General features: G+C 42.1%; 1 protein-coding gene across 1 annotated transcript; it reads right to left on the reverse strand.

Annotated features, from left to right (window-relative positions):
* Positions 1-8846: 8846 nt before the first annotated feature.
* On the reverse strand, positions 8847-54757 carry KIAA0355 (KIAA0355 ortholog). Its single transcript, XM_008574705.1, has 13 exons — positions 53529-54757; positions 36398-36607; positions 32923-33063; positions 32615-32710; positions 32356-32517; positions 31010-31168; positions 27621-27718; positions 21011-21136; positions 18707-19740; positions 14547-14712; positions 13368-13505; positions 10990-11068; positions 8847-10515 (listed from the first exon to the last, which is right to left on the reverse strand). Exons 1-13 carry the CDS (start codon positions 54021-54023, stop codon positions 10207-10209), a joined length of 3213 nt encoding a protein of 1070 aa, XP_008572927.1. The 5' UTR covers positions 54024-54757; the 3' UTR covers positions 8847-10206.
* Between the last annotated feature and the right edge of the window lie 16473 nt (positions 54758-71230).

The following is a 71230-nucleotide window of genomic DNA, read 5'->3' on the forward strand; positions in this document are numbered from 1 at the left end:
CTCGCCCCTCCCCCCCTGGCCCCCGCATCCTGACCCTCGCCGCCCGCTGGGCGACCTTGCCTACTGCGGCTGCTTGGATCCTCAGTTTATCTCTCCCACCACAGTGCCACTTGCGCCACTGCTTCTCTGGCCTCTGCCTCAAATTGACTGGGGGGCACCGGCCAAGCTCCCCAGGCCCGGTCTGCTTCATTCATTCACTCATTCATTCATTCAACAAAACTGTCGAACACCTTCCATGTTACAGATAGTGTTACAGGTGCTGTGGATACATAAGTGCCAAATAAGTAAGTAAAACACATGATATGTCAGATGCTGGTAAGTGCTGTTATGAAAAAGCAAGCTGGAAAGGGTGCTGAGAATAGGGGTTGCAACTTTAAAATGCATGGTTATGAAAAAATTCACTGATAAGTGACATGTGAGCAAAAGTCTGAAGGTGAGGGAGTGATAGCCAATTGGCTATGTGGTGGAAAGGGTTCAGGCAAAGAAAACAGTAACTGCAAAATTCCTGAGAAAAGAGCATGCTTAGATGTTCTAGAAACAGATGAAGACTGAAGTGTAGTGAACAAGGGGAAAGTGATAGAAGATAAGGTGAGAGAGGAAAGGGAAGGCAACAAGATCACATAGCCCATTGTAAGTTATTTTAAGAACTTTGGCTTTTGTTTTGAGATGGGAAGCCATTGAAGGGCTCTAAGAGGAGGGACATCCTCTGACATGTTTTACAAAGGATCAGACCAAGAAAGCAGCAGGAATAGAAGTAAGGACAACAACAGATAGGAGGCTACTGCAATAATGCAGGCCAGAGAGGAAGGTGGTTTTGTTCAAGATAGTAGGAGTTGCGCCTGGTGGTCTGGATATTTTGTGAGTGAAGAATTGGCAGCTTCTCAGCGAAAGAGCAATGTTGGGATAACATCCAGTTTTTGTGTGTGTGTGTGTTTTTTTTTTTTTTTTCCTTTTTTGTCTTTTTTCGTGACCGGCAATGGATCGCAACCCTCAGTTTCGCCCCCGTACCGGACCGGGACCAGCAACGGGATCGCAACCCTCGGTGTTGGGCCCGCACCTCGCTCAGCCAGTGAGCGGCCGGTCTGTATGTGGGATCCGAACCCTCGGCGGGAGCGCCACCGCACTCCCAAGCAGCGCACTGTAGCAGTGTGCCACCGGGCCGGCCCGAACATCCAGTTTTTTACCTGAGTTCTTGGAAAAATAGAATTGTCATCAGCTGAAGTGAGGAAGACCAGGAGAGGTACAACTTTGGGGGGAGGGAGATCATGATCTTGTTTTTAGACATGCTAACTTTTCAAAATGTGTTGACATCTAAGTGGAGGTGTTGAGTTGGGCATTAGTGCCTGTGGGACACAGGAGAGAAAGTCCAAGCTGGAGGAAAAACTTGGGAGTCATCAGTGAATAGACAGCATTTGAAGTCAAGAGCCTGGATGAGAAGGAGTGAATACAGTCAGAGACGAGAAGAAGTCCAAGAACTGGCACTCTTAAATTGAACTTCTCCAGGACCTGGTTCCCCAGAAAAGCCAGCCAACCAAGGAGTGTGTCCTGTCCTACTGCAGTCCCTGGCCTAGGTCTTCCACCGGCCCACCTCCCAAATCCATACAGTCGCTGCCACCTCTGGCCACAAATGGCTTTTCTCTCCTTGCCCATAATCATTTGGGGTCCTAAAGATGAAAAAAGAAAATAAGGAAGGGCTGAAAACTGAAGAAATGAGTAGTCATAGGCCTTTCCAGGGAATAGCCCTGTCCACATGGCCCTTCTCTACCCAGAGGAGTTTGGGGTCACCTGTCAACTCTGATATTTAACTGGCTTCCACACCCGCACAACCCTGCCAGTGCTGAACAGTATCTGTTCTACTGGAGTTCGTGAGAAACACTCCAACCAGGGTTTCCCACCCAAGCCAGTTACTTGTCTGCACAGAACAGCATTCCCACCCCAAAATTCTGTTTCTTTTTTTTTTCCTTTTTGTCTTTTTTCGTGTCCGGCAACGGATCGCAACCCTCAGTGTTGCGCCCGTACCGGACCGGGACCAGCAACAGGATCGCAACCCTTGGTGTTGCGGTCGCACCTCACTCAGCCAGTGAGCGGGAACTGGTCTGTATGTGGGATCCGAACCCTCGCGGGAGCACCACCACACTCCCAAGCGGTGCACTGTAGCAGTGCGCCACTGGGCCGGCCCCCCAAAATTCTGTTTCTGAACAGAGCTTCAACCAATAAGGCCAGTCTTGGTAGCCACTGCCCCGTTACCCACTTACCCTCTGATTTCTCAGATGACTCTAGCCCAACAGTAGCCACTGACTCCATTTTTTGAGTAGGCCCTTTTTGGTGACCATGGTGGGCATCTTTTATCTTTGTCCAAAACTGCTACTTCCCACCCTGTGTTTCTTCCCCTGCTTCCCTGATTGCATCAGGGATGAGCACATGACAATCCAGCCAAACAGGGTCCTTTCCTGGGATCCTGCATCCAACAAGAGAAGGTCCCTCCTTTTTGTGTTAAGCTGCCTGTCTGAAAGAACAGACCTGAGGTTCAGCCCCTGGTCTCAAGGAAAGTGGAGAAAATGACCCCCAGAGAGATGTCACAGTGAACCTCACAGGCCCAAGTTCCTGGGGCCCGGCCACTTCTGCCTACAGCTGGAATGTAAATCAGTGATTCCCCTTAGTGTTTACACTGTTTTGAGTTGAGTTGTCATTTACAACCCCATGTCTTTCCAAAGATTTTATGGATGTTCACCGGCCCACTGCTGCACCATCTTCTCCAATGTCCTTTCCCACCCAACCAGCTTTGGGTATTGAAGAAGAGGCAGGAGGAAGTCCTCCAATGGTGGCCATTTCAAAGATTTCACCTTCTTTTTGATATTCTATAATATACATCTCCAGTTGTTTTGCCTCTGTGATTCGCAGGAGCTTCAACTATTCCAGATTTCCCCATAATATTTTTAATGCTTACTTTGAAAATCCAAAGTTACATGGATTTTCTGTATTACCAGGAAATTAGGTTCCTATCTGGAGGGCCATAAGTCATCACAGCTAAAGGAGAGAAAACACAAAAAGTAGAGCAAAGGAAGATCATTAATAATCAAAAGCCATTTGTCATCAGACTACTGACATGGCCACACCTCCATGCAGGTTTACTCCATGCAGAACTCTGTGCTAAATCCTCTCCCATGTAACCCTCATGGCAGCTCTATGAGGCATTTCCTGTTGTCCTCCCCATTTAACAGAGAGGTTAAGAAATTTGAAAAGAGCCACTCTGCTAAAAAATAGAGAATCAACCCAGGGTTGCCTGATTCCTTCCTCAGCACTATTCTTAATCACAACCCTGTCCTGCCTGCCACTTCTGGCTTTTCGGCCTTAGGAAGAAGGTGCAGGGAAAGTTGGGGAGCGGGCAATCCCCTTTCCTCCTCCCCATCATCCCAATTCTGTTTTATTTTTATTTTATTTTTTTTGCATCTGGTCAGTGCAGGATGCAAACTGGTGACTTTGATGTTATAACACCGTTCTCTAACCAACTGAGCTAACTGGTCAGCCCCCAGTTCTGTTTTAATATCAATTAGGTCTCTACTATTAATACTGATTAACAGTGTAGAATTTTACAAGTGCAAATGGCCAAAATGGCATCTCACAAGGAAAGGACAGCAGTATGGGTAAGGGCAGAGAAGTAGGAAAATCCAGCTGATGACTGCATCAACAATGGTCCTCTGGGACTGGATCTAAGGATCTATGTATAGCAGTAAGGAGAAACCCAGCAGGAAAGATGCGGTATGTGGGAGGGTGATCAGTCATCAGAGTGTGGGGCTGGCATTTCTTTCTTTCTTTCTTTTTTTATTAAGATGACCAGTAAGGGGATCTTAACCCTTGACTTGGTGTTGTCAGCACCACGCTCTCCCAAGTGAGCTAACCGGCCATCCCTATATAGGGATCCGAACCCGTGGCCTTGGTGTTATCAGCACGGCGCTCTCCCGAGTGAGCCACAGGCTGGTATTTCTGATGGAACCTTGTAGAGTGGAATCTGTAGTTTGGAAAAACATCAACGTAAGTTAACTTATATTCTTAAAAATGTTAAACCCTACTGTTTTCTTTTTTTTTGTCTTTTTTTCATGTCCGGCAACGGATCGCAACCCTCAGTGTCGCGCCCGTACCGGACCGGGACCGGCAACGGAATCGCAACCCTCGGTGTCGAGTCCGCACCTCGCTCAGCCAGTGAGCGGGAACCGGTCTGTATGTGGGATCCGAACCCTCGGTGGTGCTCCCGCCGCGCTCGCAAGCAGCGCACTGTAGCAGTGCGCCACCGGCCGGCCCCTAAACCCTACTGTTTTCTATCACCATAACGAAACCGACACCATATGTTGTGCCAAGCCCTGCAAACCGCAGAGTATAGGGTTCAGAATCCCCAGGATCCCGAGCGCAGTGAAGCTCAGAGGGGCCATCCCCCTAGACCAAGAAGTAGCTAACAAGAATCCAAAGAAAACCTATCTCAGAAGACCAAGAGATCCTCCTTCAGCGCCGGGTACCTTCAAGTGCCCGCAGCAAGGTGATCGGTCTTTGAAAGAGGAGCAGATCAGAGGGGTCCTTGACAGGGGAGGAAAGTCAGGAAGTTGCGGAACAGTCCTAGCGCAGGCCTGGAAAGGCAGTCACCTCCCACTACTTGTGAAACTAGCACTTACTGCAGCCTATGGTGGGCACAGTTCCAAACAAAAGCTCCGTTCTAAAGATGGGGAAACTGAGGCATGGGCATTTAGATAAGCCAGGCCTAATTCAGAGGTGCTAGATAAGGGTCGGGCAGGACCTGGAGGCCACGTGATCATGGAAGTGAAGGCGGAGGGACTGAGGCAAAGGACTCGGGAAACTCAGCGAAGGGGCAGATTCAAGGCGGAGTGGGTGTCAATTCTCAGGCCTGGGTTGAAGGAGTCCGCGGGAGGTCGGGAGCGGGGCGCGTCATATCCAAGCTGAAGGATTTTCGAGAGCTGTTCTGGGGAAGCAGGCTCACCACGGATGCTAAGTCACTGTGACCCGGGGAGGGCGAGGGGACCGAGCCCCTCTACGGCTCCGCGGAGATCCAGGCAAAGGCGCGTCTACCCACAGGGAAGGCGGAACCGAGCGCAGGTATTGATGGGGGAGGGGTGTGCACACGCTTACGTGTAGGCTGACACGTCCGGAATAGGCTGGGCGCAGGCATGTGCGCATGTCCCTGCGCAAGGTCAGCAGGCGGGTGCGGAGAGAGCTGAGATCCGTCAGTGTCCGCACGTTTGGGATGGAAGTAGTGCGTCCATGTGCGCATGCTCCGCGGGGGGGGGGGCAGGCGGACGTGCGCGTGCGCACGCTAGTAAATCGTGGTGGGGGCGTTTCCTGCCCCCTGAAAACCCCGAGGTGGCCCCTGGTTGCGGTCTTCGCCTTTGTGCACTGGTTTTGTAGTTCCGGGACATCATCCCCAGGTTCTCCCTGTGAATCCATTGCTGTGTCTTTAAAAAAAAATTTCCCACCGTACATAGGTATGGTTTCCAGGAGAATAGAAAACTCTACACTTAAGAAGGCCTACATAGTTCTATCCCCATCTCCTAATGTTAATTCCTCCTCGCAGTCGGGGTACAAGTTCTGGTCATTATTATTCCTTTAGTCCAATGTAAGTGCCTTTCTTATTTTAAGCCTAGCTCTATTTTTCGCTTTGTATGCGCTTCGCAAATTCTGGCCTCAGCACCACCTCAGTGTCTCAAGTTGCTTTGTGGTGGTGCTGTCCTGCACCCTGGGCATGTGGCCATGAGCAAGATTCACTCCTTGCTGTCGTGGGGCCTTCGTTCTAGCGAGAGGGACAAATGTAAACACACAGGATTCCAAGGGAGTGCTAAGTGCTATAATGAGAAACAAAGCCAGGCTGAATGATGGGCTCGGACCTCAGAAACTGAGGGGCCCAAGCGGCCTTGGAAGCAACAGGCTGGCAGGGTGGAGGGCACCGGGCAAGGCCACGTGGGGGTGGGGGAGGGTGCTGCATGGGAAACCCTACGGTTGTAGAGGCAGAGGCAGGGACAGGAGCAGGAGCCAAGTGAGGACCAGGTTGATGGAAGTGGAGATGTAAGAACATGGTGGAATTCGAGTGTGCGTACTGATACACTTATAGGACTTGCTGATTAACTGAATGAGGAGAGTAAAGAAAAATTAAGATTGTCTTCTAGGATTTCAGCTTGAGCAACTGGGTGGATGGATGGTAGTACTCTTAGCAAGGATAGGAACGATGGAGTTGTCTCTCTTAAAAGACTGTTTTAAGGTCAGGGACTGCATCTTTTTGTAGTCCTGGCTCATAGGTGAAGTAAATGTTCAAATGGACGTGACACTTCTGAACCAATTCTTCCCTCTCACCTAGGCCCATATCCCCAACTCAGTCCTGACAGAAGCCACATCCAGTCCCTCACAGACACACAGAGGCCTGGGCTGAACCAACCTACACTTGTGGAAATTAAGGCTAGCTGCATGTGTTACTTCTAGGAGCCTGCGCTGGTACATATGGTTTCTGGGTACATATGGTTGGAAGGCAGCCAGTCATGCTGTCTGTGCACATAGCTTTTTGGCAATCGAGGAGCTGACCACTGGGTAGGGCTTATTTCCTCTTTGTCTTCGGATGAGACAGATTACAAAAGTGGCCACACGGTGCACAGAGGGTCATCCCTTCACAGCCCCATGGTTGGCATGCAGCATTTCAGCTATATCCCCCAAGCTGAAAGCCCCACTCTCCAAGGAGCCTCTAGGTGGGAAAGGAGGGTTGACAAGCTTCACAAGTACCTCGACTGCCTGTTTGTCCTCCACTTTCAGATGGCCCTCCAAGGACTCTCTAGCAGCTCAGGTGGAACATTTGTTGTTTCCATCCACACCCATCTGGCATATAGCTGGAGCTACAGAACTCCTGTTCCGCCTCAATCACTGAGGTGAATTGAAGCCAGCAAACAGGCCTGGGTGCTTGTGTTAAATAGGAACACACTTGAATAAAATGTTTTTTCCTGCTAGCACTTTAATATGAATTTCCAGTGTATTCCTTAGCACACTCATGCAACATTGCTGTTACTAAGCAATCTTGTCCTGAGGCACATTTGTAAGGCTCTGGGACTTGGTCCCCATGTTCAACGTCAGGGCATCTCAGCAGAAAGAAACTTGAGTGTTTCTTACACTCATAGGTTATAAATTAATGCTCACATCACTCTGTTTTCCTAAATTCATGAAAAAAAATTTCATTGAAGTGCTCTTTTTCCATAAATGAAAGTAAGTTGAAATTCCCTTGTAACCCACCCTCCATTTGTGGTACTTTTCATAAAGTCTTTGTTTTGTTTTCTTAGTAGGATGGCATTATCCAGTGAGACGGATCTTTCTTATCTCTGTGAGTTAGGGTTTCTCTGCCATAGATTGGGTCCCTGGTGGGGAGAGAAGGTGTAACAAGTCCTCATTCCTGGGTCTGCTCATTGAAAAGACTGGCTGGGCAGGTCACAGCACCTACTCTTGGTGGGATATGGGTATTGGCAGACCCCTACCCAAAGAAAGAGCTTGTATCCTTCCAGGAGATAGTCTCCTTCATCACTACATTGGCTTCACCTACACAGAGGCATAAGCCAGCTATGGCCTTAGGAAAGCCTACAGGAGAGGTGTGGTTGGTTGGTCTGTTTCCTGCCCATCCACTCCAGCTCATCCTAATATCCCAAGTGGTCTTGCTCCTTGCTAGGTCTCAGAATTAGAGGACAGGCCAACCTAAAAATGCACTCATGTGCAGCTTTCCAAAGGAATGAGTCAGGGAGGGCTTCTGACATGGTGTCTGCTGCAGTTCATTTTAAACAAAGATACAAAGTATTATTAAATGTATATTTTTAATAAAGCCAATAGTTATTTTACTTATAGGAGCTTTAAAAGTAAGATACAAAATGTAGAGTTCCAGTTTGGAAGCATTGTAACTATTCACACAATGTCCTGCTGATGCCCGAGCAAGGCAGCCATGCCCGGTCATGCAAAGGACACACACACTCACACACGCACACACATGCGCTTTGGCGAGACCCCTCTGCCGAGCGCAGCACCTGGAATTACCAGTGTTTAGAGCAAGGCGGTGCTAGGAACACAGCACCTACATGGAGACCACACAAACAGCTTCACACAGTATCACAGCCCATGGAGATGCAATTACAAAATTTCTTCCTTATAGAGAAAAACAAACTGGAAAGTGACAATTAGCGATGTCACCTGTGCTGGGGCATCAAGGACTAACCTCTGTCCAGGGTGAGGTCTTTGGGAGGCACTATTAAAACAATAATACTTCAGTATAACAGAACTCGAAATACATGGTACTGTGGACACATTACTGAAGGAAATAGAAAACTATCTTACAAGTAAAACAGCCACAAACAACTAACAGAGAGATTAATGTGCACACTGTGACAGCTAACAGAGACAAGAGCCACGCAGGGTTGTTGCAAAGCACATGCCTGAAAAAGTCTATGTACAAAACAGTTCTCTGTAAACATGGTGAGGTGAATGTTCAGAACCCACGGTGAAAGGATCATAAGTACAGGCAGCAATGGCATCCCCACTTAGCACAAAAGACAACACCCCAGACCTGGAAACAGCCTTACAACACAGTACTAAAATTTCAGGCAGCTGGGCTCAGACACCCTAGGGTCCTCTATTGTGTGTGTGTGTGTGTGTGTTTGTGTGCATGTGTGTGTGTCTCTGTGTGTGTGTGTGTGTGTGCACGCGTGCATACGTATGTATATATATTTATTCTTTTTGGTATTTTTAAATATAAAGTTACTTATATCTGTAGAAAAATGAGAACATAAATGTGTTATTACAATCTTTGTTGAAAAGCTTATATGGAGTTAGAAAGAATAAACCATTTATTAGTAGTTAACATATATTAAAATGGTTTAATGATTTAAGAAAATATAAAAAAAAATATTAATACTGTCAAACTTTCATACCAGAAAATATTATGGATTTTTCTCAATTAGACTTTTTCAAAGATGAAATATGAAAAATTTAAATAAGTTTTATATAAAGAACTTTCTGTAACCTCAATTAATATACAGTGGGATATGTCTACTCTATATAGATATATTTATTATTATTTCTCAATTTAAGCACCATTCAATTCTTCTGGATCCATTCTGGCTAGAAAATATTCCTAAATCCACAGGATGTTATCTACTTAATGGCACATGTTAACTGAAAATGAGGTGGATTTTTTTTAAAAAGACTTTAAATTATTTCCTACCTACATCTTAATTGGTTTGTCTTCTGAGCCAGCTCGCGAATGTTATTGTAGTTTCAAGTGCAGGTGTCTCTGTGCAGCCCCTTGACCACTGCCTGCTCTCTGAGGACTGTGTCAATGCCTCTGGCCACACGTGGAAGGGTCTGAGGGCAGCAGGTGCAGCTTTATTCTGCACAGAGGATGCAGCTTTATTCTGCACAGAGGCTGCAGCCAGCTGGCTCATCTGCATGCATGTCAGGAGTATGCCTCCAACATCAGATTTACAGTCTTGTTTTTGTAAATCTGGTAAAGGCTGCACCCCACTGGGTGCCACTGGGGTGAAGAGGGGCTGCCTACCCACAGAAAACCAAGGTGACTGCTTCTGATCACAAATATGCTATACTTTGCCTGTTTTGTATAAGCTTAAATAAAAATAGTGTTGAACAAACCTCCAGCCAGCACGTCTGTTTCCTTAAAATACTCATTACATTTTAGGCAGGAGATGTTTTAACTAAAAACCTACATGAAAAATAGCTATAAAATACAGTGATTGGTGTGCTCATCACCCAATGTGTTAAGGAGGAAGGAGAGGGATTCAGAAGAATGGTCAGTTTTGCTCTCAGCTTTCAGGCCTGATGCCTTCCCAACACACAGCAGCACTAAAAACCCTAGAACTGTGTTTCTCAAAGTGTGGCCTTTGGCCACCTGCATCAGAATCACCTGAGGTTCTTATTAAAAATGCAGATCCTCCAGCATCCCCCTGAGGGTCAGAATCCTCCATCTTCAGCTGGCTCTCCAGGGGGTCTGGTGCCCCTAAAGTTTGAGAAAGCAGGCCTTAAAGGCTTGGAGCTGCCAACTACGCCCACCCCAAGGAACCCTCCATGGGATGGGGTGCACTGGTCCTCTGGGGCGCTGGTGTCAGCTAGTCAGCCCTGGGGCAGGTACACTCACCCCAACAGCTCTGGGAAAGCAGGCAGGCTGGCCTTAGGTCAGTACTGTGGCAAGTAGGCTGGCCTGCGCTCAGCCTTCCCAGGGAAGGCCTTGAAGCCCTTGGGTGTCGCCTTGTGTGCTGGTGGGGGTGGGGGCTGCGGCGGGGTCTGCACATAGGTGAAGGAGGTGGCACTGCAGTCACTGGTCGCACCCCACACAGGGGACTGCAGCATCTGAATGGTGTCATTCCACTGGCTGCCGGGGCTGGTGACTGCATAGAGTGGTGCACTTGGACTAGGCAGTGTGCTGGGCAGCGGGGAAGGGTGTTGCCAGGGTGCTTTGGGTGGCCACGTTTTGGTTTTGTTATCCTGAGAGACAGAAAAAGATTCTTAGTGGCATTTCTGGTGATTTATCATCCTTTCCCACCTCTTCAGATCTTTGGCCCTTACTCCCAATTAGGAGGCAAGGTGAGAGCCACACCCCTGCCCACAGCCCTGTCCAATAGAACTTCTTGCAATGTTCTGTGCCTGCACTGTCCAACGCAGTAGCCACTCACTATATCTGGCTAGTGCAACTGGGGAACTGAATTTTTATTTATATTTAGTTAACTTAAATTGAAATAGCCACATCTGGCAAGTGGCTATCATACTGGACAGCACAGCCCTGTAGCTCTCTCTACAAGTGGCTGTGAGTCAGCTGAGATAGCTAATCATCAGACTAAATCATGAGAAAAAACATTATTTGACACAAAGAAGACCCCCCTCATTACTTTAAGGCCCTCTTAAAACTGAAACCTTGGCCCCCTGACCATGGTCTGCATCCACAGAGCCAGCCCTCAATACCTGGTTCATGTCTTCCACTGTAGTAAGGAGAGGCGGCGAGGGCAGCGTGCTGGTCTCCTGCTCTCCACTGCTGTGTTTCCTGGAAGAACCAAAAGCTCAGAGCAGTGATCATGTGACTTCCTGCCCAGCTTTCCTCCAGGGGACACCCTAGTTGCTTAGCTTTGGTGTCTCTGGGCCCTAATTCTAGATGAGGAGGCCTTGGGTCCATTGCAATCAGAAGAATAAGGAGGGTCAGCATAAAATGATCCAGTCCTGCAAAGCCAGCACAGGTGATGGGGTGGGGGTGGCAGGCATGGAGACAGGCAGTGGCTTTTCTCAACTGCTGAGTCTACCAGCTTTGCCTTTTTATTAATTTATTCAATAGATACAGACTGAGTGTTTACTATGCACTGGGAATATGTGACTTAAAAGCCCATTAGTTTTACTAATAAAATGAAAAAGTTTCTGTTACAACGTTTAATGAAAAAAGCAGGATGTAGCAGGACCAGGAGCCAGTAACTCCTTCATGCAGATGGCAGTCTCTGCAGAGATGGTGCTAGACTACGTAACTTCTTAGGTGTCTATTTAGCCATATGTCTAAAACAGAAGACTTCTACTCCACCTCTGGCTCAAACCTGCTCCTCCTGCAGTCCTCCCATCTCAGCTCATAGTACCGCTTTGTGCAAAAGCTCAGGCTAAAAGAGTTGTGTACCATCCTTGAATCTTCCCTCTCATACATATCCCACTGCCAATTCCCTACCAGGTGCTAACTCACTTTGTTCACCTCCCTGCTCATCAGAGGCCTCCCTGACTACCTGCCTGAAACTAGAAAATCCACCTGATTCCTACATTTTCTACCTTCATACCCAGCTTTATTTTTGTTCATAGCACCTAATGCAACTTTTTTTTTTTTTTCATATCTGCCTTCCCTCACTAGACTACAGGTTCCACAAGGAAAAGGACTTTGTTTCGTTTGCTGCTATACCACCAGTGCCTGGTACATAATAGGTACCACTGAATGAATGAATGAATGAATGAATAAATTTAACTTCTCTGAGCCTCAGTTTCCTCAGCTGTAAATTGGTGGTAAAATAGTACTTATAAGGTGGTTGTTAAGGGCTGAATTGTGTCTCCCCCCAAATTCATATGTTGAAGTTTTAACCCCCTGTACCCCAGAATGTGACTGTATTAAGAACTATAGGGCCTTTAAAGATGTGATTAAGTCAAAATGAGGTCATTAGGCTGGGCCCTAATCTAATATGACTTATGAGAAGATTAGGACACAGACACACCAAGGGATGACCATGTGAAGATAGCCATCCACAGTCAAGGAGAGAGACCTCAGAAGAAACCAACCCTGCCAACGTCTTGATCTCAGACTTTTTGGTTCCAGAACTGTGAGAAAATACATTGTTGTTTAAGCCACCCAGTCTTTGTTATGAATACAATCGTTGTGAGAATTAGTGAGAAAATGTACGTAAAGTGCTTAGCCCTGGGCCTGGCATACAGAAAGCACCCTAACTTAGGTTAGTGATCACTGTTATCACTACCATTACTGTTCTGTGTATCCTAACTCAAGTACCCTTCCTGTTCCCCACTGCTTATCCAATGAAGCCTCACCCGGTCCCATGAGGGCCATGTGACCTTCCCACTCCACAGCATGACTTTTGGTGCCCTGCATGCTCTCCCTTCCTGCCTGTGTCCCTTAGTTTGCCACCTCTATACTTGCCTCCTCATATCCACAGCAGCATCTCCACTTCTTTCTAACCAAATTCCTCTTTTATTTCACAGCCCATTTGAGTTTTTATGACTACTTTTGAAACCTTCTTAGAACCAAATATGCTACATTACTATTTTTTCAACTTTGAAATACCATTCAGAGATCATTTTATCTAGTACCACCTTTGACAAAGAAAGTGAGGGCCAGAGAGGGACAGGCCCTTGTGTGGAGTTGCAAAGCCTATTGGTGAGTCCAGATTAGAAGTTAATTACCCTGGCCCTGTTCTACCACAGAAAGGTATGTCTGCTAAAAGGCACAGACCAGCACTGGCAGACTCATCTCCTAAGTCCTCCCTTGCCTATCATACTGGTATTTGGGGCTACCACAAGACTGTTCTGCCAGCATAAACTCAACCCGACATTAAGTTACCTGGGCTACAAGCCTTGTGGAGGCCCCACAGAGGCCTCACAAGATAAGCCTAGCTCTTCCCTGTGGAAAACACCTCCTAAAGATTCTCTTTAGAGGCCATCAGTCAGACAGTGCTGGAAGAACCCCCCTACCTCTCTGATACAAGGCAGGATGGGAGCAATGGGGTTCCTGACTTTCCCAGAGGAATAAGTTGTGGGTCACATTCACATGTCCCTCTCTCCTCTTCCTTGGTTTAGAAATTTCTTCATACCTTCTCTGTTTGACAGCAGCAACAAGGTCAGGCCCCGAAAACATGGAGAACAAACTGTCGCCATTGGCTGAAGATGTCTCATCACTCGAGCTGGCCGAGTCTCCCTGAGTACCTGACCAGCCGCTGTGCAGGCCATCCCTGAAAGCCAAAGAGAGAAACTAGTCCCAGGCCTCCTGCAGCCAGCCTGGACGCTGGCCAGCTCCACCCAGGCCCCAAAAGAAAAGTCCTAACCCTGCACTCAGCTCATAACCAAATAGTGGTCTTTAATCTCTCCCTCCCCAAAACGTGAGGTTTTCCTCCATTCTCTTATTTCAAAAGTAATACATATTCATCACTTCCTTTTATCCCTCTCAGAAGCCTGTGGTTTGTAAATAAAATTTATTTTATTTTGCTTATTTTTAAGATAGTTGAGTGCAGTAGTGAGAAGGGGGTAAGAGGAGAACAGAGTTCGATCTTAATTGACTGTGAACAATCAATTGAAGTTACTACCTTTCGACCAACCTGAAATTTATTTCACAGAAAACAAAAAGTGGTGATGTTCTTTAGCTGTCCAGATGTATTAATCAGGTAGCAATATGGGATGTGAAAAATCCCCAGGTATCTTTGTGATAAAAATCCACAAATCTCTCAATACACTGGAATCTGAACCATATACCTCTACTTTTTGTAGGCTATAATAATAGCATTCCATAAATCATATGGGTATCACGCCACACTCTATATTTTATGGGTATCACAGCCACAGACTATACTTTAGTATATAGACTATTAAACACACAAATAGGCCTGCCGTTTAGCTCAATTGGTTAGACTGTGGTGTTGTAATGCCAAGATCAAACATTTGGATCCCCTTACCAGCCAGCCACAAACAAACATAAATGCAAATACTTCACAAACACCATCCAATAAGATCCTCGTCTAGGACTGAAGAATCTGTCTTGAAAATCATGAATTTATACAAATAGTGTGTTCACAGGGACACATAAGAGCCACTTGGGATCCTACAGTCAAGTCATAAAGCTCTGACTCTCTGAAGATGTAACAACATATCACTCTCTCATGTGGGGACTTGGAATTGAACTACCTAACAAGAATGAACAAAGGAGCCTCCTTTCTCAAAGGCCCAATGGGGGGCACCCAGGTCCCAATCCCAGCTTCCCTGCCATATGTGACACTCACCCTTCTGTGAAAAACTCTGGGAAAGGCCATGTCCGATGGGCATCGTCCATGGGCGGCCAGTGGCCCCGGGGGTTGCCTGGACGGCGACCATGTTGGGCTTGCCGCTTCTGCTGCATCGCCTGGCTCACTCCCGCCACATAGCGTGCAAACTCTGGGTCTGAGCCCACTGTGTTGAGACAAAGAAACAAACAGGGTTTAGGGCCAAATTGGCTTCTTGGTTCCTTTCCTACTCTCTGAGAATGTGCTGGTCACACACACAATGAAAAATGGTGAGGAGCTGCCAGGCTTGTACCTCACAGAGTTAGTTACAGGCTATGCCCAGCACCCTGCTACAGTGAGATGGGGCTTTTAGCACATAGGTCTGAAGTTGGGGTATGGTGTATGCAGGGACTGTCAGGAATGGTTATGCCTAGGATAGAGGCAGGCTGAATGTAAAAGACAGAAAGAGAGAAAAAAGGTTTGATTTATCCATGACTAAATTTTAAAGACAAATACTAGTTACTTTTCAGTCTTCCAATGTCTTGGTGCTATGTACCTAGAGTCATTATCTCACAACTTAGAAAATCAGCTGATGACTTTGGTCAACTGATAACCTGAAAGTTACCAAAGCATCAGGGTCAGCTTAATAGAGGATATATGCCATTCCCACTTGAGCTAAACTTTGATCCAGTATTTTCCTGGATAGTGAACAACAGACTTCCTCATTCAGTCTGAAGATAAGAGTGGCAAAGAATATGATGAAATTCAAGAACACGTTAAGAGGTGGCTGGAAACATACTGTATAGAACTGAATGAGGAAAAAAAAAAAGACCCGAATAAAGATATATGCAGAGCAGTACAAGTAGGGGAAAAAAAGGCAGAAATGGCATTTAGAGAAAGTATCAAACAAAAAGATATGGCAGGAAAGTATCTATGGATCACAAACTAAATATGTCTCAGCAGTGCATACTTTTTAGCTTCAAACTGAAAGATACTAGGGCACAATCTCATTATTAGCTTGTTCTCAGGGCCCTGTCACAGGATCACTGCATGAGACTATGCCATCCATACTAGGGAAGAGTAGGGACTGAAATCAAGGCCTTGATCTCAGTCAAGTCATGCCCCCAGGGGCTGTGTTCATCTGTCCAGAGGGGGTGCTGTGTTCTAACTGGTCCTCTCCAAGAAGGTGCCTTCTCTAATTCACCTGTCCAGAGGAGTGTCCTTCCTTAATCTGTACAAAGGTCTGTGCAGACCTTATACCCTCAGGATGGGGTCTGCAAGAAGCGACACTGAGACCTTGAGGGTCAGAAAGCAACACCCAGAAGGAAAAAATTAGGGTTTGTAAGTTAACAACATAAGAGTTGTCAGGGCCTGAGTGGAGGTCAAAAATAGTAAAATTCTGCCAAATACTGTTTATACACTCTCGATTTAGTTATATGACTGTCAAAAAATGTATAGGCCATTTATCACCAATTGAGACCATTTATCACCAGTTGGTGGCAGCCATGTGGGCTTACTCTTTCATAGCAGGGTGCAACACTTCACCCTTCCTGTGGCCCAGGGCTGAAGGTACAAGGTTCCCCACATCCATCCACACAAGGAAAGCAAGAATAAGAAAGCATAAGCAGCAGTATGAGGAATTTTTAGAAAACAAAAGAAAACAAGGGTTGGCCCGTGGCTCACTCGGGAGAGTGCGGTTCTGATAACACCAAGGCCACAGGTTCAGATCCCTATATAGGGATGGCCGGTTAGCTCACTTGGGAGAGCGTGGTGCTGACACCACCAAGTCAAGGGTCATGATCCCCTTACCGGTCATCTTTATAAAAAAAAAAAGAAAGAAAACATCTCCTTCCCTTAATACTTGATACTGGGGTATTTTAGCAAGGAATCTCTTCTTCTGATGGTTATTTACGTATACAAATATTTGCTGCACTTATTTATAATATTTCACAGTATTCTCCCTTAATGAAGTATATTTTCCATTTCTGCATGCCTTTTGCTAAATTAGAGAAAAAATTCTACATCTACCCACTTTACCAGATTCTCTTACTAATTCTACAAGTTTTGGGGTTTCTTTTTTGAGGGGGGCAGAGGAGTGCCAATTCTATTACCAGGAAAAAGATGTGCTTTTTAATCTATCATTTTCCAAAGCCTATACTACTTATTTCATTTGTTTTTGTCTTGTTGATATGCTAGAAAGTCCAAGACAAAGTTTCATACTACTGGTGATAACGATTGCCCCTGTTTGGTTCCCGATTTTTTTTTTTTTCCTTTTTGTCTTTTTTCGTGACCGGCAACGGATCGCAACCCTCAGTGTCGCGCCCGCACCGGACCGGGACCGGCAACGGGATCGCAACCCTCGGTGTTGCGCCCGCACCTCGCTCAGCCAGTGAGTGGCCAGTCTGTACGTGGGATCTGAACCCTCGGCGGGAGCACCGCCGCGCTCCCAAGCGGCGCACTGTAGCAGTGCGCCACTGGGCCGGCCCTGGTTCCCGATTTTAACTGAAATGTTTTTTTTTTTCATGATATAAGGCACTATTTGCTACTCGCTTTTGGTAGATAGTCTTTTTTAAATTCAAGAAATTTCCTTCTGTTTATATTTTACTTTGAGGGGTTTTTGTTTCATTTAAGAATTGCTGGTGTCTTCTATCAAATGTCTTCATAGCATCTATTGATAAGTTTTTCTCAATTTGTTGATATACTGGGTTACTGTACAGTAGCAAAGCTCCTTATTTTTATCCACCCTTACAGCCCTGAAGTAAACCAGGGTTAGTAAGTTATTATTATTATTTTTTTCCTTTTTGTCTTTTTTCGTGTCCGGCAACGGATCGCAACCCTCAGTGTCGCGCCCGTACCGGACTGGGACCAGCAACGGGATCACAACCCTCGGTGTTGCATCCGCACCTCGCTCAGCCAGTGAGCGGGAACCGGTCTGTATGTGGGATCCGAACCCTCGGCGGGAGCGCCACCGCGCTCCCAAGCGGCGCACTGTAGCAGTGCGCCACCGGGCCGGCCCCTGGGGTTAGTAAGTTATTACTGTTTTGATACACTGCTAGATTTTCTCCCATCTAGCCATGTAAGTAAGATGCTCTATAGCTTGCTTGTTAAAATAATCCTTATTAAGTTTTCATGCTAATGTTATGCTGGTTTCATAAAAAGTGAACTGGGGAGCTGTCTCTCTTTTACTGTGCCTAAAATAGTTTACATAACTTAGATTTATCTATGCCTTAAAAACTGGATAAAAGTTGCCTGTGAATCCAACTGTTCCTGGTACCTTTTCACTGGAAGAGCTTTTAAATTACCTTTCCAGTCTCTTTTACTGAAATAGATCTAGGCAGGTTTTCCACTTCTTGGTGTAATTTTTGCAATGTGTATTTTACTAGGCAAGAATCCATTTTACACTCAGTTTTCTAATATGTTGCTATCCAGTCATATGTAGTAATCTTTTAAAATGCTTTTAATTTCTCCTATGTCTGTTTGCTTTCTTTCTTATTTTCTCTATGTTCTCTTAATCAGGCTCTTAATAAATTGATTTACCTATTTTATTGGTCTTCCCAAGATCCTTCTTTTAGATTTATAATTTTTACTATATATATATTTAATTTGCTTGATTTGGCTTTTATCCTTAATTCCTCCTCCTAGTTTATTTTTGTTTTGTTTTTAAGTTCTTTCTCTAATTTCTTAAGATGACTCTGGTGGTACTTTCACACTGTCTAGGCCAGGAGAAGCTGTACTCTGTGAAAGCAGGAAGGTGCCCTACCACCTTTCATAGGACCTAGACTTTGGGTGAAAAAGAATCACAAGAACAGGCTATGTAATCAAGAAAAAAACACTCCACAAAGGGCTGTCTGCCTTGGTTACCAGGAATGGGAGGGCCCAGATTGGAGCCCACTTGCCTATAGGACTTTAAGCCATTCAAGTAACTTCTCTTAGCCTCAATCCTGTCCTCTACAAAATGAGAAAAATGGTTCCATTCACCCAGCCTCTTTCTCACCACTGCTTCCCACTATTGCTACACCTGCTCCATACTTGCCTCCAGACAGTGAGAAAAGGTCTTAAAGGGGGGATTAAGTTATTTTACCTCTACAAGTAAGGCTGTGGCAGGCAGACAGACCCTATGAAATCCTCAGTGATTACATTTTATGTTGAAACGGGGTGAGGGGTGGGGAGGCCTCACATACCTGCAGGATCAAAAGGCAGAATCTCTCCTAACATTCCAAAGACTCCATCGCTTTGGTCACGGTTTGGCCAGGTGTTATTTCTAAGTCCCTGTGGCTTCTGTCCCAAAACCTCTGACATCACATTATCCATATAGCTGCTCACCAGTCCCAAGCTGTATAAGTCAGAACTGAGATCAGATATGCCAGGCCACTGACCAAGAGGAGACAGTCCTGCTCCAACAGGGTGTGCTGGCTGCTGGGATGAGCCATGAACCCATTTCCCTGGTGCCCGAGGCTGGGGTGGGGGCTGCTGCGGTCCAATAGGTTGGAGCAGGTGTTGGTAGTATTGGACCTGGGGTTGTTGTTGCTTTGGGGACTGCTGCTGAGGTGCCAGTCCTGGCTGGGGCGTCAGAGGCGTGTGTGCCCCAGTGTGGGGTGGCCGTGGTGGAGGGGGCACTGGCAATGATGGCTGCTGTGGCTGCATGGCTCCTGCCTTCTGCTCAGTCACCATGGCTGTGGCAGCAGAATTACGCCTTGTCACCAATGGGGAGCCCTGATGCGACTGGCCCATGTTAAAGCCTGAGAGAAAATCTATCACCTCCTGCATTTCCTGATCTGTTGGTAAGTTCATACCCTTCTCGTCCTTGCCATCATCCCCGTGCAGGAAGTTGTCACGTCTCTCCATGAGAAAACCATTGGCCATTGGATTATTGGAATTCTGAGCTGACTGTGAAGGGTCTGTAGTCCTAGGGAAATTACCAATGTTCAAAATGCTTTGTAACCTTGTATCAATATTACCGGGCATTTTGGCCTTTTCTTCTGAACACCCAGCTATGAAGATATTTTTGGAAGGGGTATTTGGGATGGAATAATTTGTGCTGCTGCTAGAGCTGGTACATGAAGCTTTCTTGGTGAACCGGGATGTCAGTTTGGAGAATGTCTTCTGCAAGCCACCTGAAGATTTGTTTCCATTTCCAGAAGGCAGGTCAGCCTGATTCCCAAAATCACAGATCTCCCTTTGAAGTTGGATCTGTATGCAGGGTAAAGCTTGTTCCCTATTTAAACAGAAATATAGTTAAAAAAAAAAAAGTAGTAATATACAAATTGGAGAATGAAATGAACCTGTCTGTAGTTAAGAAAGACTTTGAGAATAAGAAACACCTCACTATTTGGTATCAGGTTCACTTATTTTATAGATAAGTAAATGAACACCCAGGGGTTTTGTTTTTGTTTTTGTTTTGGCAGCTGGTTGGTGGATCTGAACCCTTGACCTTGGTGTTACAGCACCATGCACTAACCAACTGAGCTAACCGGCCAGCGCTACCCACAGGTTTTGAAAGTACATAATTTGCAGTGTCTAACACAAGGCTGTGAAAACTACAACATTAGGTTTCTGGCCGGAGGAGTTTGATTTAGTGAAACCCTCTAATTGTAGTACAGGAGAGCACAGCATGGCTAGAGTGGGAGATGCAACTGACAGAGGCTAGCTTTGTGCCTGGAGGACAGGGACTGAGAGCCAGGCAAATCCAGCAGAGGGATAATGGACAAATCCACATAGCAAAAGAGGTGGGGAGAGGCCTCAGGGACACTATATACCACTGTTGTCTAAACAGATGGCTGTACTAAAAGAGAGCCCTATAGATAGAAAGGGCATGGAGTAGGAGCAGAGGCAGGTGACTGCTGGTGTAACCCTGGAGAAGTGACTTCACACTGTGTGTTCATGAGTTAAGAAAGAGAGAGGGAGCATGGCTAGATGTTTAAGGTCCCTACCCGTTCTAAAGTTAACAATTCTCAAATAGATAATCTTGCAACTGTCACTACTTCAGCTACTTTCAGATATAAATAAATTTCACAAGGGATAATTAGTAAATTTTCTACACATTTTTCTGCTCTTAGTTCATAAGGAGAATATGAGTTGGGTTAAAAGTCCTCTTGATGGACTTACTCTCAAATGATAAAACAAACGAAGGCAAAAATGTTAACAAATTGGGGAATCTGGGTAAACGGCATAGAGCAATTCTTTATACTATTCTTGTAACGTTTCTGCAGGTTTGAAACTATCCCAAAATAATAAAATTACCAGAGCTGGCCAGATAGCTCAGTTGGTTAGAGCATGATGCTGATAACCCCAAGGCCCAGGGTTCAATCCCTGTACCGGCTAGCTGCCAAAAATAAAAAAGTTACCACAAAGTTCTCTTTCTTGCCTTATTGACCGACATACTATTGGTAATATAAGCACACGTGAAATTATATGAAGTCACTGGGTGTGGACCTAAATGTAAACCACTCGCACAGCCAATTCAAGTGAGTGGTGAGGACACCAACCTCCCTGCCCTCCAGCGGTTTAGGTCGAGCACAGCTGTGTACAGCACGTCCACCAGACCCAAGGTCTTCTCCGGATCAAGGCTTCTCTGCAGCAGGGACATGGTAGCAGGGTCTTCTTTCAGGCACCTAGGCACAAACCAGGCTGCATTAGTCTTGGCGATACTTCTCTGCAAGGATGTTTCAAGTAGGCCTCGTAGAAGTGGTTACAACTTTTATGTACTTTTGGCACCTAATAAAAATTCAATAATTATAAGAACATTTAGAGAATGATAGGGCTAACACTGGAGCTCACTGCTCCACAAAAGGAGGAGGAAGCAAAGGGCCTGGGGTCTTGTGACATAATAAAAAATATGTATTTGGTCTCTGCCAACAGTTCTTGATATAGAATTCCTAAAACCCTTGCAATTTCTCAAGTGACAGGGGTGCTAGGAACATGTTTTGTTTTGATATTTGGTCTTCGACCTTGGTCCCTGACACAAAACTCCTAAATTCCTTGGAATTTCCTGAATGATAAAAGTATCTTTTAGGCCAGCCCGGTGGCGCACTGCTATAGTGCACCGCTTGGGAGCATGGCGGCGCTCCCGCCGAGGGTTCGGATCCCACATACAGACCGGCTGCTCACTGGCTGAGCGAGGTGTGGGCGCAACACCGAGGGTTGTGATCCTGTTGCCGGTCACGAAAAAAGACAAAAAGGAAAAAAAAAAAAAGTATCTTTTGTTCTAATGAAATGACTCTTGATGGGCTCCTGGATAGCTTCAGGATGGGGACTGGTCACCAGAAAGACCAATCCATGATTAGAAGCTTGGGACTTTCAGCCCCACCCAACCCCCATCCTCCAGGGAGAGCTCTAAACTGAGTTAATCATGCCTACATGATGAAGCTTCCATAAAAGTCCCTAAACTATGGGGTTCAGAGAGCTTCCAGGTTGAACACATCAAGGTATTGAGAGGGGGGCACACCTGGAGAGGGCATGGAAGCTCCGTGCCCCTTCCTACGTTCCTCGCCCTATGTACTTCTTCATCTGGCTGTTCATTGTATCTGTGGTAATATCCTTTACAATAAACCAGTAAACGTTTCTCTGAGTTCTGTGAGCCATTATCGCAAACTTTCAAACCTGAGGAGGGGGTTATAGGAACTCCCAATTTATAGCCAGTTGGTCGGAAGTACAGATGACAACCTGGGACTTGTGATTGGTGTCTGAAGTAGGGAGCAGTCTTGTGGAACTGAGCCCTTAACCTGTTTGTGCTAACTCTGGGTAGTTAGTGTCAGAACTAAATTGTAGAATACCCAGTGTCTGCAAAAAATTGAATTGCTTGGTGTGAACACATTTGGAGTCAGAAGTGTTGTGCAAGTATGAGAAAAACGGTTTTCCTTTTAGGTCTCCGTGGATTTCTATCTGTTTGGAGTCTGTTTAATAGGAAGAGAAGGACTCGCTGAAGACAGCCACCTTCCAGGGGCCCTAATGCCCTCTCATTGTCCAACATCTGGTCTGGCCCTGACTTTCCTCTCTGTCCTGATGAGATTCCATGGTCTGGCACAATATCTACTCCTTTGCAAACTCTTCTCAATAACACTCCTGCTCATCCTTTCCCCTACAGCACTTCACACCTGTACCTAAGAAATTGAGAGTCAATGGAGGGAAAAAAACCCTCATGGTCCACCACCTGGATTCAACACAAATTTCAAGCAACCAACAAACATGGCCTTCCTATAATTAATTTTACCCCTTTCCAAGATAATTACATCATCCTCTCCTCAAAGCTCTGATATCCTTGTCACCTCTCCCATTCTTTTCTAACTCAACTCTCACTAAATTGGGAAAATACACATGAGCAGATGAGATCTACTTTATCTCCCCTTACCACTAATTCTCACCTGCAGCTCACCTGCAAGTGTGTCCACACATCCTGCCTTCCCTCCTGTCCAAGCAGGACGTGCCCTGCTCTTGCCACAGGCTAGCCCTCCACCTGAGTGCTGGATGCTTCCGTCTTGCTTTCCCAAGGATCATGGACTCACCCCACTGCTCCCCTGTGATATTCCCTATGGCAAACGAACCAGCCTCACCATTCATCCTTAGCCCCACATTCCCCTCCAGATACTGCCTCATTTCTTCACTCCCCTTAGCAAAACGCATCATCTCCTCCTCTTCCTTACCTCCTATTTTCCTCTCTGATCGGCCTTTCATCTCCTAACTCCACTGAAATTGCTCTTATCAAACAACTTAGATCTTGCCAAAGTCAAGGGTCAGTTAATTTCTCAGCAACATTTTGTAGTGTTTCTTTCCTCCTGGAAACAGTCTTCTTTGGCTTTGGTGGCACCACACTTGCTCAATTTTCTTCCTATCTCACTGGCAACTCCTTCTTGTTCTCCTCTGCTGACTCCTCCTGCTCTTCTCCCCTAACACCTCTGTATGGTGTAGTGCTCCGGGCCTTTCTTCTTTCTCCCTAGAGTATTGCATCTGGTCCTGCAGTTTTATAGACCATCCCCTACACTCTCAAATTTCCTTTGCTAGCTGAGACCTTACTCCAGAGCCAGCAGAGACCTTACTCCATTCTCATATACCCAACTGTGTACTTGACATCTCTTCTTGTACACCTGATAAGCATCTCAAAGGTAATCTGATCACACACTTGATTCCCTTTCTCCCCATCAAAAGCCACTCTGATTCCTACAGACGTCTCCAATAAGTAGATGACACAGCTGTCTATGCCAAAACCTACAAGTCATCTTTAGTTTCCTCTTATCCTATATCCAATCCATCATCAAATCCTGACAGCTCTTCTTCCAAACATATTCTGAATCCAAGCACTTCTCACCACCTCTCTTATTACCACTCTATTCCAAGAAACTACCACCTCCTGTGTCTCAGAACCAAGTTCCCATCTGGTTTCTTTTTCTCTACTCCTGTTCCTGCAAAGCCCATCCTTCACACAGCAGCCAGAGTGAAGTCCTATAGTGCTAATCATATCACATCACTCCCTTGCTTAAACCCTCTAATCCCCATCATGATTGGAATAAAATCTAAACCCCTCACCACAGCCCTCAAGGCCCTTTGCGTCCTGGCCCTCCACCTTGTCCTGGCCATAAGGCCTTGTCTTGTTCTCTGAATAGGTTTGCCCACATCTCAGGATCTTCGTCTTGCTACTGCCTTTGCCTGGACCATCTTTACCAAAATCTTTGTCTGGCCAACTGCTTTTCACCATTCAGGTCTCCACTGTCTATTCAGGGCACCTCCACCGAGAGGCCCTTTCTGAGGGGGAATGTTGTCTGAGCCACACAGGTCCACCAGAAAGACACTGTCTGCCAGTTCCTCGACACTTTAGGAGTTAAATGGTAAAACCAAAACTTGTGAAGCCACCCTATGGAGATAACAGTACTCCCCAACATGAGTTTGGCTTGAGAAGAAATATATCTGTGAGGATGAGAGCTGGCCAGCCTCAGGAACATAGGAAAACGCAAGCAACAAGACAAGCTCTGCCAGTGCCCAACCAGACATTGAACTCCAGGGAGAGAATCTTGGCTGATGAACCTGGCCAAGGTTCAGTGCAGCCAGTTCTTTCAGCCTGGAATTACTGATTATCAGGACACACTTGCCCTGTGCTCCCATGCTGACTTCAGGTTGTGATTTGGCTTGTCATATGTTTGCCCACTAGGAGAGCATCTGCTTGTCATGCAGAATGGGGTACTACAGTTCCTGGTGATAATTATTTCTTTCTGAAAAGTCAACAAATTGGCACTTTTATTTTATTCATCAGTCTTAAGAGCTGATCAATAAAATGCCCTTAAGAGATTAAACCTGTTCTGTTGACAAATAACCAAGACTTGCTTAAAATCCTCTACCTGTTCTTAGATAAAAACCCAATCCCCTCAAGGCCTCTGAAAGTCTTGACTTCTACAATCCCCCTCTTTGTCACCATCACCACATCTCCATCCATGCCGGTTCACTCCTTAGGCCTTTGGATTTGCTGTTACTTCTGCCTGGGAATGCTTTCCCCATCTGCTCTCTCTATGGCAAGCTCCTCTCAAATCCAATGTCATATCCTCAAAGAGGCCCTTCCTGACTAACCTCCCTACCTAAAACAGTCTCCTCCCATCTCTACACCAATAATTCTCTATTATATAACTTCAGTCTACTCTTACTTCCTTCATATACCTGCCAGTGTTTGAACTTATCTCCTATACTTATTAGCTATCTCCTCCCCCTATCCATTACAAAGTCAGCTCTATGGGGGTACCCTGTTGGTCTTGCTCATGATTAACCTTCCAGAGCCCAGAACAATGTCTGGCATACAGTAGGTATTCAGTAAATATTTATTGGAAAAAAGCTTAAATACAAAAAATATGACAGTTAAAAAATGTAAGGTATTACTTTAGAAAAAACTGTACCTGGCAGCTGGACACTAAAAGCAAAGCATATAATAAATTCTTGACTTGTTTTGCTAACAAAATCATTTTTCCAAAGGTGGAGTAAAGCAATCACTTCCGTTTGCGTTTTTCTCAAAAAGCACATATTTTGTAATTTGAAAGAAATAAACACTAAAAGTTTGCATTATTACCAAAAGCAGTCAGCAGAGGGAGCCTCTGTAAGGAATCATACTCTACAAGGTCTTTTTCATGGACGTGCAATCAATTACAAAAGAAATCAACCACACAGAAAGAGTTTTGGAAGTAAACTGAACTGTTTTAACCATTTTAGTAGTAACTGTTTATATTTGCCCAAATATCCAAAACAAAAGTTCAAATTGTTTTCTTCAAAATGAGAACCCTAATTAATCAGTTTAATATTTTTCAATGAGGAACTGGAAAAATGAATTAAGAATTCAGGAACACAAAAATCTTACAGAAAAGTGAGCTTTTAATATATTGTTTGATAGGAATGAAGATATGTATAAAAATTACCATTAGTTTCAGGACACAGTATACCATCTGAACAACTGAATTTAAATTTTGGTAGGGGGTACTCAAAGAAGGGAGGTTTTGGGACACAAAGTGAACTGCCGACCCTTACTTAATACTCAGCACATTCTAAACACTTTTGGCAGAATCTACCGTTGTACTCTCACATTTCAACAATAAAAGGTTTAATAGTATGTATTAGTCAACTACCACTTTACTCCATACAGGTACCAACAGAGCCTTTGTTCCTTATTATCTCTATCTCTTCCTACTTAAATGATTTAAATATTTTCTCTATAAATATTCATCCAGATTACAATTTTAATAGCAAATGTCTTCCATATATGTTTAATTTTTTCTGTTTATTAACAAAGCTATGATGCTGATCCTTATTGCTCAATCTGTATGCACACTGCAAAAATAAATCCTTACAGGTGGAAATGTGGAATTGCTGAGACCATATCCCTTATTTTAGGCTTTTAATATACTAAATTGATCTTCAGTAAGCCCATGTGATTTATTTTCCATTCCACAACCCCTTTGCCTATTTGTGTGGTCTGGTCCAAACCAGTATTGTCACGATACTTAGTATTGTTATTCTACAACAATTTACAAATATTCTGGGCAAAATGGCATCATATTGTTTCTTTACTTTGCCTTTGTTTGATTATGAGGTGAGGTTATAAATTTTCATCATCAATTTGCTGACCACATCTTCCTTTCTGACTAACCTGTTCAGATTCCTTGCCCATTTTCTTACTGATTTGTTGAAGCTTCTTAAATTTTTTTATTTTTTGGCAGCTGGCTGGTACAGGGAACCAAACCCTTGACCTTGGTGTTACCAGGCCACACCCTAACCAACTGAGCTAATCAGCCAGCCCTGTTGGAGCTTTTTTAAAACATAAATTAATAAATTTTTAAAAATTTGGGTCGGCCCCGTGGTGCACTCAGGAGAGTATGGGGCTGGGAGCGCAGCGACGCTCCCGCCACAGGTTCGGATCCTATATAGGACGGGCCGGGTGTGCTCACTGGCTGAGCGCGGTGCGGGCGACACCACACCAAGGGTTGTGATCCCCTTACCGGTCACGAAAAAGACAAAAAAAAATAAAATAAATAAAATAAATAAATTTTTAAAAATTAAACTTATACTTAAATAACTAAAAATGGCTCAGTTTTGTCCCCAGATTTGCAGTGATACTAGTTGTGTAATGAAATGAGTGCAAGATCATCAGGGCTGCAGTTGGAATAGACAAAGGAGAAGAAGGAATTCTATGTTCTCTACTTACCTTTAGAGAAACACTGGGTAACTTAGAGAAAATGATATACCATGTTTAAAAGTTATGGACTCAGTAACAAAGAAAAGATAATACTGCTTATTGTGATCCAAGAGCATATAACACTTTAGTTACATTACAGTCAATGAGACTATTTTTCAGACAGCTAGGCTTCCTCATTACAGACCAATAATCGTGACACATGCCACTAACACACCACTGCTGCCCATAAACTCGCACAAGTACCAAGACCTATCATGTCAGCTAGCATGGGGTTTGTTCAAAATAAAACAATTGTTTCAAAGATGTACAAGCTTCCAAAAGCAACAACAACAATAATAATAATCAATTAAAAAAAGAAAAACAAAAAAGCAAAAAAAACAAAAATGTGCAAACTTCAATCACAGCTTAGGCTTCTGTTAATGTAAGAATCACATTACCATGTGGATGGGACTTGAACCACAATTCTGGAGCCTTCTAAACTAATTTGGGGGGCGTAGGCTTCTTTGTTTTCTATCTGTGCTGTGTCGACTACCACCTAAGAGAGAAAGAAAAACAACAACCAGCTTTCAGGAAAAAAAAGGATCACAAATAAATTCAATACATGAACCTATCAATATCAAGTGACTCTGGCAAGAACTATTCCCCTGGAAGTGCAGTTATGCTAAGGCTAGTTAGGGGCCCCATGAAGACAACAGCAAGTAATAAAGATGACTGAATATAATAACACTTCAATAAAGAGAAATCAAATTCTGGGTGTGGGATTTATTGAACTTAGCAAGTACCTCTACTTTGTTTCCTTTATCCTAGTACTTTTTAACTCTGTGCACTTGAAAGAAGTTAAAATATTATTAAAAGTCAAACCAATGCTTCAGAAAAGCCCATTTGACTGAATACAAACCAGAAGTGGATGAAATTTTTTTAAAGATTATTTTGTCCTAACCATCAATCAAAACAGAATTACTTCCAGACAAAGAACCAAACCTTCTTTCAATGATTTCCTCTTATTTGGAGGAGGGTCTTTAATACTACACAGAGGAGATAGTATCCTATGTAATCTAAAGAGTTTGACAAAGTCATGAATGTATTTTCCTTTTTTTTTTCTTTTTTTTTTTCTTTTTTTTTTTCTTTTTTTTTTTCTTTTTTTTTTTCTTTTTTTTTTTCTTTTTTTTTTTCTTTTTTTTTTTCTTTTTTTTTTTCTTTTTTTTTTTCTTTTTTTTTTTCTTTTTGTCCTTTTGAGACCGGCCGCACCGCGCTCAGCCAGTGAGCACGGTGAGCGCACCGGTCATCCCTATATAGGATCCAAACCCGCGGCGGGAGCGCTGCTGAGGTCCCAGCGCCGTACTCTCCCGAGTGCGCCATGGGCTCGGCCCTATGAATGTATTTTCTAATAAAAGAATATCAAGACAATAATCATAACACTTAAAACCAAATCTGTATTTCAGAAGGGTAAAGACATACAGAGTTGCTTATCATGATTTCAAACTCAGCCTCCAATAAAGCTGATTTCCATTTATGTAAACAGAGTTCCCGCAGCTGGTCTGCAATGTCTTTCAGAGAAGGCTTCCTGTCCAAGGAACAGTCATTGTTGGACCAGACAGGTGTTTCCTCTCTCCTCCCATCCCCAGAACCATAATGTAAAGGTTCTTTGTCAGTCACACACAAAGGTGCCCTGAAATCAAGGGGTAGGGAACTAGGAAGAACTTTCTGCTCTCTGAATAAAGTGGGACTGTTTTTTAAAGCCTACAATGTTTTCTCAAAACAATCTGTGTGTCCTTCTGCCTTATTTTGCACACTCCTTTCTGGAGAAATCATTGCTATGGTTCTCGTAGTTTCAGCTAAATGGTCTTTGGGAATATAGATCATTCTCCTAAAGGCAGTGGGCTCTTCCATACTTTAGCAGGGCATCTCCAGTTTATTACTTCTCTTGGGGGCTCCTACACTGAGGAAAACATCCTAAAGGAAATGTAACTTACCAGTCTGAACAGGCCCTCAACTGGCCCTCTACAAAGCAGCGCCACCCATGGCTGGGCTACCTGGGCCCTCACCCACATGAAACAAAGGACAGTATGCCCACAATAGCTCTTTTCATGAATAAGTAGGAATCGACTAAAAAACAGTTCGTTAATTTTCTTAATCTCTAATTGCTTCCACTAGCCTCTGACTGAAATGCTATATTTTTTCAGAAAGTCATTTACTAGAAAGTGGAATCAAGTATATAAGGTTATATGGGTCAATGGTGCCAAACAAAAAGCTAAATGGTGATTTCAGATGCTGATCTCCTGAAACTCACCCAACTTTGGCAAAAGGTTTTTTCTTTTTCTCTGAAAGGTGAAAAGACCAAATCATTATTTTTGAACTGATGTTGTTATTTTATTACTACAAAGGAGATTAACAGAGAGCTGGGATACAAAATGATGGTTTGGGGGCACTACTTATACCAGTGTGGTCAAGGGAGGTCTCTTCGAGGAGGTGATATTGAAACTGACACCAGGAAGATGAGAAGAAATGAGCCACACGAAGATCAAAGAGAAGAGTATTTCCACATAAAAGGGGCATCAAGTGCAAAGGCTTAAAACAAGAAGAAGCTTGACATGTCTGAGCCACAGAAATATATCCACTTGTAGCTCGAGTAGTCAGGCCAGGTCAAGGGGCCCGTCAAATTGTTACTAATGTAATGGTTTCCTTAAAATGAAGAAAACCTACATCATCATTTTGCAACTAGGTGCCTTGAAAATACATATTATCAATCTGTAAAAGGAAAAAAAAAAAAAAAAAAAAGCTTTTCTTTTTGAAGCTAGCCAGTACAGGGACCTGAACACTTGACCTTGGTGTTACAACACCACACTCTAACCAACTGAGCTAACCCGCCAGCCCCACAAAAAAGACTTTTTTTTTTTTCCTTTTTGTCTTTTTTCGTGACTGGTAACGAGATTGCAACCCTCAGTGTCACGCTTGCGCCGCTCAACCAGTGAGCGGACCGGTCTCTATATGGGATCCGAACCCTTGGTGGGAGCGCCGTCACGCTCCCAAGTGCCGCACTCTACCGAGTGCGCCACCAGGCTGGCCCCACAAAAAAGACTTTTTTTTTTCCTTTTTGTCTTTTTTCGTGTCCGGCAACGGATCGCAACCCTCAGTGTCGCGCCCGTACTGGACCGGGACTGGCAACGGGATCGCAACCCTCGGTGCTGCGCCCACACCTCGCTCAGCCAGTGAGCGGCCGGTCTGTATGTGGGATCCGAACCCTAGGGGGGAGCACCACCACGTTCCCAAGCGGCGCACTGTAGCAGTGCGCCACTGGGCTGGCCCATCTTTTTAAATTATCCGGTATTTTCACACTTGTGCCTGTACCACATCCTCACAGGCTTGAATCAGCTATCTCTATTCTCTCTCTCTCATCCCTCACATACATTTAACTCACCAGGCCAGGGGCTGGCCCGTGGCTCACTCGGGAGAGTGCGGTGCTGGTAACACCAAGACCACGGGTTCGGATCCCATATAGGGATGGTCGGTTCACTCACTGGCTGAGTGTGGTGCTGACAACACCAAGACAAGGGTTAAGATCCCCTTACCGGTCATCTTTTAATTTTATTTATCTATTTATTTTATTTTTATTTATTTTTTTTAAAAGATGACCGGTAAGGGTATATCTTAGCCCTTGACTTGGTGTTGTCAGCACCACGCTCTCCCAAGTGAGCGAACCGGCCATCCCTATAGGGGATCCGAACCCGTGGCCTTGTTGTTATCAGCACCGCATTCTGCCGAGTGAGCCACGGGCTGGCCCCCAGTCATCTTTTTAAAAATAAATAAATAAATAAAAATAACTCACCAGGCCAGCTTGGCCAAACAGTAGTTGCACAGCAGTCTTGCAGGCACCCCGCCACGTGGATGGGCAAACCTGGTTCAGTACTTCAGTCACAGGAAAATCATCCCTGGGTGTGATTCCATTATAGCAGCCTGCTTCCTTGATCAGCTGTAACATCGTATGCTACAGATTGATAAGAAGAGAGTTAACACTTCATGACATGCAAGGTTCCAAAATGTGTAGTAATGCATTTACACAATCTTCAAGAGAAAAACATTTTAAGTACACCCAAATCATGTCATTTGAGTTTCTTAAGTAATAATTAACGTGTCACCCTCAGAGATTTTCTCAATCCTGTAGAGTGAACAGCTAGATATAGATACACACGTTAGTATACATATGTGATTTCTATACTAGCACAAACTACAGTACTATTTAACAATATACTAATGCAAATTGATTGAGAAATTTTGAAATTCTGAATCCCTAATAAGGAAACAAAATCATCTGGTAAAAGTAAATACCAATGAAAACCTTAACTTTATTTTGGATAAAATAAAGTTTCATCAATGTATGTGCTCAGGTATGCATGCTCTGGAAAAAGACTGCATAAGCTCAAATTCCAGCTCTACTACTTTCTTTCTTTTTTTTTTTTTCTTTTTGTCTTTTTTCGTGACCGGTAATGGGATCGCAACCCTCGGTGTCGCGCCCGTACCGCGACCGGCAACGGGATCGCAACCCTCGGTGTCGCGCCCACACCGCGCTCAACCAGTGAGCGGACCGGTCTCTATATGGGATCCGAACCCTCGGCAGGAGCGCCGCTGCGCTCCCAAGCACCGCATTCTACCGAGTGCGCCACTGGGCCGGCCCAGCTCTACTACTTTCTATCTGTGTGATCTTGGGCCTCAGTTGACCTACCTGTCAAATGGGGAAGAGGGCAGTATCCACCTCATAGGTGAGCACTGAGTGAGACAATGCATGTAAAGCATCTGGTACAATGCCTGGCACACATGAAGCTCCCCAAAATGATTGCTATTACTGCAATATTATGACAAGACTTCCCCTTTTACTTCATTCATAAGAGTCCACTGAGAAACACTAATCATAAACAATAGTTTATAGTGTACTTTCAAACGCTTTATATGAAACAGTTGAATAAAACTATAAATAAAAACTTTCTTGGGAAATGTCTCCTTAAAAAATTCACCACAGGTCAGCTTTTAGATGCCAGTTTACTAAGGAAGGTCAGCGTCTCTTTCTTTGACCTCTGTTTTGTTTTTTAATCCACGTTCTTCAAAAGCTCTTAAGTTTCCCTTAAGAATTCTATTTTCAAGTTCACGCTCAGGTGTTGCAACCCCATGTAAAGCTACCGTCTTAAGTTTCAGATTGTCCGCGGCCGACTCGTTAAAGGAGACACCCTTCAGGAAGTGTGATCCTATCTGCACAGGGACGGTGGGAAGCTCACACTGCATGGGCTGCGGGGGTGTCTGCCTCCGCCCCGTCTGCTGGGCTTCCGCCTCGCTGCAGCAGCCCTGGAATAGGTTTGGATGGGAGAGGACAGGTGATCCACAGCTTATGTGCATAAACAGTTCCTACAGCTCCCAAAAGCTACCAGAAAGAAAAGTGTACCTGCAAACTTGCTTCAATTGCCTTTGGATTCAGGTGGAAGCCAGCTTTCATTGCATATTCACAGTGACCTAAGCTTTCCAGGGCTATTTTATATGCCTGCAAATTAATTATTTTCAAGAATCAAGATTACATAGCAGATTATAACATGACAAAGTCCAATGAAAATATAAATTTAAAATTTCTATAGTTATTAAAGACTTAAGGCCAATTACTATTTTATTACCCATTATAATTGGTTCAATATCACAACTTTAATTCCCTCTCTCATTTCTATTCCTTGGATATCAGTATGCCAGTTCTAAACTTACTTGCAAAGCACTGTCAATTTTTATGTTCAGTTCTTTTAGCTGGTGCTCAGGAATTGCTGCACTTTGCGAACAAAAGAGCTGTTGAACTTCAATTCCTGCCAGGCGGCCATCACAGCCTCTCTCTCTTAGTCTAGATGTTGCCTGCAACATAAATAGTGATTGCTAGGAAAAAGAGAATGCTATAGCTACTAGCAAATTTAAGGCAACAACAAACGACAAAAGCCCCACAACTAAAATAAAGCAAGAAACTATCTAAGCATTGGATTTAAACCAGAGGTTCTGGATTCTTTGTATTAAGAAGTGAGCAGCCCGAAAGTTTGAAAGCCTAAATTAGCCATCTTGAAAGCAAACCCAATATACTATCTTATTTTAGGAAACCTAGAAAAAAGACTTACCGGGCCGGCCCGGTGGCGCACTGGATAGTGCGCCGCTTGGGAAGCGCGGCGGCGCGCCCGCCCAAGGGTTCGGAACCCACATACAGACCGGTTCCCGCTCACTGGCTGAGCGAGGCGCGGGAGCAACACCGAGGGGTGCGATCCCGTTGCCGGCCCCCGGGCCGGCCCGGGGGCCGGCAACGGGATCGCACCCCTCGGTGTTGCTCCCGCGCCTCGCTCAGCCAGTGAGCGGGAACCGGTCTGTATGTGGGATCCGACCCCTGGGGCGGGAGCGCCGCCGCGCATCCCAAGCGGCGCACTATCCAGTGCGCCACCGGGCCGGCCCGGTAAGTCTTTTTTCTTTTTTTTTTGTTTTTCAATTATTTAAAAAACAAAAACAGGGTGGTGAAGTTTTTTTCTTTTTTTTTTGTTTTTCAATTATTTAAAAAACAAAAACAGGGTGGTGAAGTTTTTTTCTTTTTTTTTTGTTTTTCAATTATTTAAAAAACAAAAACAGGGTGGTGAAGTTTTTTTCTTTTTTTTTTTTTTAAAAAATTTAAAAAAAAAAAAAAAAAAAAAAAAAAGAAAAAAGACTTACCTACCTGTTTTTGTTTTTTAGATATATGTATAAATAAAACATATATATAACACACTTTTTAAAAACACACCCTGCTTTAAAAAGACAGATAACCTAGAATATTGGCACTTAGAGTTTCCAGAATAAAAAAAGAAAGAACATACATAATTGGGTGTTTCCATATATTGAAGTAAAAAGCTACACCAATACAGAACAGGAAAAAACATACATTGGAACACTAATGGAAAAACAGAGCTTTTGAAATCTGCACAGAAAGACTAAATACTTATTATTAAGTCATTACATATTTATAAAGAATACATAAGAAAGGCAGAAAACCAAGAAGAAATAATCTGTGTCATGGTATAATGAAATGCAAATATACTGGACTAGAATACAGAAAAATATATACAGGTTGAGCATCCCAAATCCAAAAGTCTGAAATCCAAAGTGCTCCAAAATCTGAAACTTTTTGAGTGCCATGTTCCAAAACAAATAAGCAAACAGGACAAAGAAAATGAATGGAAATTCAAAAGAAACTACAAAAATGCAGCAGAACAGTATAAAATTGAAAAAGTAAGAAAATTAGGGCTGGCCAAGTTAACAGTTCGTTAGAGTGCAGTATTGATAACACCAAAGTCAAGGGTTTGGATCCTCACACCAGCCAGCCACCAAAAAAAAAAAAAGAAAAGAAAAATTAGAGACTGTACAATCTTAAAATGTGAAAAATCATATTTAAAAAATGTGATTAAAGGAGATTTCTAAAACTTAAAATACCAATTTAATTACATAATGATTCAAACTAGACATTACATAACAAATCAATATACTATTCTTTAACTATAAATTATGTTTACGCTATAAAATGGAGCAGTAAGTTTAAGTCTCAACTTGGAAGGTTTATTTTTTCTTTCTTTTACTGGAAACAAAAGAGTATTCGTGCCTACAAGAAATGTGCTGTCACTGATTACAGGAGAAGCCTCCCAAAGAAAGACTTTTTAAGAGCTATTTTTGTTTGGCTTATATTTAAGTTTAAATTCTTCTGGTTGTGGAAAATAAATAGAGAATGTCATACAGAATGACTAAAGAAGGAATCCCATTCTAGGCTGGAATGCCCCATGGAAGAGGCTCAGTGAGTACCTGTGGCCCACCATTATGGCAGATCCCCTCAGTCAAGAGGTTGTATGGAAAAGCAGAAGTCACCACAAAAGGAGAATCTTCACTAATGAGCATGTCCATTCCCCCATCCCTGATCACCATGCCATACCATCCCACACTAATGCTATCAATGCTATCTCTACCCACTAGTGGAACCAACCCTTTGGTCTGGCTCTTGCTGATGGCTGGATTTTGTAAATATATCTGCTGTGCTGGAAAACAGCCAATCTTTCAAAAGATGAAAGACTTAATGAAGTCCATTAAAGCAATACTGGAGAAGTGCTCAAATCCCATGCAAGGCAAATGACAAATGAGGATCTGGGCAGAGTTAGACCAGTTAAGAATCTTAAAGAATTTAAAAAGCTACAAGGATGCCAAGCACTTCTTTTTTTTTTTTTCCTTTTTGTCTTTTTTCGTGACCGGCAACGGGATCGCAAACCTCGGTGTCGCGCCCACACCGCGCTCAACCAGTGAGCGGACCAGTCTCCATATGGGATCCGAACCCTCGGCAGGAGCGCTGCCGAGCTCTCAAGCGCCGCACTCTACCGAGTGCGCCACCGGGCCGGCCCCCAAGCACTTCTAAAGAGAATGATCTGGCCATAAAAAACAAAGTTTCCTGTGTTCACTGAGCTTTCACTGTGGTGTGGTTGTGGCTTTGGGGCCTGCCATTCCATCTGTCTGCCAGACACTCTTGCTTGCCTACCTAGCTGCCTGGCGACCACTTACCCTCCCCGGCCAGCTCCATCCTGTCTTCCCAGACTTAGGACTAGCCTTTTCTCTCTGGTCCCTCTTTCTAGAAGCTTTCCTCACCACTCCCATTCAGAGACAAGGTCCTTCCTCTGGGCTCTCACACATCCCCTTCACAGCCTCCTTAAACCTGTTTTTGTAAGTCCTTTTTCCCAGTAGGCTATGAGTAGAGGCTGTCATCCCAGTGCCTGGAGCATGATTGCCACAAAGTGGGCATTCACAAAGACATGCACTCTTATTTTTTTTTTTTGTCTTTTTCCGTGTCCGGCAACGGTTTGCAACCCGCAGTGTTGCCCCCGTACCGGACCGGGACCGGCAACGGGATCGCAACCCTCGGTGTTGCCCCCGCGCCTCGCTCAGCCAGTGAGCGGGAACCGGTCTGTATGTGGGATCCGAACCCTCGACAGGAGCGCCGCCGCGCTTCCCAAGCCGTGCACTAGCGCAGTGCGCCACCGGGCCGGCCCAAGACATGCACTCTTAATGAATGAACAAGCTCATACTAACAGTTTAAAACTCACATTTCTAAACGAAATGGCTCTTTTGAGAACCCAGAGGCAAAGGTCCTCTGGAGCCTCTCTTATTTGAACCCAGGGCACCAATTCCCCAAAGTCAGGGTTACCTCAGCAGCCCCCCGCCACGATCGTACAGCTTCCTCCAGTTCGGGTGTGTGGCCTATGCCAGATAGGCCACCGCCATTGCTGTTATTCTTCTTTTCTGGCACAATGACCTCAGCAAAGCAAGAGTGAGCCACTGGCTGGACCTTCTGTAAAGCATGTGTCAAAAACTGGAAATGCACTTGCACAACTGTCAAGAAACATCGCCCCAACACCTGTGAAAACAAGAAAACAAGAAGGATTTTTAGGTTGCAGGTTGCTGCTGGATTAGTGTAATAAATTCTCAACTATCAACTTTTGAGTAGAAGGCAATAATTTACTGGAAATCTGAATTCATACAATGTTAAAAAAGTTACCAGGCTTTTGAAGGATATGCCTTTGGTCTAATGTTTGGACCTAGGTGCCTGATGCTTAGAAGTCAAAATATTTCAATCAAATAGGCATGGCCCTGGATTCAAATGGGTCTTCCAACTTCCCACTAAGTCTTTCCCCCACTCTTGTTCTCCACTCCCCTCATCTGAAGTCTGGCTCACACCAACTCTGGTTGTCTTTGAGCTCCAGCTGAACCAGAGCAATCCACAATTCTAATTATGTCCATATAGTATTCAGAAGGCAAAGTAAAAACCACATGATTAAAAATCTGAAAGGTCAGTTAGTATCAAAAGATACTAGTTATTTTAGTAACAGTGGTAACATAGTCTTCCAGTCTTACGAAACAAAGCTGACAGCCCAGTCTTCTAGGAGTCAACAAAACATATTGGACAATTCCATTCATCATTACAGTAGAAACCCCACTAACACAACATATATTAGTAGTTGGTTGGTTAATAGGCCAAGTAGGAAATTCATTTTTAGAAATATTATGTACATAATACTGTATTAATATGTAATTATAGTAATATACATACTAAAAATACTGTGCACCAAAAACACTTGAAGATACCAATGTGCATTTATTAGGCAACCTTCTGGTCGTTTTGTTTTTTTGTGGCTAGCCGGTATAGGGATCCAAACCCCGGACCTTGGTGTTATAAGGCTATGCTCTAACCAACTGAGCTAACCAGCCAACCCAACCTGGTGACCTTCTGGCATTGGCTAAAGAAATTCTCTGACATTGTTTGTTACTCCTTGTTTTCTTTCTTGAATTAACTGTAGCTACAATGTGCTCTCTATGATTTCCTATTTCTTTTTCTCTTATGTACAACAAGAATTTACCACTTTCAAAGCAACTTGAGCAAAGACCTTCCAGGTTACTGACCTTTTTTTCTAATCTCTTATAGTTATTTTGCCCACACCAAATTTGACAATATCAGCAAAAATCTTTAGCAATGCTTTTATCATGTTCCATAATATTAAATTTTTTGTGGAAAATATTTTATACTTAATTGGCTTACATAGTAGATTACTTACAAAAAATTACTTTATTGAGTTTGCAATTCATCTGACTAGTAGGAGCAAACCTGAGAGGGCCCACTGGTTACCAGCCCTCAGTGCACTGCCTTGGGGAGGTCGTGAAGGTGAGGAACTGTTTCCACTGCCTTTTACAAGGAATTAAAATCTATTGCAGTGCCCATGCTACAGCCCAGTCCTGTCCCTTGGCAGCCCAAAATAAGACTTGACCTTGGATCTCTCACCTGCCAGCACACAAGTCAGATGCTGCCCTTTACCACATACCCTCTCCAACCCCAATGGTCAGAGCTCTGTTTCCTAGAGAAAGAAGGGCAGGACAGCTCCCATGGTAACACTTATTCTCTCTAAATTTCTTCTCCTGTGGAAATCACCAGGACCAAACTAAACAAAAAAGCAAACAAAACCTCACACAAATCTCACGCCATAGCTCCCTCCCTCTGTAGTGAACAACAAGAATCACAGGCTGAACCCTCATCCAAATCTCCCTCCCTCTGTAGTGAACAACAAGAATCACAGGCTGAACCCTCATCCAAATCTCCTGGGTTTCCACTCACACCTCCCTCAAAGCACTTCCCCATCACCGATCTGTGATAGTTTGAGCAGGGTGAGGGGCACAGAGGTAGCAGACACAGGAATCCTGTTAGAGCCATGTGACATGAATAAACAGCATTTATTTAGTACTACACATAACAGCCTATTTATTTATTTTTGTTTTGTTTTGGGCAGCTGACTGGTAATTAACAGCCAATTTTAACTGAGCACCCTACATCTACTTGATCTATGCTAAAGATTTTTTTTTTTTTCCTTTTTTTGTCTTTTTTCGTGACCGGCAACGGATCGCAACCCTCAGTGTCGCGCCCGTACCGGACCGGGACCGGCAATGGGATCGCAACCCTCGGTGTTGCGCCTGCACCTCGCTCAGCCAGTGAGCGGCCGGTCTCACAGGGAGGAGGAGTGGAGTGGGCTCCTCAGAAACACAAACTCTTCCTCCCCCCCCCTCCTCAGCATCTTGGCAGGCTATGGGAAAGGGGGAGGAGAAGAGGAAAGTGAAAATGCCACACACCATGTGTTCTGGCATCACATTCTCACAGCTTCTGATGGATACAGCTGAGTCATCCATTCTTCCAACAAATATGTGAATGCCTAATATGTACAAAGTACAAAAAGTGTGAGGATACTACAAGAAAGAATGAGCAAATCCCTGCCCTCATGAGGGTTACAATCTAATGGGTGGAGGGGAGGAACAGAGGCCAAACAAAGCAATAAATAGATATACAAAGTCAGATGCTGTTAGAGAATGAATACCAGGGTGATAAGGAAAAGGCTCTCTGAGGAAATGACCAAGGGAAAAGAAAGAGTTACTACTCCCCCTTGTAAAAGAAAAATTCTAACAAATGGTTCAGAAGGCCTGAGGTAGAGTCCCCAAGTCCAGAATAGGACACTATTTAGACAATCCTGGTCTGGGTCACACACCCACCCCTATGGTAGGATAGAGGCTAGGGAGGATCCTCTTGTTGTAGAGTGGTATGGTAGAATGGTGGAAGGGGGAGAATGCTGCTATAGGAATAAGTGGGGAAGAGATGATGGACAGTTTTAAAAGGTGTTGTCAGAATGCTATCTCCACCATTTATTATACATTTGACCTTGCATGAGTCATTTCATCAAAGATTCTTCCCTATAAATAAGGAACGATGAGAACAAAAGCTCAGCTATTGTGCATCTCCCTCCTCCTACCCATGATGCATGAAGCATCAACCTAAATTATGACTGTGAGAAAATACTTGTGTTGTAAGCAATTCATTAAAACCAACCAAACCAGTGGTTACCCTGGACCTTGGAAACAGGTGTTTCACTGAATATTTGCTCTAAAAGTTCACCTAGAGTAACAAATAAACACCATCTTCTCTTGAGAGAGGGCAGAGCTCAACCTCCAGGCTGCCTTTTATCTCATCTTAGTCCAGCTCCCTTCCTGTAACAGACTCCACCAGGAATGGGCCAGTATTTGGGGGTCTTTCTGACATAATTTGGAAGAGTGTGACCCCAGGGTAGTGGACAGCTATTTTATCCTTCACATGGAGAAAGTCTCCTAGACTGTGGGGTTCAGTAAGGTTGCCGAACAGATGTGGTAAGCTGGGGAATGGATGAGTGAAGTGGTCAAAGACAGACATTTAAGTTAAAATGTCAAAGAAGCTCTTATCAACAGCTACCATTTACTGAGTGTTTAACCTATACCAAGCACTTTACATGCAGTGAAGCAACCTTGTGGGGTGTGAGCAATTCACTCATTTTACAAATGACAACACTGAGGCTTAGAGAAATAAAGAAACTTGCTCAATGTCAAGCAGGTTAGTAAGTGGGGATCTAATGCTGGGTCTGTTTGATTCCAAAAGCTGTGTTCCTAACTACCAGGCAGCTCTATATCCCTATGGCAAGACACTAAGGGTTGCGATCCGTTGCCGGTCACGAAAAAAGACAAAAAGGAGGAAAAAAAAAAAAAAAAGAGTGCTGTGTTCATGGATATCACCAGAATACCTTTTCTTTTTGTTGATTTTCATATTTTATTCAGACTGTAAAACAGATTTAAATTTAAGGTTATCCTATTTTAAGCACCAAAAGGCCACGCCTTCTATACCACCATAGTTGTTGAGGATCAACCTACATGTTAACTCCACCTTTCAAATATTTTAAAATTTAGAATATTTCAAAATTTAGTTTTAGTTATTCTTCTTTTAGGCTAAAGGGCTGATTTAGCTCTTAATACTAGCATGTGGTTGGAATTATGGAGTGTCAAGTCTACCCCATCTCTCAAAACACCTTGTGATTTTCACATCAATACAAGTAATTTCTCACTATGTTCTTTTTTCTGCTCATCTTCACTCAACAGTTCATCTTTCTCATATTTTTGCAGAGTGAAGAACAAGTAAAACAGTCATATATATACTTCTTTTTTTTTTTTAAGATGACTGGTAAGGGGATCTTAACCCTTGACTTGGTGTTGTCAGCACCACGTTCTCCCAAGTGAGTTAACCAGCCATCCCTATATAGGATCCGAACCCGTGGCCTTGGTGTTATCAGCACCACACTCTCCCAAGTGAGCCATGGGCTGGCCCCTATATACTTATTTCTAATTAGCTTACAAGTCTAGAGTGAGTGAAATAAAGTTGATCCAGACTGGCTGCTTTTATTAGAAATTCCAAAGCCATTCAATCATTTCTTTCTCTTCAATACTTACTTATACCTTAAGCATTACATTTTGTTCCAATTCTCCTCCTTGCTCTTAATGAGGTCTCTTTTGTTCTCATGATAATTCCAGAGTCATTACATAATAACCTAACCAACAGACCAGAATGTGACACAAAGACCTAAATGTGTCTCCAGAGAAATAGAGAATACAGAAGACCATGCCTGGACTACGGAAAATGCTTACGAAGATTATATTACAGTATAAAAATGTGAAAACCAAGCTTACTGAATCTAACAAGTAAAAAACTAACAAACAACAAAAACTTCTTTGTAGTCAGCATTAAGCCAGAACAGAGAGAAGCTGTTTTGCTGTGTATAGGAGAAAGGACTAGGGAAGGAAGAAAGCTAGCACTTGCCCAAGAGTGGTGGAAGAATGCTGATAATTCAGACAAGATTACCTTCTGCCCCCTGGACATGCTGCTTTACTACTGGTGAAAATAACAGCAGAGACAGTTTCTGAGCTCCTATGTCAGGGGCTAAGCACTATGGTGCACAAAATCTTTTATATCAGTAATATATATATTCACCATAAATAAATTGGGGAGAAAAAAGATCAGCTGAATAAACAAATAGTACTAAATATTCCTAAATAGATACAACCACTGATTATACGTTTCCAAATACAGCCCATATTTGTACCTATAGATGTTTTCTGCAAAAACCAAATGATTCTGTATGTTGTTTTATAGCTTGCTTTCTCAAATAAAATGTATGAGGGCCAACCAGTTAGTTCAGCTGGTTAGAGCACAGCCTTGTAATACCAAGGTCAAGGGTTCGGATCCCCATACTGGCCAGCCTCCCCCCAAAATAAAAAAATTATAAAATGTATAAAATATTTATTACCATGCCAACACACATAGGAAATTTTATATTTCAGCTACATTGCTATAAATCTTAACTAATGAGAATAATTATAAAATATTATCCTGGGAAAAAGTGAAAGGCCACTCACGGTAACTAAGTCCACATTAATTAAGGTAGACAAAGGACTGTTCTTGAGTAATTTTTCCCATTCAAAATGCAACTTTTCTCCATAAACAAACAAACTTACATTTGGGTTTATATATAGCAGAGATAAAAATATATTTAAGTCACCCAGACATGATATGGCCTAGGAGCCCATTAGAGTTCAGGAAATTATTTTTGTTACTTCCATCAAGAATACTAAAGTACCTCAATTGATAAGCTGATTATAAAGACAAACAGGGAATTCACAAGTGGACACTGGTCTCCATGAACATTATCCTCATTATGACACATCACTTAGGAGGGAGACCTCTGTGTGCCAGGTGACTTCGTACCAGATGTCTCATGTTACCTCAGTGAAACAGGGATCACTACCCCCATCTGTCAGGGACACTCCCAGCCAGTTTTATCCATATGGGGTTCCAACTGGTGATAACTGTGGAAAGTCTTGGGATGAGGAGGGGAGGCCTCACCTCCTCTCAGCAGCAGGAGATGGTGGGCCTCTCCCTCCTCCTCAAAACACTTGCTTTCCTTGGCGTCCAGGGCATTGCACTTGCTTCATTTTCTTCCTCACTCTGCAGCTGCTCCTGTTTCAGATTCCTTGGCTGCTTCCTGACCTCTAAATGCTGGAGTGCCCCAGGGCTCACTCATTCTCTAGGTACACTCACGTCCTTGATGACCGCATCCAGTTTTCTAGCTTTAAATACTATCTACTGACTGATGGTCCCCAAGTTCTGGACCTCAGCCCTGAATTCCAGATTTGTATGTCCAACTATCTACTCAAAATCACCCAATGGATGTCTAATAGGTATCACAGAGTTATTATTCTAGCATTCTTTCTCCCCAGTGATCCCCGACTCGGTGAATAGCACTACTAGTGGGTGTCCCATGTGCACATGACATAAACCTTGGAGTCATCTTTGACTCTCTCTCCCTCTCAGACACACACAAACACTAGCCACAGTGCTACATTCAAAATACAACTGCTGGGCCGGCCCGGTGGCGCACTGCTACAGTGCGCCGCTTGGGAAGCGCGGTGGCGCTCCCACCGAGGGTTCGGATCCCACATACAGACCGGTTCCCGCTCACTGGCTGAGCGAGGCGAGGGAGCAACACCGAGGGCTGCGATCCCGTTGCCGGTCCCGGTCCGGTACGGGGGCGACACTGAGGGTTGCGATCCGTTGCCGGACACAGAAAAAGACAAAAAAAAAAAAATACAACTGCTGGGGCTGGCCAGTTAGTTCACTTGGTTAGAGCATGGTACTGATTACACGAAGGTCAAGGGTTTGGATCCCCTTACCAGCCAGCTGCCAAATAAATAAATAAACAAATAATACAACTGCTGAAATATTAATCAGCCTTAAAAAGGAAGGAAATTCTGCACATATACAACAAGGATGAGCCTTAAAGACATTATGCTAAATGAAATAAAGCAGTCACAAAAGGACAAATATTCTATGATTCCATTTATATGAGGTTCCTAGAACAAATTCATAAAGACAGAAAGTAGAATGGTAGTTGCCAAGGACTGGGGGAAAGGGGAACCAGGACTTACGTTTAACGGTTGCAGAATTTCAGTTTGGGAAAATGAAAAAGTGCTGGAGATGGATAATGGTGATGATTGCATACAATTTCAATGTACTTAAAGCTACTGAACTGTACACTTAAAAATGGTTAAAATGGCAAATTATATGTTTTATATATATATTTATATGTACATATATTTATATATGTACACATATCTTTTACCACAATAGAAAAAATATAACTGCTTCTGTAACCATGGCTTTCAGTTGAAATTTACTGTTTAAATTGCTCATTTTTTCAGGAAAATTTCATAACTAACCTCTCATTCTGCTTCTTTATATCTGCCTTTTAAGATAACGCTCTCGGCACAGAAGTTGTGTGCGTAAGGCTGTTTTTCAGGATAGCTGGAGTTAGCTTGGCCCAATACAAACGGGGCTAGGCTGGTTGAGCCCACAGACCTCTCTAAAGAGCCTGAGCAAATGTCTGAAGATACTGCCATTTTCTGAACCTGCAGAATCATGCAGACAGGTTGCACCTGTGCAGATCCTTGCCCCACCCCTGGCCACTTCCCCATAAAAATACTCTCTCTCTAGTACGCAAGGCAGATCTGAGATACAAAATCTCATATGGCTATCTTGTAAATAAACCTTTTTTTCCCTACTATAAAGGCACGTGCTTCAGTGATTGGCTTTCCACGGGACGCAGGCAAACAAACTCCATTTGGTTAGGTAACACTTCTAGTCACCCCCACTGCTACCATTCCATTCCAAGCTACTATCATCTCTTGCTTGGATTACTATAACAGCCTCTTAATTGGTCTTCCTGCTTCCACTCAATTAGGATTAAGTTTATCTACACATAACAAACAAAACAAAACAAAAAACCATACAGTGACTTAAATAAGAGTGATGTTTATTTTTTTCTAAGGTAAAACAAATTCAGGGGCAGGACAAAGCTAAAACGGTCATTTAGGTTAGATTTCCCAATGTCACTGTTACAAACAATGCTGCAGTAAACATCTTTGTACATGTCTCCTGCACATCTACACATGTTCATTGGTCATTTCCCAGAAGTGGAATGTTTTGGGAATAGAGACTCCAGGGCATCACGAGGAACTCAGTTCCCATTTTTCTGCTCTGCATCCTAACACAAGGCTTCCACTCTTAACTTACTTCATAGGTCTAAGTGGCTAAATGAATTTCAGTCACTCTGCCTGCATTCCAGACAGTAAAAAACTAAGAAAGGAGGAGGGAGCATCCCTTTCCCTATAAGACTACCCAATAGTCTCATCCAATAACAGTACTTTAGTTACATCTTCATGGATTGGATATTATTCAAGTGACCACTCCAAGTTATAAGAGAGACTAGGAAGTATAATTCTTATTCCAGGCACAATAAGCCTAAAAAAACAAAACCAGAGTTTGTTACTAAGAAAGAATGGGAGATTGGACATAGGAGGCAACTAGCAGCATCTTCTCACTCTTACCAGGGTCTATAAGGCTCTCTGCTCTGCCCTCCTCCAATGTTCTTCCAGGTTAAGTAGGAGGTTCTGGTATGAGGGTGGGTCCTGTCAGTGAGCCGGGTGGGGGAGGAGGAACAGCCGAAAGTTGCACCAGAATCAACAGTCAGGCTTGAGGCTATTTTCCATCTGCATCACCACACTCATCACACTTAGTGCCACTCTCTATTTATTTATCTGTCTCCCCTACCAGGCCTGGAGCACTTTTTATTGTCCTCCTCATCTTTGCCGTGCTTGCAGCCAGCTCATCTGTATTTTATCTAGAATGAATGGTACAGCTGGGTGAAGGAGGAAAGCAGGCCAGTGGCTGGGACCTACTCAAAAGGGGTCCTACAGTGAGCAAGGTTCACAGAGGTTCCTCCAGATCAGGTTATTTCTACTTTCCCGGCTCTGGACATTTCACCATTAGCTGGAAGGGCAGAAAACATGGTCTCATGGAGGGATGGATCCTGCTAACAAGCCTCTCTGCATGTGGACTGCATGGCCTGAGGCAGCAGAGAGGTACCAGACACAGAGGACACACAACCCTTGCATATGCTGGTCCCAGAAGGATTTAAGGCAAATGCCACCCAACACTCAGATTAAGAGGCTGGCTGCCAGAACAGGCTATTATTCAATCCTGTGAAATCTCCCAAGCTGACCAGCAACCCTAAAAATTAATTCAGGAAAGCTAGTTCTACCTAAAATTATATTCCATGAATTCTATTTGTTTCCTTCTAATTTGCTCACCAAACCTAAATTTTCCCATACATTCACTCGGGCCTTTTTAGCAACTCTGAATTTTCATATATATTCTCCTAAAAGAAAGCAACACTGCCATTCAATCACTAGTCACCAAAATTAGGAACTCATCATTCTTTCCTTAGCTCCCACCTGTTGTTGAGGTCCTGCCTTCAGAGGTGTCTTTTCTCTGCTCCCCTTTTCTCTCTTGGTTCACTTTTATTTTCATTTTTCTGAAGAGCACCTGCTTTTCTCTTCATTCCTATACATTGGGTTTTCTAACTACTCAATAATACCCCCCTCTCAGTTAGAAGACCACTTCACAAGCACAAATCTCTCCATGAAATGGAATTATTTATTGGGTACTCCGATACCTTACTCCTATCATGCATTCATAAGTTTCTCGCTCCCTTTTTTCAAACTTGAAAAATGTCCAAACACATATAAAAGCAGAGCATAACAAGCTCCACATACTCATCAAAAAGCTTCGATCCTACCAACATTTTGCCATGCTTTTTCCATCTATCCTCACCCCTCTTCCCCTTTTTTTTTTGAAGCAAATCCCAACCAACCAAGACCTAGTACATGTTCAAACTTCCCAAATTATCTTTAAAAATGTCTTTTTACATATGGCTTGAATCTCAATGCCAAAAAAGGTAATTTTATTTGGTTGTTATATCTCTTACCTCTCTTTTAGCCTAGAATAGTCACTTCTCCCTAATTCTTTTTCATGCTAATTTGTTGATCAATCAGGTCAATTGACTATAGAATACGCCACATTCTTAAGTTGTCTGATTGCTTTGTGTTGCATAGCTTGTTCCATTAGACCCCATATTTCCTGTAGACTGGAAATTTGCTCTAGAAGCTTGACTAGACTATTTCAGAGTTTTGTTTTTTGAGGGGGAAAGGGAAGGACGTACAAGAATATATTACAGGGGTGCTGTGTGGTTCTTACTGAATCACATCAGAAGACATGATCACCTGTTTGTCTCAATTTCAGTGATGCTGAGACTGATCAGTGGGATTTGGGTGGGGAACGACTGATCCCTCCTTTACACAGTTCCCCAGCAACCTTTCACCAAATGGTTTTATCCTCCATTGTGGACCACTGAGTCACTAAATTGATCATGGTCTACAAAATGGTGATTTTTCTAATTGTATCATCCTCCTCACAGAAGAATGCTAGGATTCTTCCATATACAAGTTTCCCTTCTCCATTAGAGCTATTTGGTTACCCTGAAGAATAAATAGTCTATATTGGAAAAGCAGGGAATTTACTTAATTCCCTACTTTTCTTCTTCTAATTAGCAATTTTGGGTATAATGTGTTGGTTGCAAATGTGTGTCTCAACAAATCAAAGTAAAAGGGTCCAGTCTCTCCACAGTAGCAGATGCCCTCTGGCCCTAGTGACTTCCACCCACATAGAATGGGCTGGGCAGACAGTAAATCTTGCTTGTTGTTCACAATGCAGGTTTACAGAAACACCCAAATTCCAACTGCTTAATTAATTATAGCTTTTTCTAAAGGCCAAAGTTTGAAGACAATTTGGATAAGAGCAGATTCACTTCAGTAAAAATTTAAGTCAAAAAGAGTGACTACAAATTAGCAACTCTGAAAACTGAATTCATAAGAAGTTTTTTATGAACTAAACATCAGTTGCTGATTAATAGCAGCAATTTGGATTTTCATTTGGCACATATAATTAGGAAATATTTATTCCATAATGTCTTTTTTTTTTTTTTCTTTTTGTCTCTTTTCGTGGCCAGCAACGGATTGCAACCCTCAGTGTCGCGCCCGTACCTGACCGGGACCGGCAACGGGATCGCAACCCTCGGTGTTGCTCCCGCACCTCGCTCAGCCAGTGAGCGGGAACCGGTCTGTATGTGGGATCCGAACCCTCGGCGGGAGTGCCGCCACGCTCCCAAGCAGCACACTGTAGCAGTGCGCCACCGGGCCGGCCCATTCCATAATGTCATATGGAAGATCTTCTAGTCAAAACGAGAAAAAAGTAACAATGAATTTTACCTTTAGGCCAAAAAAAAAAAAGGAACAATATGCACATTTAACTCTATTATTAATGAAAAAAACAATTTTTTTTTTTTTTCTTTTGGGCAACTGGCCTCTACAGGGATCTGAACCCTTGACCTTGATGTTATAACACCATGCTGTAACCAACTGAGCGAACTGGCCAGCCCTGAAACAATATTAACAACATGTCCAAGATCACATATGCAGTCTCTCATTCTCCCAACACCAACTGGGTATCCAACAATTCAATTCAGTTCAGGCAACAACTACCCAGAGTCAGTGCCTCAGAGGTTAAGGGCTCAGACTTACAAGACTGCCCCCACTTCAGATGCCAGTTGCAAATGGGATGTCCCTGCTACCCACACTTCTGCCTCAGCCCACTACAAATCTGCGGATTCTCACAACCCTCCCCCGATTCAATAATTTAACTCACAGAAGTCAGGAAAACACTTTACTTATGTTTACCAGCTTATTATAAAGGATACAACTCAGGAACAGCCAAATGGATACACAGGGCAAGGTATGGAGGGGAGGGGTAACAGAGCTTCCATGCCCTGTTGGAGCAGGAGCGACACCTTCCCCCTGCACATCAATGCATTCACCAATAGGGAAGCTTCAAAAATCACATTTTGAAACCAGCTTCTAATATTTTCCATTATTGTTGTTCTACAGTATTTCTGGCATATTATCCATCCAAAATAAATGTTAAAATACCTGAATTAAGGACCTTAAGAGTCAGCCAGTGCTCACAAATAAATTATGGGTAATCACATAGGTTACAAAAGAAATTTGTCAGTGCATCAACCTGAAAGCCAAGGTTCAATTATGTAAAGACGGATTTCATGTCTGCTTGCCCATTCATAAGATGGTGATACTTGGAAAGCCAATAAAAATGCTGGAAGACGTAACCTGAAAGATATTACTCCTGGGAGCTCTACAGCTGCCCTGGGCTTCTGGACTGCCTATGCAGGGAACCTGCCCAGGGGACCCAGCCCTTCCAACACTCTGGACCCAATGTGAAACCAGGCCCCTAGAGCTGTCAAGGTATAAAAAAAGCAAGGGGAGAAGTGGCATTGCTACTCACTGTACAGGGACAGCAGAGCCCATCCTGCTGCCCTCCCTTCTCCTCCCCTTCAGAGGTTGACCTCACCCTGCCTCCTATCTGGCTACCCCAAGAGTAAAAACCAAAGTGGTCCCTCTTTATCTTTCTGACCCCATCCCTACTATTCTCCCTTTCATTTACTCTATTTCAGCCACAGTAGGTTCCTCACTGTTCTTTAAACACTCCAGGTTGACTCCTGCCTCAGACACTTTGTACTAACCTGGAATCCTCTTTTCCCAGTTATCAACAGGGTTGACTCTCTCATCTCCTTCAGGTCTTTACTCAAATGTCACCTTCTCAGTAATGCCTTTCCTAACCATCTTATCTAAAACTGCAACCCTTTTTTAGCTTCATGAAGGAGGGGATTTCTGTATTGTTCACTGCTGTATCTCCTGTGCCTGGAACAGCACACGGTATGCAATAAATTTTTGTGGAATGAATGCATGAATCACAAGTCAATTCAATTATTTCATTTACATATATTTGCACTGAACAAGTAATTTTATTTAAGACAAGTGATAAATGTTTGTAAAAAGAGGTAAAGATTTGTGACTTTCTCATAAGTAGAAACCCAAGTTACAGGGTCACCTATACTTACTTAATATGAACTACATGCTTCAATTGCAAATGATCCTTAGTTAGGATAAGAGATTTCTAGGACAAATTAAACTGAGGTAGATAAAAATCAAAGAGAAATTAGCTAACTCAATTCAGCCAGCCTGGCATTTTATAGGAACATTGGAATTAATATAATCACAGAAACCACCGGTGGAGATACTTCTGACTCAAAAAGAAAAGACAGACACAGCAGGTCCCATGCAGTCCACCTCTAAAAAATGTTTGGGTAGGATGTCAAAACTTTGTACAAAGAACCAATTCAATATGAAAAATCGTATTTTTCCTGAAGTTACATTTTTGGCTGGACTGACAGTTCGAGACTTATGCAAAGCAATTCCCATGAAGCACCCGTTTAGGATATATTTCTCATTTTAAACAAAATCTTAGTTCATATTCAAAGTAAACTAGAAATTTTCTACAAATCCAGAGGGAGAAAAATCCTACCTAAACTGTCAATTGGCTTGTCCGACAGTTCCCTGCTACTGTAAGTGTATTCAATAGACATCCTCCCCCTCCACTTCCATCTCCATGCCCCATTCTAGGTGCAAGGCAAGTAGAACAATGACTACTGGTAGAAGAGGTCCTCTGAGGCTTTTATGCTGAAAAAGTCCTGGCAGTTCTGACATCAGGCAGGTAATACTGCTGCTACCTTAGAATACCCAAGAGAAAAGATAACATAAAGGGGAAAGGAAGGCACCTACCTCAGGAACCAGGGTAAGAACAGAGCAGGAGCAAATGTTCTGGGAGTGGCAACTGTTTCCACCCTAAAAGTGTTCCCGTTAGAGGAATAATTTGCTGCGTACTTCTCTCTGATGTTGGTTTTGTACATAATTGTCCTCTGCACTTCAGAGAAGGGCTACTAGCACCTCTCAAGCCATGTTGGAAAAATTAATAATGATGATGATGATGACAACTAACAGGGGTACAGTGCTTCACACACACTAATCACTTCTGATCTTCACAAGAACTCTGGAAGGTGAGTGGTAATTCCATTTTACAGATGGGCAAACTGAGGCTCAGAGATGTTAAAAGATTAGCTCAAGACCATACAGGTAATAAGTAGTAGAGTCACATTCTAAACACAGATCTTCTGATTCAGTGCCCCATAACTCACTTTCCAGGCTGATGTACCGGACAAACAATGTCACAGGCATCAGTCAACTAGTGAAACACCACAGACATAACTCATATCTCTAACAGCAAGACTGTGAGGGTGAACCACCCAGGGTAAGAAGTAAAGTCACCAATGAGGTCAGTTTGGATAGGACTCATGGTCTGGCCAGTTGCCTCAGTCAGAGTGCAGTGTTGATAACACAAAGGTCAAAGGTTCAGATCTCCTTACCGGCCAGCCACCAAAAAAAGTGGATTGGACTCATGCACACCCTGCCTGCCTCAAAGCAGCGTGGCAGAGAACAAAGACAGCAACTGTAGTTCCTGGACATATGAGGGTTTTTCAAAGAGTTCATGGAAAGATTCATATTATCATTTAATTCCATTTTTCCACGAACTTTTTGAATTATCTTCATAGGCATAAATATCTGTCAATCAATGAGTGTATCTCAAACCTGGCTGTAAGTCAGAATTACCTGGTGAGCATTACAAGGATGCACTGGCTACCTTCAGTGTGACAGGGAGGAGTTGTACTTACTCCTAGGTTTAAAGTGGCTAAGTATTTGAATACTCCTGAATTCAAGGCTTTTCTTACCCACAGTTCCGCACAGAGGTCTTGCCTAGCCAGTCAAGTTTAGCAATGTTAGGCAACAGACTCCTTTACCCAGAGATGAATGTTAAAGAGCCTCTCAGAGCTTTGCTTATAAAACCCTAAAAAAACCAACAGGAAAAAATTCAAATGCCTAGCCATTCCATCTGAGCTGATGAACATTCTGAGAAGAGACACTCTTATTGGCTTATGCCTAACTCTCCCGGCAGTACATAAATTCCAGAAACAACACATACTGCTCTGGGGAAAAAGTAAAATGTTAAGTCTGCAGGCCTACACTTGGGAATCACATTTTAGAATTCACTTATAAGTCAGCTGTTTGAAACTTAGAATAGACCAACAGATTCTAAAATTCACCATAGCATTTAGTTTTCGGACTAGCCTTAGAAAGCCTGTTTAGCCCGTTATATATAAAAAACATGGTAGTATTCCAACTATCTCAATCAGCATTTCGATGGGGAAAGCCAAGCCAAAATTCCAAACTACAGCAATAAGAAATATTTCTCTTTCTCAGCTCAAGTGGTCCATGTTAGTCTCAGGACGGCAGAAGGGACAAAATAGGTGCTGCTGTACCATGATAGCTTACTAAGTCCCTATTCCTTATGGTTGATGCACCTTTTCTAATTGTCATGACCTGGGGAACAAGGGCACTAGCCCTCCAGGGCTGGAGAGCAACGGCCACGCAGGTCTAGCTCTGTCTCTTCCATCACCTGGAGGCATGGACTGAAGAAGAGCTCAATAATGGTCAGGTTAAAATAAAAGCCTCTGGCCTTATTTTTCAAACCACTCTTTCTGAGTCCGGATCCCTGTACAGGCCAACCACCAAAACAAAACAAAGAAAAAACTGGGAATGGACTGGCCAGTTAGCTAACTCAGTTGGTTAGAGCATGGCTTTGTACTAGTCAGCCACCAAAAATAATTAATTAATTAATTTAAAAAGATTTTTTTTTCCTCAAACCACTCTTGCCTGAAATCCTAAATAAAACTAAAAGTGCTTATGTCATCATGAGGTGATAGCTGTAATAGTCTGGGTCTAATATTGTTCAACACTTTCTAAGAGAGGGCAAAGAGTTCCTAACTGCTTTGTTGCCACATCTCTGTCTAGCAGTGACCAGACAGGCACACTGTTGGCTGAACAATGTGTTTTTTTATTTAAAACCAACAAAAGTCAAAGCTATATATCCGTGCGTGCATAAATATGTATCTGTGCGTATACTGTCAGTAGTCTAGAATGGCACATACCAACCAGTTAACAGTCATCTCCTCTGGGGAAAGAAATCAGATGGGAGAGGAAAACAGAAGTTTTAAGTTTCATTGCTTGAATTTCTTTCGAGAAGTACAGGCATGCTTTACAGATATGTTTTTAAAATAAACGATGACAAGCCATTTTATAAACACTTTAAAATGATAGTTTCCTTTGATATAAAATATTATCATAGAAATAATCAGAAATTACAAGTATACTTGAATAGATTCAAAGTAGAATGACCCAAAGAGGTTATTACACATTTGCACCAGCAGGGGCAGCAAACTATAGCCCATGGGACAAATCCAGTCCATGGAATAGACAGTTTCACAAGGTAAAACTGGTTTTTACATTTTTAAAGGGTTGTAAAAAAACACAAAGAATATGTGACAGAGACCACATATGTCCCACGAAGCCTAAAATCTCCTATTTGCTCCCTATAGAAAAAAATCTGATGATCACTGATATACACCAATGATGCTATGTCTCTTGAAAAATAATTCTTAAGTTCCTCCTGGAAATACCTTCAAAATCACTTCTAGGGCCGGCCCGTGGCTCACTTGGGAGAGTATGGTGCTGATAACACCAAGGCCATAGGTTTGGATCCTATATAGGGGTGGCCGGTGCGCTCACTGGCTGAGCGCGGTGTGGGCGACACCACACCAAGGGTTGCGATCCCCTTACCGGTCATGAAAAAGACAAAAAAAAAAAATCACTTCTTTTTTTTTTTTAAAGATGACCGGTAAGGGGATCTTAACCCTTGACTTGGTGTTGTCAGCACCACGCTCACCCAGTTTGAAAATTTAAAGGACAAAAACATAAAATACAGACTGATTTGTTTAAAAATCTTTTAACGTACTTAATTTGAAATTAAAGTAATTTAGAATTTGGCAGACAAATTTTTTTTAGAAGGAGAGATTATTAACAGAAAGAGGGCAAACATCATTATTCAGTGATTTGGGAGAAACTAAGACAATATCCTCACTTACCTCTGGAATACATTTTCCTACCCAAGTATGACAAAGAAGATACTCTACCTCAATGTCCTGGACACTGAATTCCTTCTGATCTGTAAAGTTTGCAGCCCCAGCACTAAGTTCCATCAGCATCTTGGCAATCTCAGGCTTTATGGCCGAGGTCAGCCGACTAGCTGCTTCCATGACGTGCTCCTGCACATCTTTGAGCTGCATGGCTGCTTTTGAGTAGTGAGAGTTCCTGAACACAGTGCTGAAGAGATCTGTAAGGAAAGTACTGGCACGGCAAAAGACGTTGAGGGCATCCAGGTACTTGGAGATGCCCTGCTGGATGTCAGCGATGGGAGTGGAGTGGGACATGGCATGGTGGCAGCTGCCTGCAGCAGTCAGACTGCCCAGAGAAGCAGCAGTGGCCGTAGATGCCAGGGGAGCACTCAGTGCTCGGCCCAGCTCGGGCATTGGGTACTGCTGGTGCTGCTGCACTTTCTGCTTGGACCCGCCAAGCAGGAAGCGCCGCTTGTAGTCCATTTTACTGTCTTGGGCACTGCAGCAATACATGCGGGAGAGGGAACTGTCCCAGTGACCGTGAGCAAGTCAGGATTCTGTTTCTTTTTTTTCCAAAACTGTAGCTAGGTATAAAAATAGTGGAGTTCTGCAAGTCCAAGTTTTAAAAAAGGCATTTCCATGAGACAGGTAGCCATGTGATCCAACTTAGATGAGAAAAGGGCAAGAGGCTTATATAATTAATATTTTCAGTGTAGGCAGGACAACTGACAAAAAATAAAAGTGTGTCCAAAATGCTCTTTAAGAAGCGTTTAGCATTCTACGCTCTTAATAAAAAGATATGCTTGCTGAGAAAAAAAGTTTACTTATAATTGCTCTGCAAGAATATTTTGATACTTGTATTTACAACAGCAGAAAAATAACTTAACTTTTTAAATGTAATATAATGTATCTTCAATATACCAAAAAAGTTAGAACCCAAAAACCCACAAGCTGATCAACAGCAATTTAAAAAGCAGTACAGAATTATTCACACAAAGTCCTTAAGAAGGAAAATCAAACCTCTGAAGAATTTTGACAGAACCTGTCTGTCGAATCCATTTACCTGTAAAGCTTCTCCTCAATGCTAAAAATCTCTAAATTTCCTCTAACGTTTTCCGAAAACAAGTTTTCTTAAAAATGCCATTCGTTATTATAAGTCTTCTCCTTCTTTCCTTTTGTTTGCTGAGGTAGCAGTTTCCCTGTAACATTAATAAGAGGTGCTTCCAGACTGGGTTGGCCCTCAATTGTAAAGTCTGAAACAAGAATGCACAGATGTATTCGTAAGGCCTCTAAGTCATTTCCTGTAACGGGAAAAAAATAAGATAAAGTTAGGAAGGCTATTGGACAATGAGCAATCCTAGAATATTAACTCCTGCAATGCTATTATCCATATAGGTGGGTTACACGTGAATGAAATAAGACATTATATTATAACTTTACAGAAGTGGGTAGGATAGTGAGAGCTGTACTAAGAAATAATGACTGTTAGAAAATTCCTCACGTGTGGGCCGGCCCATGGCTCACTCGGGAGAGCGCGGTGCTGATAAGGCCATGGGTTTGGATCCCATATATGGATGGCTGGTTAGCTCAATGGGTGAGCGTGGTGCTGACAACACCAAGTCAAGGGTTAAGAGCCCCTTACCGGTCATCTTTGTAGAACAAAAAAAAAAGAAAAGAAAATTCCTCATGTCGTAGTACAAAAATAACACAACAGGGTCGGCCCGGTGGCGCACTGCTACAGTGTGCCGCTTGGGAAGCGTGGCGGCGCTCCCGCCGAGGGTTCGGATCCCACATACAGACCGGCCGCTCACTGGCTGAGCAAGGTGCGGGAGCAACACTGAGGGTTGCGATCCCGTTGCCGGTCCCGGTCCGGTACGGACGCGACACTGAGGGTTGCGATCCGTTGCCGGTCACGAAAAAAGACAAAAAAAATAAAATAAAATAACACAACAAATGGATTTTGATTCCACACCAACCACTCCAAAGCTGAGGCTAACAACTAACACATTGAATGGGGCCTGCATCGTGTTTGGCGTTTCCTTGTTTCCTCCTCAAAGAGCTCACAAATCTGCAAGAGGATCAAATGAGTACTCATTATGGTGAGGGCTTCTGACCAGTACAGCACTCACAAAACTTTAATGGGGATCAGTAAAGGGAGACATGACAGGTGGGGCTCACCAAGTGAAAGGACCATCACAGCAAAGGTCCTGAAGCAGGACAGCTCATGGTCTGTTCAGGATACCCAGCTGAGCTAAAGTGCAGGGTGCAGAAAGACAGAGCCCGGAGAGGTAAGTGGCTAGCAGGTGGTTTACAGACAGGCTTCTTCTAATCCTCATCTGGGTACCAATTTCCCTTTTGACTGTTCAGAGGGGAAGGCTGGCAGGGTATGCCAGTTTCCATACCCTGGAGTAGCTTCTGTAGAAGCCCTGGCTCTGGGTAGGTTCAAATAGCAATATCTGGATGTTGCTGGTTATAATTTCTGATACCTACAACAGTGAAATAGTGTGATTCTTCTCACAGAACTAAAATCCAGACTAATATTTGCTTGAACTATCTGTTCTCCCAAACATAACAACAGTCCAAATATATTTTACTGAAAGTTATATTTAGTACATATTAAACTTCACCTATACAATGTCTGTGTATAGTCTGGTCTACTTATTGATAACCAGGTTTTCTATTTTCCTTTTTTATAGATAAAAATAAATGTAAATCATACTTTGTCACTTATTATGTCCAACTACCATAACTCCTTTGTAGATCTATGATTGTATAAAGAACACAGGAAATCAAGTAGGTAACAACAGTAAGCAATGAGAAGAATTCTGTGGATATAAACACGTACATGTAATTTCAACTAAACGGCCACTATTTGTGGCTCTGTGTTCAAGAGAATCTTGACTCTTTAAAAAACCTCATAAACTTCTCAGGAAACAACATATCAGATACCCAGCATTCAATCCTTGTACCAGTCAGCCACCAAAAAAAAAGAAAAGAAAAAGAAATCTGTTTCCAAATGTTCCTTTTCCAAATTTATGACAATAAGACAATCATATCTATCCCTCCCCAAGTGCTCCATTATAATTAATGTGGCTTTACAAATTCCAATGTACAACAGAAGTACCCAACAGGAGAGCTGATGAAGAGCAGGCTGTTCATGTGGAAACTCTGTGGTCTGCGAATGAAAACATTCACCTTGAGTTGGCCACAATGAGTGTCTTGAACAGGCCTGAGGAACACTCTTTCTTTGTTCAGTGGTGCACCAGTTTCCTAGTTCCAGGATGCCCTCTATTGCTGCTGCCTCTGGCTCTAGGAGAGCCCAAATCATTCCTTTGCCAGACAGACCTAAACAGCCAGTTAAGACTCACATGCTTACCTAATTTTTAAAAAGGAACCATAAATATTAAACATTTTTTCATTTTACATGCTTCCAAAGTTTATGTGAAACTTTTAATGCTTAAAGATATACTACTTCACTAAATTTATCTACAGATTCAAAACTGCTATCAAAATTTGAACTACCTTTTTCACAGAAATGGGCAAGCTGATCCTAAAATTCATACAGAAATGCAAGGGATCCATGATGACAAAAACAAATCAGGGGGGAAAAAAAAAGATAGCAGGACTCATACTTCCTGATTCAAAATATACTATAAAGCTACAGTAATCAAAGAAAGCACTCTACTGGCATAAGGAAAGACATATAAATCAATGGAATAGAAATGGAAGTCCAGAAATAAACCCGTACATCTATGGTTGACTGATTTTAGACAACAGTGCCAAGAACATTCAATGGAGAAAGAACAGCCTTTCTTTCTTTCTTTTTTTTTTAAAGATGACTGGTAAGAGGATCTTAACCCTTAACTTGGTGATGTCAGCACCATGCTAACCCAGTGAGCTAACTGGCCATCCCTACATGGGATCTGAACCCGTGGCCTTGGTGTTATCAGCACCACACTCTCCGAAGTGACTGACAGGCCAGCCTAAGAACAGTATTTTCAACAAATGGTGCTGGAACAACTAAATATCCACATGCAAAAGAATGAATCTGGACTCCTACCTCACATCATATACAAAATTAACTCAAAATAAATAAAAGACCTAAATCTAAGAGCTAAAACTATAAAACTCTTAGAAGAAAATGTAGGTGTAAATCTTTATGACCCTGGATTAGACAATGGTTTCTTAGATATGATACCTAAATCACAAGCAACAAAATGAATAAATTGGACTTCATCAAAATTAAAACGTTTGTGTGTCGGGCCGGCCCGTGGCTCACTCGGGAGAGTGTGGTGCTGGTAACACCAAGGCCACGGGTTCGGATCCCATATAGGGATGGCCGGTCGCTCACTGGGTGAGCGTGGTGCTGACAACACCAAGTCAAGGGTTAAGATCCCCTTACCGGTCATCTAAAAAAAAAAAAAAAAAAAAAAAAAAGTTTGTTTGTCAAAGGTCACTATCAAGAAAAGTGAAGAGGCAATCCAAGACTATGGGAAAAAATGTTTAAAAATCATAAATCTGTCAAGTGTCTAGTGTCCAGAATATTATAAAGAACTCTTAAAACTCAATAATAAAAAGATAAATAACTCAATTAAAAGAAGGGTAAAGGATCTGCATACACATTTCTCCAAAGATATACAACTGGCCAAAAGCAAATGAAAAGATGCTCAATGTCATCAGTCATTAGGGAAATGCAAATCAAAACCACAATAAGATACTACTTCACACTCAGTAGGATGACTATATTAAAAACAAGTAAAAGCAAAACAGAAAATAAGTACTGGTGAGAATGTAGAGAAACTGGAACCCTTGTATGTTGCTGGTGGAAATGTGAAATGATGCAGCCACTGTAAAACACAAATTGGCAGTTCCTCAAGGTGTTAAACATAGAGTTGCTATATGAACAATCAATTTCACTCTTAGCTATATACCCAAGAAAACTGAAAACATATGTTCATATAAAAATTTGTACACAAATATCCCTAACAACATTATTTGTAATAGCCAAAAAGTAGAAACAACCCAAATGCCTACCAACGGCTATAAGAAACAAAATGTGGTACATCAAACAACAGAATATTATTCAGCCATAAAAAGGAATGAAGTACTAACAAAGCCTACAACATGGATGAATCTTGAAAAGATTAAGGTAAGTGAAAGAAGCCATATGCAAAAGATCATATATTGTATTATTCCAATGATATGAAATGACTAGGTTAGGTAAATCTATACAGACAAAAAGTAGATTAGGGATGGCCAATGGTAGCTCAGTTGGTTATAGTGGGGTATTATAACACCAAGGTCAAGGGTTTGTATTCCTGTATCAGCCAGCCACCCCCCACCCCACACAAAAAAAGGTAGATTAGTGGTTGCCAGGAATCGGGGGAGGAAGGGAATGGGTAGTGACTGCTATTAAATAAAGGGTTTCTTTCTGGGGTAATAAAAGTGTTTGGGAATAAGATAGTGGTGATAGTAGTCATTCAACTTTGTCAATATACTAAAACCCAATTAATTCACTTTTAATGGTGAATTTTATGGTAGTAATAAATCAATTACATATCAATAAAAAAAAGGAGAAATGAAAAAAGGAGATAATACATCAAACATTGTTACTATAATCTATGCACTTTCTTATGTGTTATTCTTCAGAAAAAAAATTAAGGAAACAAAGAGTCAACCAGCACAGAGGGAAGCTTGAGTAAGGAAACTTTCATTCCAAGTGGAAGAAACAACATAAGGGAGGAAAAGAACCAGAGAGTAGTAGGGCAGAAACTAACAAAAAGCTGGTCTTAATCAAATCTTCTTCCTCCTTTACAGTAAACCAGTGCTCTATTCTAAAATGTATGTCTAGGGCCGGCCCATTCGCTCACTTGGGAGAGCGTGGTGCTGACAACACCAAGTTAAGGGTTAAGATCCCCTTACCAGTTATCTTTAAAAAAAAAAATTAAAAATAAAATGTATGTCTAGGGCCGGCCCATTCGCTCACTTGGGAGAGCGTGGTGCTGACAACACCAAGTTAAGGGTTAAGATCCCCTTACCAGTTATCTTTAAAAAAAAAAATTAAAAATAAAATGTATGTCTAGGTGTTGGCCGGTTAGCTCACTCAGTTAGAGAGAGCATAGTGCTGATAACATCAAGATCAAGGGTTTGGGCTCAGATCCCCTTACCAACAGCTGCCTCCCCCCTGCAAAAGATGAAATATATATCTAACTCAGGCTGTAAGAAAAAGTCCTAGATGAAAGGGCTTGGCAAGCTTTAAGACCTAATCCAAACAACAACAATTTCACTGTTAAGAAGAGAGCAATAGATTCATGAAAATAACAATCTAAAAAGAAAGGTGAGTGGAGTGATATTGTCAAAAATTCAGAGTAAGAAACCAAAAAATTATCCTCTCCAGTAAAACAATGAGAAAACTGGTAAAATAGTCAAAGTTAACTTTTTCAGAACTCTGGAAATTAACAGGCTTGTAGCAATCTGGGGAGCACTTATTCAATAAAAATGGTTGAATCTTGGTAAAAATGGAGCTCTGTAGCATCTTAACTTGACTGAGTCTCATTCCCAGCTCTACAGTTCCATAATAGCCTTGAAAACTAACAGCTGCATCCACCGTGAAAACCAGAAGGCTGACAACTACCAGAGGGAACAGAACTGGGCTAGAGCTCCTTCAAAGTCTCATTCCCAGGAAATTACCTTTATTTGACTGACCTACCTGATGGTTCCCTGGAAGATCCCTCTTACAAAGGTCTCTGTATTTGACCTGGCTTAGAGCTCACCTGGACAGGGGAAGAACCTGATTTCCAGAGTTGCCACATTATAGCATTTAAAATGCCCAGTTTTCAACAAAAAATTACGAGACATGAAAAATAAATAAATTAAATTAAAAAATAGGGCCCATATGCAAGGGAAAAAAACCCAAACAATAGAAACTATTCCTGAGGAAGTCGAGATATTGAACATACTAGACAAAGACTTTAAATTAGCTATTTAAAATATGTTCAAAGAATTAAAAGAAACCATATCTAAAGAACTTAAGTATAAGAATTATGTCTCAGCAAATACAGAATATTAACAAAAGATACAAAGTAATTTTTAAAAAACAAAATAGAAATTCTGGAGTTAAAAAATATAACTGACAAAAAAATACACTAAGTGGCTCAAAGCAGAATGGAACAGGAAACAGTGAACTTGAAGACAGGCCAACTGGTGGGGGGCTGACTGGTTAGCTCAGTTGGTTAGAGCACAGTGTTATAATACCAAGGTCAAGGGTTTGGATGCCTATACTGGCCAGCTGCCAAAAAAAAAAAGATAGGTCAACTGAGATAATCCAGTCTGAGGAACAGAAAGAAAAAGGAATGAAAAAAAACAAATAGAGGGCCGGCCCCGTGGCGCACTCGGGAGAGTGCGGCGCTTGGGTGCGCAGTAGCACTCCCACCGCGGGTTCAGATCCTATATAGAGATGGCCAGTGGGTTGCGATCCCCTTACCGGTCACAAAAAAGACAAAAAAGACAAAAAAAAAAAAAAAAAAAACAAATAGAGGCTCAGAAACCTGTGGGACAACATTCAAGAGTACCAACATACATATAATGGTATTCTCAAAAGGAGGGGAGAGAAAGACAGAGTATTTGAGAAAATCATGGCTAAGAACTCCTAAGATTTGATGAAAAACATGAATCCACACATCTAAGAAGTCAAATGAATTCCAAGTAGGATAAACTCAAAGACATCCACACTTAGATGCATATCATCAAATTGTCTAAAACCAAAAACAAAGAGAATCTTGAAAGCAGCAAGACAAGTAATTCACCACATGATTCTCATTATTCACAGTAAGTTACATACACTTGCCACAAACATTGAATTAGATACTGAACCACTGCTCCTAGAAGACATACAGAATTAGTTTCCTGACAGCTACTGGTCATAACATTTTCATCAAGCAATCAATACATAACCCTCTTTTATGTGTGTTTCTATTTAAAGATCCTTATTTAATATATATTATTCAATCATTAACATTGAACTCAGCCAACAGCACTGTAACTCCTGCCTGAATGAAGCTTATCTAACACATATTTTCTACATAAGGCAAATCACAGTCTTCTTGTGCTTAAGAACACTAGGCAGCATTTCAGCATTATGCGTAGGGGCCATTTTAAGCAGTGAGTCACTAACGAAAAAACAAAAATGCAAAAAACGTGGCAATAAATAGACCATGAAAAGGACACTTGTTTACAGTCTGAGAGCTGAAACAAGAAGGCAGAGGATGTGTTGTTTGACCTCAGCTGGGGATGTGCACATTGGGCATCTTAGATTTTTTGCCACTATGCACATGTCCACAAATGACTACAAAAGCTCTGCAAGTACTGATTTGGGGTTATAAATAAATTTTAGCAAGTAGGCAAATTTGCAAATATAAGGATACTCTCAAGAAGTTCATGGAAAGATCTTAATTATCTTTTAATTCTATTTTTCCACAAACTTTTTTTTTTTTTAAAGATGACCGGTAAGAGGATCTTAACCCTTGACTTGGTGTTATCAGCACCACTCTCTCCCAAGTGAGCCACGGGCCAGCCCTATTTTTCCACAAACTTCTTAAAATACCCTCATATAAAATCCACAAATAATGGGGATCGACTGTATATTGAAAACCACTTGAAATACTTGTATGCCCAACATAATGGGGCACTCCTCTTTTTAAAAATCTAATATACAAAAAAAAAAAAAAAAAAACCCAACCTATGAAACAAATAATCAGAGCTTTTACTGAACCTCTTTAAAAATACTCAGAAGTTCTTTCAATAATTCCATTATGCATACCCTTTCAGGATTTCATTACGATTTTTATTTTATTTTTTTATTTTTATTTTTTGGCAGCTGGCTGGTAAGGGCATCCAACACTTGACCTTGGTGTAATCAGCACCATGCTCTAAACAAGTGACCTAACTAGCCAGCCCTCATTATGATTTTTAAAGGCTCAAGTCTATATATTTAAGGCATACTCTATACGGTAATTTAGAAGTATGTAATTTATAAAGACAAATTTATGTTTCAAGAGAACAACTACATCTGGTGAATGAAGAATGAGAATATGGGACAACTTTCATATTTTATTTATTCCTTTTTCTTTCCTTTAGAAGTGTGTTATTTTCAAAATAAAAAATAAATTTTCTAAAAGCTAGCCAAGTTGAAGAATTGGGTTATTAGTCATTAAACTTTTAATTTTAGTACTAAGCTTGCAGTGAAAATTTTTATAAATATGCCAATGGATATTATAACTGCTTACAAAGTAACTCAACAAGCTAATGTTTATATTAAAATCTCTTCACTGACTGTGCTGCTTCATCAAAAATGATTAATTCAATTAAAAAGACATACAATTAGGAGGAATAAGTTCTGGCATTCTATTGCACAGAATGGTGACTGGTTGACAGTTAAGTTTTGTATATTACATAACAGCTAGAGGAGAGGCTTTGAAAGTTTTCACCACAAAAATGATATAAATGCATGAGGTGATGGATACATTAACTACCCTGACCCAATCTTTGTACAACATATATATATATATATATATATATGTTGATTATATATATATATATAATCAGACTGTACCCCATTAGTATGTGCAATTACAATGTGTCAATTAAAATAAATTTTAAAATATCATAAATACTCAATATCCTATGCAAAAGGAGAACAGTTTAATTATGGAACAGTCATAGGATGAATTATTAAAGTTATTAAAAAACAGAAACAAACCACATACAATAACAAGTGTTGATGAGGATGTGGAGAAATTGGAACCCTCATACATTGAAGGTATGTATAATTGTAAAATGGGATAGCCACTTGGAAAACAGTTTGGCAGTTCCTCAAAATGTTTAATATATTGCTACCATATCACCTGGCAATTCCACTCCTGTGTATACACACAAGAGGAGTGAGAAAATATGTCCACATAAAAACTGTACACAAATGTTCACAGCAGGGCCGGCCCGGTGGCGCACTGCTACAGTGCGCCGCTTGGGAAGTGTGGTGGTGCTCCCGCCGAGGGTTCGGATCCCACATACAGACCGGCCGCTCACTGGCTGAGCGAGGTGCGGGGGCAACACCGAGGGTTGCGATCCGTTGCCGGTCACGAAAAAAGACAAAAAGGAAAAAAAAAAAAACAAATGTTCACAGCAGCATTATTCATATTAGCCAAAAAGCAGTAACAACCAAAATCTCTATCAACTGATAAATGAATAAAAAAAATGTGGTATAACCATACAATGGAATATTATTCAGTCATAAAAAGGAATGAAGTTCTGATAAATGCTACAACATGGATGAACCTTGAAAACATTGTACTAAGTGAAAGAAGCCATACACAAGAGGCTATGTATTATATAAGTCTGCTGACACGAAATGTCCAGAATAGGCAATCCATATAAACAGAAAGGAGATTTATGGAATGGGGAAGTCTCTACTAATAAGTAGAGGGTTTCTTTTGGGGGTGATAAAAATGTTCTGAAATTAGACAGTGATGATGGTTGCACAACTCTGGATATGCTAAAAGCCACCGAAGTGCACACTTTACAAAGGTGAATTTTATGGTTATGTGAATTGTACCTCAATAAACTGTTTTTTTAAAAAAAATATTATTTCATCTTTCTTTGCCATTTTTCTTATGTAACTTCTCATTTAATAGCAAAAGGTACATAATAAAAAATAAGTTTCCCAGGGATGCCTTTAAAGCCAGACTCCAATTAGAAATTTGTATTTAAATGTTGCTATCCAGAATCTAGGAACGTAAGTGCCAAAAAAGCCCCTTACTGATCATCTAATTTAAACCCTTCAATTTATAGGTGAAGGGGAAAAAAGTCCCGTATACTAAATGTCTTGCAATAGACCCCATAGTCTCAGGGTCAAACTCAGAGATCTTAACTCTCAGAACTCCAAACATTTAAATGTTCTGTCTGAACTATCAAGCCAGGCAGATTATGCTATGCCACAGTGACAAATCCTGGAATGAGTGGCTTAACCTAATGAAGATCTATTTCTTGTTCACACAGAATTCAATGTGGGTCTGGAAATCCTTCCTTAACTTGTAGGGAGTTATCATTAGAACTTATGTCTTCCCAGAACAGAAAAAGAAAGTGAAAACTCATATTCACTGTTTACTACTTCCCACTGGAAGTGATGCACATCCCTTCCCTTTACAGCCCTTTGGCCAGAATTAGTCACGTGGTGCCAATTTAAATACAAGTTTGAGACATGCAGGGAAACATGGAATACTGGGCAAGCGTAACAGTTGGCCATAGCTATCTACCCTGGCCAGCTGTGTGCTGTATAATTCTGACCAGATGGCAAAGCAACTCCAATCCCACACAAGGGAGACTGTTTTGTTATGCAGAGTCCACAGAGTTGCTCTCCAGATGCTGGCTCCTTCTTACATAGAGGCTGCTTTAGGACATGGTTCTTTATTGTGTGTATGTATGGAGAATGGGGGAGTGGAAGGTGGTGGGGAGGGAAGGGTCACAGACTTCTCTGGGAAACTGATGAAAGAACACTCTTTAGTCAAGCACACATCCAAAACACCAAATTTCCAACACCAAGGTCAAGGGATCCCCATATCAGCCAGCCACCAAAAATAAAACAAAGCAAAACAAAACAAAATAACCCTACCAAATTTCCATTCAGTTTTGGAATTGGATCCCCAGGTGAAGAACCAACTGCCCTCCACAGTCCCCATTCTTCCCTTCTCCCCAGACAAAAGCTACATAGAGTTGGAAGTGCCAGATGACTTCTTGAAAACTGAGCCTCACTTCCTGCATCTAGTGTCGGTCCAGTAGGTAACCAAGTAGGGGGGATACCTAAGGCTCAGGCTAAAGCATGTAGTGGAACCACAGATAGATACACATCGGATCCTTTGCACCTAGACAACCTCCTATACACCTATATTCTCAAGGTGTGGTCCTCAGACCATGGGCACCAGAATTGAATTGCCCAAGATCAAGGATGCACCTGTGTTATGAACTAAATGTCTGTTTCCCCATGAAATTCATATGTTGAAATCTAATTTCCAATGTGATAGTATTTGGAAGTGGGGCCTTTGGGAGGTAAGGAGATCATGTGGGTAGAGCCCTCATAAATGGGATTAGTGCCCTTATAAGAAAAGGCCAGAATTAGCTCTCTTTCTACCACATGAGGATAGAGGTAGTCTGCAGCCTGGAAGAAGGCCCTCACCAGAACCTGAACTTGCTGGCATTCTTATCTTAGATTTCCAGACTCTAGAACTATAAGAAATAAATTTCTGTTGTTTAAAAGCCATCAGTGTATGGTTCTTTGTTATAGCAGCTGGAACTAAGACAACCACATGATGGTAAGTCTGTCTGTAGGTCGTAACTCCCACTGCGCATGTTACTAAGAATGAAAACTTGTTTTAGCAATTTTTTCAGAAAATGCCATATTACCTTTAACCTTATTAAAATTAGGATGATCCCCTTACCAGCCACCTGCCAAAAAAAAAATCCCAAAACAAAACAAACAAAAAAAACTAGGATGAAAAGAAAGAAGAAGCCAATGAAAACTAACGATGGCTTAAGGATGACTTCTAACAAGACCCCTTAAGTGCAACAGTCAGGCCTGGGGTTCTTCTCCAGGCAGAGAAAAAAACCAATGTCCTCAAAAAGTTGAAAACTGGTTTTTACTTATTCTTAACAGATCTGGTGTTCCTGTGCTGATCTTTGCTGTAATCAAAACTAGATAGTAGGCTGACCCTGTGGCTCACTTGGGAGAGTGCGGCGCTGGGAGCGCCGAGGCTGTGGGTTCGGATCCTATATAGGGATGGCCGGTACGCTCACTGGCTGAGCGTGGCACAGGCGACACCAAGCCAAGGGTTACGATCCCCTTACCAGTCACAACCCCCCCCCCCCCAAAAACTAGATAGTGTCGAATTCAAGGAAATATGAAGGAACTTCAAAAAGTTCGTGGGAATATAGAACCAAAAGATAAAAAAGACTTTCCATGAACTTTTTGAAGTACCCTCCTATCATGAAACTGAAATGCCATTCAAGTTCTATAATTTTCAAATGGGATTTTGCCAAGAAACAATATGCAGAGAAGTGGTGATTCCTATCTAAGGAGTTATCTTCATGGCAGTGATCATAATATCCCCCAACGAAATACTATTAGAAGTTTGGTGATGGGTTCATGAGGTTCATCATACCATTTGCTCTAACATGGTAGATGACTGAACATTTCTGAAATAAAATGGGTTTTTGTTGTTGTTGTTGTTTTTAAAAAAGATTACCCATAAGAGGATCTTAACCCTTGACTTGGTGTTGTCAGCACCATGCTCTCCCAAGTGAGCTAACCGGCCATTCCTATATAGGGATCCAAACCTGTGGCGTTGGTGTTATCAGCACCACACTCTCCCAAGTGAGCCATGGGCTGGCCCTGTGAAATAAAATGTTTAAAATGCTCATACGCATGCACACAAACAACTGGATATATCCCTTTTATTTATTTTTTTTAATAAAATTCTTCCCAATGCTGTCTGAATGTTTTCAAATGCTTTTCCCCCCATCTAGCCTGAAGGGCTAAAATATATTCAATCCATTTAAGGACATTTCTTTTCCATATTTTCTTTAAAAATTTTTTTCCCTGGGGAAACATTCACCATTTATGAATCCACTATTCATGCTGCATGGAAATAAATACGCATTGTGAAAGACCTCAGAAGTTAGTGTAGCCAAGACTTGTAAGATTTAAGTAATGTGTTCATAAATTTTAACTTCTTAAAATTCTCAAGCATGTAGCAAAAAAGTACATTTTAGTAGGTTAAGTCACATCTTTTCAATACCACAATAATTTGCAAAGTTTCTCCACAGATTAAAACTGAACCCAGACCTGACTACATCATTTAAAACATTCATGTCTACAAAGTCATCAGTAATTTCTGCTTCAAACAATAAAGACCATGCTTAAAACTAGATAAAGATTCAGTAATAAAAGGGTTTTCTTATACCCATAATTGATGAGATATGAAAAGTGGTCAGTCAACCTGAGAAAATCTGAAGCACTTCCCTTTAGAGAGGCAGAGTACTAAAGTGAATAAGAGAGTGGCCTTGGGGTATTAAGTGGGTGAGATCCTGACTCTAGCGCTTACCAGCTATGTGACTTTGAGCAAGTTCCTTAACCTCCTTCTGCCTCAGTTTCATCATCTGTAAAATAGGGATAAGGCACTGGCCTGTTAGCTCAGTTGGTTAGAGCATAGTGTAGTAACACCAAGGCCAACAGTTTGGGTCCTGTATCAGTCAGCCACCAAAACAAACAAACAAACACATTAAAACTGTGTTTTGACTGTACCTCTCTGGTGTTATGGTCAACAAACAAGAAGAGAGACATAAAAAAATCAAAGAAATAAAAATACTTTAATCCTTCACTTGAATTGGAAGTAGTCTGAAGTCATCATTTATCTTTTTCTTTTCAAAACATGTTATTTTCCTAACTCTACCAAAAAACCTAAACAAATTCACATCCCAGTTGTAACAAATATTCCTAACACCATTTCTCACAAAAAAAAGAATCAGAGCTCCTTAAAGAGATGGCTGATTCTGGACCTGGAGTCAGAACAAAAAAGATAAGCCGGTGACTAGTGGTCAGGCCAGAAAGCAGAGAACCCACTTAATACTAACAGGTTCATGTCAAAAGGACCCAGAGTTGGCTGCCCAGTTAACTGAGTTGGTTAGAGCTCACTGCTGATAACACCAAGGTCAAGAATTCAGATCCCTATACCAGCCAGCTGCAAAATAAAAAAAAAAGGACCCAGAGTCAAACTGAAGAATAAGCTCTATTAACAGCTAATAATGGGAAAATTTAAGTATCAAAAAGAATAACTGTTTTGGAATGAAATTCACTAAATATATAAAAATTAATAAGTTTGAACTTGGCAATGATTTCTTGGTTATGACATCAAAAGCACCAGCAACAACAACAAAAAAAAACCACAACAGATAAATTGGATTTCATCAAAATTAAAACTTTTGTACATCATAGGACATTATGAACAGACTGAAAAGGCAACCCAAGAATGGGAGAAAAAATTTGCAAATCATATATCTGAAAAGGGATTAGTATCTGGAATATATAAAGAACTCCTACAACTCAACAGCAACAAAATAACAATCTAGTATTTATTTATTTGTTTACTTAGTTTTGGCAGTTGGCCAGCATGGGGATTGAACCCTTGACCTTGGTGTTGTAACACTGTGCTCTAAGCAACTGAGCTAACTCACAAGCCCACAAGCCAATTTTTAAGTGGGAAAAGGACTTGACTAGACTTTTGTCACAAGATATATATGAATGGCCAACAGGCACGTGAAAAGATGCTCAACATCACTAATCATTAGGGAAAAGCAAACCAAAACCACAATGAGATACTACTTCATACCCATTAAAATGGCTATATTTAAAAAAAACAAATGAACAACAACAAAAAAAATGAACAAGAAAATAAACAAATAAAAATAAAATGGTGGCTTATCCATGATTAGGTGGTTGAACACAGAATAAATTAGATTATCTGTGAAATATGAATGTTCAGATTCATAAAGAAAAAAGGCAAAGATTTCCAGTGTCAGAGCATTTCCAGATAAGGAGAACACTGTGCCTCTGATAGAGATCAGACTGGTCACTCAATACATGATTCCACCAAATAACTCAGTGAAATAGCAAACTGCATAGATGGGTTGGGGTGACTCCTATTAGAAATAAATGAAATTGGATTTTTTCAACATCTTTTTGAGCCCTAGTTCCTCCTTTTACAAGTGGCAAAGCTGAGGCACAGGGCAACATGTACCTGTCCTCACACAGCCAGTTAGTGGTGGGGTCAGAACCAAGCTTAACCAAGGCTGTTTGTGTTGAATTCTGAAGACTGCTGGTAATTTCCAGTATTCTTGGTATCAGACACATTTCCTTCAGTGATTAGTGCTTATCATGAACTCAAACATTGCCTTGGAAATAATAAAAATTTAACACTTTTAGTCCAAATATATAAATAAATAATAAAAAACCAAACAAACAAAGAAAACAGAAAGTAAGTGTTGATTAGGATGTGGAGAAATTAGAACCCTTGTGTATTGCTGGTGAGAATGTAAAGTGGTGCAGCTGCTTTGGAAAACAGTATGGTGGTTCCTAAAAAATTAAACACAGAATTACCATATGATTCAGCATTTCCACTTCTGGGTATATACACAAAACTGAAAGCAGGAACCTGAACAGATATTTGTGTACCTTTGTTCATAGAAGCATGATTCACAACCGCCAAAATGCAGAAACAATCGAAATGTCCATCACATGAACAGATAAACAAATGTGGTAAATCCATACAACGGAATATTAGTCAGCATTAAAAAAAAAAAGGAGGGGCTGGCCATTTAGCTCAGAGCATCGTGCTGGTAACACCAAGGTCCAGGGTTCAATCCCTGTACTGTCCAGTCATCCAAAAAAAAGGGAAGAAAGTTCTAGTACTTGCTCCAACATGTATTAACCTTGGTGACATTATGCTAAGTGAAATAAGTCAGACACAAAAGGACAAATATTATATGATTCCACATACACGAGGTATCTAAAATAGTCAAATTCAGAGACAAAAAGTAGAATAGAGGTTCCCAGGAGTTGGGGGAAAGGGAAAATAGGGAGTTATTATCTAATGGGAAAGGGGATTCAGTTTGGGATGTCAAAAAAGTTCTGGAGATGGATGGTGGTGATGGTTGCACAACATTGTGAATGTACTTAATGCCACTGAACTATACACTTAGAAATGGCTAAAATGGGGCCGGCCCGGTGGTGCACTGCTACAGGGCGCCACTTGGGAGCGCGGTGGCACTCCCGCCGAGGGTTCGGATCCCACATACAGACCGGCCGCTCACTGGCTGAGCGAGGTGCAGGCGCAACGCCAAGGGTTGCGATCCCATTGCCAGTCCCGGTCCGGTACGGGCGCGACACTGAGGGTTGCGATCCGTTGCCGGTCACGAAAAAAGACAAAAAGAAAAAAAAAAAAAAGAAATGGCTAAAATGATAAATTTCATGTTATGTATATTTTACCACAATAAAAAGAAATAATGAGTTCATAAAGATATTGAGAAAAATTCCTTGGTCATCTATCTTTGGAGGTGTTAAAGTTTTTTATTTCAGAATAATAAAGCTATTATTTATTTCAGAATAATAAAGCTATTATTCTGAAAACTGATAAACAAAGGAGGGGAAAAAAAATCAAGAATTTGGGTTGGCCAATTTAGGTTAGTTCGTCAGAGCACAGCCTTGTAATGCCAAGGTCATGGGTTCAGATCCCCACACCAGCCAGCCCCCCCCCACCCCCCCAAAATCAAAAATTTCTCCTGCCTTTCCTTTTTATACTGTTTTTAAAATACTCCACTTGGGGGCCGGCCCGTGTCTCACTCGGGAGAGTGCGGTGCTGATAACACCAAGGCCATGGGTTCGGATCCTACATAAGAATGGCCGATTGGCTCACTGGCTGAGCATGGGTGCTGACAGCACCAAGTCAAGGGTTAAGATCTCCTTACCGGTCATCTTATTAAAAAAAAAAAAAAAAAGTTACTGATACAAACGTACTCTATGCACATACCTTTCTTCTAGTGAGAACTCGGGTGATAACTGTTGAGTCATCACAACACCTCTGTGATCTTGGGAAAGACAGTTGGGTATTATTAACTCT

This window comes from Galeopterus variegatus, unplaced genomic scaffold (assembly GCF_000696425.1).
Source record: "Galeopterus variegatus unplaced genomic scaffold, G_variegatus-3.0.2 Scaffold1089, whole genome shotgun sequence".
NCBI lineage: Eukaryota > Metazoa > Chordata > Mammalia > Dermoptera > Cynocephalidae > Galeopterus > Galeopterus variegatus.

Excerpts from the sequence above, each read along its gene's own strand:
- KIAA0355 (XM_008574705.1), bottom strand. The coding sequence starts at position 54,023 with ATGTATTGCTGCAGTGCCCAAGACAGTAAAATGGACTACAAGCGGCGC. Across the intron at positions 31,169-32,355 it reads ACAATCTGAAACTTAAGACG|CATACGATGTTACAGCTGAT; the intron begins GTAGCTTTACAT and ends ATCAATCTGTAG. Across the intron at positions 11,069-13,367 it reads GCTGCTGTCAAACAGAGAAG|GAAACACAGCAGTGGAGAGC; the intron begins GTATGAAGAAAT and ends TGGTTCTTCCAG.